Below are 50825 nucleotides of genomic sequence, written 5' to 3'. Positions count from 1 at the left end.
CAAAATGATATTAAAATGATGTGTAGAAATCTTTTTATGAGAAAGAGTGTCTGGAAAAATGAATTTCATTGATGTCATTCGAAGTAATCAACATAAAGGGACCATTTTGGATCAAGTCATGCAGTCAATATCATGTGACAGGATGTGACATCATTCAGACACCTGCAAAGGACCACATGGTCCTGAAGCAAAGTAACTAACTCTCTTTTAACTATTTGAAAAATATATGTTTTCACTTGCTCATACGCATGTCCTGAAACATCAGGTCATTCGGTACAACCGCTATAAAACATGGAAAATTTTGTTGTAATGTTTTAAAAACTTGTACTAAATATAAAACATTTGATTGTCCTTTTGCTAGCTAGCCTGTTAGCATTGTTTGAAAATATTGTCATTCGGTATAACCAAAAGTAAAACCGAAATTTTGGTTAAACCGAATGACTTTTGGTGACAAATTTTGTCCATCTTGTAAAACATGCCAAAAGCAGTGTTAATTGATTATAAAAACCACATAATCTTAATGTTAACACTGAATAAAACTTCAAAATTAATTATATCTCCATTATGTTTTGTTTTTTTACACTTTTAAAAACCTTATTCGTCAATGACCTATATATACAGGGAGTGCAGAATTATTAGGCAAGTTGATTTTTTTATCATATTTTTTTTCCAAGTACATTTTACCAATTCCAATCCACATCAATCATAATAACTACTATTAATATTGTTTTTAATCATTTATAAGTGATACATAATTGTTCATGAAGGCTGGAAATGAAAAATGCCTTATATTCAGGTGTGCAGAATTATTAGGCAGGTTTTCTTTTACAGGCCAAATGAGCCAAAAAAGAGATTTAACTCAGACTGAAAAGTCAAAAATGATTAAATACTCATGAGAAGGACGCAATACTAATGCAATACTAGAAATTGCAAAGTTAAAGCATGACCAATGGACAGCAAAATGCTCATTGGGTCAGCGGGGTCATACAAAAACAGGTGGAAAAGAAAAGACGCATGTTAACTGCAAAAGATTGAAGAATTAAGGTGAAGAATTAAGTGTGAAACCATCAGGAACCCTTTAGTCTCCAGCGCCACCATTTTCCAGAACTGCAACCTACCTGGAGTCTCCAGAAGTGTGAGAATCGAGATTAACGACTTAAGAATCCTAAAAAATGACCTGCTCTTAATAAAAATCACAAGCTGAAGTGTTAGAAAATACATTAAGACTGGGTTTTTATAGGCCTTATAGACAGACAGATTGAGAGTGACTCTTGAAGGACCAGCACCACATCCTCTTGTACCACCATTTGAAGAATTTATCTTCCAGAATCTGGCAGTAAGATGTGGGAGTTCACTTTTAGTCCATCTCTTATCCTGAAATGTCCGTCTTGCAGATATGGACTAAAAATGATCTTCTAAAACTTACTGTCAGATTTTGGAAGATGAATTCTTCAAACGGTGGTACAAGAGGATGTGGTGCTGGTCCTTCAAGAGTCACTCTCAAGCCGTCTGTCTATAAGGCCTATAAAAACCCAGTCTTCATGTATTTTCTAACACTTCAGCTTGTGATTTTTATTAAGAGCGGGTCATTTTTTAGGATTCTTTAGCTAGCCTAAGTCTCTGAGATCCTGACACCTCACACTTCTGGAGACTCCAGGTAGGTTGCAGTTCTGGAAAATGGTGGCGCTGGAGACTAAAGGGTTCCTGATGGTTTCACACTTAATTCTTCACCTTAATTCTTAATTCTTTTGCAGTTAACATGCGTCTTTTCTTTTCCACCTGTTTTTGTATGACCCCGCTGACCCAATGAGCGTTTTGCTGTCCATTGGTCATGCTTTAACTTTGCAATTTCTAGTATTGCATTAGTATTGCGTCCTTCTCATGAGTATTTAATCATTTTTGACTTTTCAGTCTGAGTTAAATCTCTTTTTTGGCTCATTTGGCCTGTAAAAGAAAACCTGCCTAATAATTCTGCACACCTGAATAATAGGCGTTTTTCATTTCCAGCCTTCATGAACTATTATGTATCACTTATAAATGATTAAAAACAATATTAATGGTAGTTATTAAGATTGATGTGGATTGGAATTGGTAAAATGTACTTGGAAAAAAAATATGATCAGAAAATCAACTTGCCTAATAATTCTGCACTCCCTGTATATATATATATATATATATATATATATATATATATATATATATATATATATATATATATATAGGCTTTTATATGTTATATGCTCTAAATATCTTACAGTCTAACTTGATAGTCAATGAGGGCTGCAGTTCAATTTAGTACCACATTTTGTGTGATTTATCTGTACGTTTTGATGCCAGCTGGGCTATATTTCTAACTTAAGCAACATCTTTCAGTTATAAATGAAGTTATGAAGTTATAAAAGAGAGGGAAAGAACGAGAGAACGTTTTATTCCATTTCATTACAGTATTGACTTGTGAGGCTGAACATTTCTTCACTTGGGACTCACCTCTAAATGATTGGTTTATGAAGTGACCTTCAACCTAATATTAATGGAAATCTGTAAAAGAAGCAAGTGCTTTTACTGTCTCAAATTTAGTTTGAGGGAACAGACAGCTGAAACTGGATGTCAGTGGTTTAAAAAAAGGAAAGTCAAGCGGCACAATTAGAATAAAACCTAGAATTGAGCTGAGGATCAGTTGCCTTTATGGACATCACTGGATTAGAAGTGATGGTGAACGTGATTTCAACAAGTGCAACATGTTCCTGGATCATCTTTGCTGATCCTGGAACAACATTCCAATCAACCAATCAGATTTGAGGGACAAGTTTAGACTTACAACCAGGGTTAGGTGATTTTAGGGATAAGTTATAGATAGGGTTAGTTTTATGGGTTGGGATAAAACTACATTTTCAGACAGGAATGTTGTTCCAGGATCAACAAAATATGTTGATCCAGGAACATGAAAAAATCACAGTTACCAGAAGCGATGGTAACACTTTAGAATACTGTTTCAGTGTTCTGTCATTAAAGGTGCCATCGAATGTTTTTTTACAAGATGTAATATAAGTCTAAGGTGTCCCCTGAATGTGTCTGTGAAGTTTCAGCTCAAAATACCCAAAAGATTTTTTTTAATTAATTTTTTTAACTGCCTATTTTGGGGCATAATTAGAAATGCGCCGATTCAGGTTGCGGTCCCTTTAAATCACGCACACTCCGCCCCCAGAGCTCACGCTTGCCTTAAACGGTGCATAAACAAAGTTTACACAGCTAATATAACCCTCAAAATGGATCTTTACAAAGTGTTTGTCATGCATACTGCATGCATGCATCAGATTATGTGAGTATTGTATACTGTTATATTGTTTACATTTGATTCTGAATGAATTTGAGGCTGTGATCTGTGGCCAACGGCTAATGCTACACTGTTGGAGAGATTTAAAAAGAATGAAGTTGTGTTTATGAATTATACAGACTCCAAGGGCCCTATAATACACCCGGCGCAATGCGACGCAAGGCGCAGCGCAAGTGTGTTTGCTAGTTTGCGTCCGGAGCCATTCGCGTTTTCCCGTTCAGCGCCACGTCCTTAAATTAGTAAATGCATTTGCGCCAGTTAGTGCGCCCATGGGCATGCTGGTCTAAAAAAGAGGTGTGTTCAGGCGCATTGCCGGCGCATTGTTATTTTAAGGAGCTGAAAATAGACTGCGCCATAGACCAACTCAAACCTGTTCTAAAGTCTAAAGTCAATGGCGCAATATTTTTTTGTTAGAGCGCGTTGGTAGAAACTGCGTCTCTGGGCGTGTCCACAGTGCGCGTTGACTTTGCTTATTACACACAGGGATGTGCATCACACAAACATGCTTTAACTTCGCGCACGAGCAGATCGGTTTCTTCGCTTGAAAAGCGTTCAGCTTTTCCGCCAACAAATTCCGCCATGTAAATAGCAATCCGCCATGGCACGAGCGCATCTCGCTCTTAAAGGGAATGGGAGATGACACTCTGATTGGTTTATTGAACGTTACGCCCATTACTCATTAAGAGAATAGGGACAACCCATTTCAAAAATGCGCCCCGGCGCACAGACCGTTTTTCCGTCGTTAAAATAGCAAAAGTGGATTTGGAGACGCCCTGAGAGCACCTGCGCCGTGCGCTTTACACTTTGGGTTTAGATCGTTAAAATAGGGCCCCAAGTGTTTAATAATGAAAATAGCGACGGCTCTTGTCTCTGTGAATACAGTAAGAAACAATGGTAACTTTAACCGTACATTAGCAACATGTTAATGAAACATTTAGATTCAGTTTACAAATATCACTAAAAATATCATGTTATCATGGATCATGTCAGTTATTATCGCTCCATCTTCCATTTTTCGCTATTGTTCTTGCTTGCTTACCTAGTCTGATGATTCAGCTGTGCACATCCAGACGTTCTGCCCTTGTGTAATGCCTCGATCATGGGCTGGCATATGCAAATATTGGGGGCGTACACCCCGACTGTTACGTAACAGTCGGTGTTATGTTGAGATTCGCCTGTTCTTCAGAGGTCTTTTAAACAAATGAGATTTATATAAGAAGGAGGAAACAATGGTGTTTGAGACTCACTGTATGTCATTTCCATGTACTGAAGTCTTGTTATTCAACTATGCCAAGATAAATTCAATTTTTAATTCTAGGGCACCTTTAATGAATAACTACACAGGAACATATGAGTAAATGCAATATTAACATAAATGCTATTAACTAACAAGAAGCTCTGATTAACTATTTAGTAAGTATAAGCACTCAATTGAATGAGGTATTTCACTAATAGCTAATCAATAACTACTATTTTTTCATACCTCCCAGCGGACTACTAAGAACTACTATATACAGGTTCATAATTAATGTGCATAATACATAATATATAATTAACTCTAAAGTGAAGATCATGGTAGCCCACTAGTAATGACTGAAGTCACTGTATGCTTTTGAGGTTTTTGAAAGGAATTGCTTCTGATGGATTTGGAAACACTTGAGGCATTCCTAGTGGGTTACCATGATCTTCACTTTAGAATACTGTTCCCAATAATTAATAATTCCTTCAGAAGGAAGTAGCAAGACTCAAATCATTACTAGTGGGTTACCATGATGTTCACATTAGAATACTGTTCCAAATGACCACTAATTCCTTTAGAAGGATATTGAGTTATTACAATCAAACTTCAAAAGCTTACAATGACTTCAGTCATTACTAGGAAGTTATCATGCTTTTCACTTTAGAATACTGTTCCAAATAATTAGTAATTACTCATTACTCATTTGTTCCTGTGTATTAATGACGGAACAGTATTCCAAAGTGTTACCGAAGTGTTAAGGAGGTACACATTCACCAAAAGACATTTGAGAACTTGCCGTCTGTCAGTTCTCTGCCTCCCTTCTTCCCTTCTTCTTACTTATTCTTTGATGTCCTTCTCTCTCTCTCTCTATGATTCCTCCTAAACCTTTCAATCATACTGAGCCAGTCACCTTGGACCGTGTCTGTCACCACACAAGCTGGATCATGCAATCACATGCAAACGGCACACACACACACAGGAGCATGAGATTGAGTGCGTGTGAGAGAGAGACAGAAAGGAGAGAGACCATCTGTATGTCAGCTTGTCTGTCCCTCTTTCAGAGCTTGAAATTAAATCAATACAAAGAGGCATCCCTGAGTAACGCAATAGCTCAGAACAGAACAAACACGTACAGAGAGTGACCCAGTGCAAACATCGGCATTAGTGCCAAGAGCTGAGCCATCCACCTGATGCCCTCCCAAACACACCCACACAACATCTCTCACCCACAGTCCTGTCACAAACAAATTCCTGCTACGTTTTACTGATCTATATTAATTTAGCAGATGCTTTTATCCAAAGTGACTTCAAAAACAAAAGCATAAAAGAGTAAGGCACATCACAAATTTCAATAGTAAACGAGAACACAGCTAGAGTAGACAGGAACAGAAAAAGAGAGAGAAAAGGGACACAGAAGTGTGTGATTGCACTTTCAAGCTAGCCAACACACACTTCTCTCAACTTATTGCCTTTTCACCCCTGAGACATCTACTTGGGATGGAAGTATAAGGTCAGATCATTCATTATTCGGCTACTACAATACTGTTACACTGCTCTGGAATACTTGAGTTTGATTGGTCAATCGCAAACTTCTATGGCCAGATATATTTCTAATAACTAATTATCATTGCTAAATGTATATTTGATGGTACACACACACACAATGAAATGTTCAAGGTGTCTGAATAATATATATACATATATAGTCAAATCAAAATGTATTCAGACACCTTGAACATTTCATTCATTATTACAGTTTATTCACTAAATTAGGAGTTAAATTCAATTAAAATATGAGTTAAACTGTGACAGAAAAAATAATCTTAATTATGTCAGATATAACACTTAAGCAAAATATGGTCAGGTCAAAGTGTCTGAATAATTTTAGGTTCCAATTTTTTATCAATTTTACTGGTAGTCCACTGTATAAAGAATTTTTGGGTATAAAATGTCACAGTTTACTTTATTTTGCTATCCTCACTTACATAAATGAACTATAGTGTCCTGCACCGACTAGTAAAAAAATATAAAAAATTATATCTAGTGTCTGAATAATTTTTGGTTTGACTGTATATATATATATTTACAGTGCTCAGCATAAATGAGTACACCCCCTTTGAAAAGTAACATTTTAAACAATATCTCAATGAACACAAAAACAATTTCCAAAATGTTGACAAGCCTAAGTTTAATATAACATCTGTTTAATGAAAGTAAGTTTAATAATATAACTTAGAGAACAAAATTTTCAGTTTTACTCAAATTGGGGTGATGCAAAAATGAGTACACCCCACTGAAAGCTAAGTTTTAGACTACAAATTAACAAGAATTCAACCACAGGTGAGTCTAATTATTCATTACACAGGTGTCCAGCAGACAGTTGACTATAAAAGGGTGTTAAAACCCCTTCCCATTTCATGCTGTCAGCAATGGCACCACATGGAAGAGAAATGTCACAATACCTGAGAAAGAAATAATTTCTTTACACCAGAAAGGTGAAGGCAACAAGAAGATCAGCAAACCTTTACTTATCAGTGAGAATAAAAAAAGATGGAACTGCATGGTGCCTACAGTGAAACATGGTGGCGGCAGTAAGGCAGTCCTTATGTGGGGCTGCATGAGTGCTGCTGGTGTCGGGGAGCTGCATTTCATTGATGGCATCATGAATTCACAGATGTACTGCTCTACACTGAAAGAGAAGATTCTACAATCACTCCGTGCCCTTGGTCATCATGCACTTTTCCAACATGACAATGGTCCTAAACACACATCTAAGGCCACTGTTGGATTTATGAAGAAGAACAGCTTAAAAAGTGATTCAGTGGCTCCTGATCTGAACCCAATTAAACACTTATGGGGAATTCTGAAGAGTCAAGTTGAGCATCAGTCTCCATCCAGCATCCAGTCTCTAAAAGAGGTCATTCTTGAAGAATGGAAAAAGATAGATGTTGCAAAATGTCGCCAACTTGTTCATTCCATTCATTAAAAATCATGGAGGCCATACAAAGTACTATGTAGTACTATGTAGTAGTTTTTGTTGTGGGGTGTACTCATTTTTGCATCACCCTAATTTGAGTAAAACTGAAAAATGTGTAATCTAAGTTATATTATTAACCTTACGTTCATGTTAAAAGTTAAGCAGATGTTATATTAAACTTAGTCTTGTCAACATTTTGGAAATTGTTTTTGTGTTCATTGAGATATTGTTTAAAATGTTACTTTTCAAAGGGTGTGTACTCATTTACGCTGAGCAGCACTGTATATATATATACACACACACACAAGTATTTCATATAAAGATCTATGTATTATGGAATATAAATAAAAATATAGGCAATATATAAAAGGAACATCATCGTAAAGGAGTTTTTTAGACTTAATATTTTCAAGTGTCAAGTCTCATCCTTTACCTGTTATAAAAATATGAAAATATATACTAGCTTAATCCGTAATAATATGTTAATGTTTAATGCTGACCCTCACTGATGAAGTACAGAAGAGTATAATTATAGCATATTCCCAGTGAATATGTTAGACAGCCTATCTAACATAACTTTAATGAGGAAAGCCTGTGAAGTGCCATTTCATGCTTGTTTACCGAAAGCAGCAAGAGGGCAATTCTAGTTTAATACTTTGATTAGTAAATTGCAATTGCCCTTTACAGTCTGTCACCAGATTCAGGTATTTCAGTAGTGCCCTTTAAAGGCTGTGTTTGATTCATTACACAATATTGTGAGAGGAACAATAGCTGTGTAAGTGCTTCAGGACTCCAATTAAAAAATCCAAGCCTGATATATATATATATATATATATATATAAAAAATTGTAAGTATAATAAATTAGCACTGAATCTCTAAAGGATTTGTGAGATGATCAATGTAGACTAAGAATGTTCCTATTTCTGGCTGTAGCAACAATTTGCTTTGTGAGCTCATGAAGTCAGGAATAACAAAAAAAATCGATAACAAGGCCTCGGTTGAGCCAATAAAAGCGTCAGTGCAACATGTCGAGAGCACATAAATTTCCTCAGCTTACATGAAAAGTGTTTGCTTCACTCAAAATAAGGGGGTGAACAACCACAGGCCCATATGAGGCACTTGACCCATATTATTTAGCATGCATCTTGTCCTCTCTCCTCTCCTTTTCGGTCACTGTAAAGTAGACACTATTTATAGCCAAACACACTAAATATGCCATCCACGCTCCTCTCCAGAGCACATATCAAATAGCCAGCTAAATTCAGTGCCACAACTTGAATATGCAAGAAACAATAAGCATTTCTATAAGTGATGATTAAATTTAGTTCTCTCAGGAGGATATAAATACAATATGTCCCACTCTGACACTTTCTGCTTTTTATGTGAAAGAAAGCTAGACTCTGTGTTCCTGTGACATCACAGCTCAATGACAATCAAAGGTCAAATACAGCAGCATTTATTTATTTATCACTCCATCAACCGCCCGTGTTTATTCTGATACTGCGCCCTCTTCTTAATAGGCGTACAACATAGTAAACACGTTTAAGAGGAACAATTCTGTATCCTCTCTCTGGGGTAGTCTGCCTGCCTGCCTGCCATCTCACGGTTATAAATCGCACCAAAACGTCCGCAATTTGTCACTGACGGCTGCGTTAACGCGTACCCGTTTGGCGGGAACAGGTGCCCACCGGTGTCGTTGACTTTGCAGAATTTGACCTACATGTGAAGCGCATCCAGCTCCACGTCACACCTGAGTGCTTTTTGCGCGTGAACGTGTGGACCCTGCACCTCTGATCCTGAAAAACACCCTCTTCAGTTAACCTCTTCGGGAAACGCACGCATGCTCAAACGTACACGCTCAAACCTGTGAACTGCTGCCATTCTCACACAAACATCTCCTGACGTGACCTTAGCACGGCGTCAGATGTGGTGAGTCTTTGAGACCGTATGCTCTGGATATGCATCCATACGCTCCAAAAAATCCACTTCAGATCTTTAAAACTGCCGGGTGAACAGCACCTACCGCATGCTGGCGGACACATACGGATATCAATTTCCAGACGCGTTAACGGCTCTCAAAAGCAGACACCTCCATCCCGGCTTCCCATGAGCAGCGTGCCGAATCCCTGTCAAAACCTGGAGGACAAATGGCCTTTAACCAAAAGGTTTCCATAGAAACACACACGTTTTCCCTGAAAGGGGGGATGCACGCGAGTGGAGCGTCGCCTATCGCTTCTCTACCCCTGGCTGGTCTCCTTTCAACCTGGAAAAGAAATGCAATCAAAACGGAGAGGGTCTTACTGATGGTGCGGGAGCCAATACAGCCCATGGTGTCTCAGCGAGGGCCGGTTTGTGAACGAGGAACGAGAGCCACCCTCTCAGCAGACATTCTCTCCCTCTCTCTCACTCCTCTTCTTCTTCTCCACGTCTCTGACTCTCCCCTCCTGTCTCTGTAAGGCTGTATACGAGAGCGAGTGTGTGTGTGCGCCTCCAACACGCTCTCGCCGTCATCCACCCTCCCTCCCTCCCTCTCTCCTTGCCTCACTGCAACCCCCTCAATACTCTCTGGTGAGCCGAGATATCAGAGTTAGTCAGTCACTAAGTCAGTGTGTCTGTGAAAAGGGAGAGATCTGTGTGAAATCTCTCCCCGGCCACTTATGTTCCCATAAACCCCTTTGAAATCAATACAATTGGTTGTAGTATCAAACAGTGACATTGAGAAATGTCATTGACAACAAAAGGAAAAAGTGGTGATCAGAAGTTGCATGCAATTCCCTGGAGTTCCTGGACTGAAAGGATCAATATCAGGGCTAATCGTGCAGGGCATCTCTTTTCTTTGGTTCTCTCCATTATCGTTTGACAATGCGGTGCATCTGTATCCCCACCCAACTCTGCCACCCCTCCCTTGCTCCATTTTTTCCTGTTGCGCCTGCACTCTCCAAAGCACGCACAAACATCTATTTATCCCTCAGACTCCCTCTTTCTCACCCCTCACGGTCAGATTGAAGAGTCTCGTACATCTATGTAACACCAGTTCATCATGATTGCTTGTCATGTCCTGTATGTCCGTGGAGATCCGTAACCTTGAATATACCCACGCACATGCACACACGCTGTCCAGACTGTACATGCGCACTCTCTCTGCCTCAAGCGAGCAAGGTTCCTTCCTTTTCCCTTTTTTTCTTTTTTCTAAAACAAATTCTGTCACTGCATTCAGCCGGCACTGCCGGAAGAAGAACCTTTGAAGAGGAATGGAAAGGGCTAACCCAGGAGGTGTGCTTTGAATCATATTAAGGAGCATGAGGCTGTGCAGCTTGAATTAGTATTCAGGAGGGGAGAGAGAGAGAGCAAGAGTGATGAGGAGAGGAAAGAAGGGATGACAGGGATGGGAGGAGGAAAAGAACGGATGAAGTATGTGTGCGTGATGTGGTAATATTACAGGGAGCTGTCCAGACGGATGTCGAGGTTGACTGCTTTTCCGCTGCTTCGAAAATATGTTTTTAGTACAATTCTCTAAGCATTGCATTTTTCGCTTGGTGTTGTCGTGTTTTAAATCAAATCTACATTGTCTTCTTTTCTGAAATAAACTTTTAATTGAGGGCATTTTGTTTATCCTCATAAACTTACACTTTAAAACACATACACAATTTTTTTCTTTATAGGGAGAGTGTCGCCCCCCCATACTGCGCAATTTTTGTCACGTGACCATATGTTTATTTACATTTAGTTATTTGGAAACTTACAAATGACAAATATGTCATAAATAATGTAACCAAATATAATGTAAATCAAATGTAATGTAATTGAAGAATAATGTAAATCAATATATTTTGTTTGAAAGAAAATAAAAAGCGTTGAATTGATCTAAAGTTTCAGTAAAGACATTTACATTATTACATACATTTCTGTTTCATATGAATGCTGTTGAACTTTCTGTTCATAAAAGAATCTGGAAAAGCAGCACAACTGTTTTCAACATTGATAATTACAGTAACTGTTTCTTGAGCATCAAATTCGGAAGGTTCATGTGAGACTGAAGGAGTAAAGGCCCGGGTATATTTCATGTTTTGAGTTCCACTCACATGCCCGAGCCTTTCTATGGGCCTGTCCAAATACCCACACTTGTGGTCTTTGCACTTGACCACTTACATGAGGTATTTCCTATATTTGGCCCAAGTGTTCAAGTAGGTGTGAAGACTGCAAGTGTGTAGAACATTTGATTACCCGATGGGACACACTTATAGTATAAAAAGCTGTTACAAATGTTGTACCAAATACACATAGCTTACTAATTTTTGCACCAATAAAATGTGCAAAACTTTGTTTTACTCCCAAATTACATGTAATATCTAATTAATTTCACTTACAGTGGAATGTTTTCCACGTTATCTCGCGATTTCAAGCATGTGAGTTCCCAAACATAATGCATGAAGGGATAGGTTTCAGAGATTGTATATAATAGGGAAGGTCTGACAGAAGGTCTGTATCTCTTACCATTGGAGAAAGCGTAACGGCTAACTTAATCACGTGCGACACCTCTCAGCCTATCGTGTAACGGCAGTCGCAACATTCCCTAGTATGCCTTCTCTTGAAAAAATATATTTTTATCAAGCTAAAATCTACATATAGTTCCCAAAGAAAGTATTGTTTAGTGTAAAATATGCTGAAGATTAGCAAACAGCTAGGCTGTCGATTAATTAAATGATTAGCTATTTCCCCACAAAAGCTGTTTAATCAGCATAGTGAAGCCTCTCATCCATTGACATCCATTCAAAAAACAGCCTCTGGTTTCCTTCCCTGCGTACCGCCGGGAGCGGAGCGTTAACATTAGCCGTTACGTTTGTTTGGCTAAAGGTTGCAGGCTTGCCTTCCAGTGGCTTTGATAGGTTTAGCCTCGAATACCGATAGTGTGGGTTTTGTGTGCGTTCAGGGCACTGCGCTTTGGCATTTTAAGACATGGGACAGTCTTGCGCACTTACTTCCTGTCACGTACATGCTCCCTCAAGTGGCCAAGAAAGCAAGTGTGGGGCTGCATCCGAAAACTGAAAAACGCTGCCTTCGGAGGACGCATTCCAAGGTAGGAAGGCATTAAGGCACGTCCGAATCCAAAGTTAGCTTTACTTCCTGTCTCCTGAGATGCCTTGATCTGATCGATTTTTGAAGGCAGCATGTGTCTTTTGCTGCCTCTGATATCTCACAATTCTGTTCTTTTCATTCTGTGACAGTGGAGCTAAAAATAAAGATGGCGTCTGAAAGTTGCGGTTGGTAGTCAGTTTGTGTGTAAATGTACGTTTTTTACCATTGTTTTCCACTTTTGATGTCATATGTAGACAAGTTACTCTTGTAGTAAATAAAATTTTCATTTAGTTATCACCAAAGCTTGCTCACTGCCTCAGAATTCTGTCCGAAATTAGTTTCGTGAGGTTCCTACATGCGCAAACGCTGCCCACAAAGTCATTGCGTGATAGGGCAGCAAGGCAACGAGTCAGCTGCCTAAGCTTTTGGATGCAGCCTGGGTATTTGGACAGGCCCAAAGTATATTCCTTTGGCCGTGAAAGAGGAAAGACGTGTTTGGCACATGCGAACTATCTATTTTTCAAGTCACTTGCACATACGCTGTTGTATGCTCATCATCTGTGCGAACACAAAGCGTCCAAATAACATACTACTTATTTTGTAATTACTAAAGTATTTGCTTCACAACCACTAAAAAGTATGTTCTTTATAGTATGAATGTGTGTAGAATGAATGTAATCTGGATGTAGTACATTCACCATGCTGTCATTATCATGTGACCTACCAGCGTCAGTTGTGTAAATTCCATAGATTGTAAAAAAGGTTGATTCACTGCCATTCACAAATCCTCTCCCGTGGCCTCATGGGATAGTAAAGTGTCTATATGCACACTTCAGAATCTTGCTGGAAGTAGTATGTCATCTGAGTACTTTTTGCCTACTCTTTTAGACCTATGTCTAATTCTTTTATCACATACTGTTTTTTGCCTACATAGTAGGGAAGTATGCAATTTCGGATGCAGCCAAAAAATTGACCCTCCCGATGACAAAAATTATATCACACGGACTGTGTGCTTACCGTTGCAGAACACGGATGGCCAAAGTATACTTATCAACTCTACAATTACTTAGCAACAAACCTTGTTAGCAAGTTGATTTAATATAGGCCAACTTACTCAACACAATATCAACATACTAGCTGCTTCATAAATTCAGACAGCCAAAGTCTTGACATGTCGCACTATATAAATGACTCTACACGAATCAATGCCTCAACTTTCCCTAACTCAAAAAAGGAGGCGTATACCTGACACTGAGGGAGATAAATAGAGAGGAAGAGGGAGGGAGAAGGCTCATCCTGACATCACAAAACCAACATTGGGACACCATATCATCATTTATTTATGCGCCCAACAGCTTGCCTGAAGTTACAGGATCGAGGCTCTCTCAAAGGGTGAGTCATCCTTTTCTCACTCTCTCTTTCTCATTCTCCCTCCCTTTCTCCACCCTATCTCTTATTTTCAAAGCAGCGACTGACATCAAATTCACTTTGAGGCCAGGACTTCCTATGTCTCTCTTGCATATTTTTATTTGTGTATAACTGTATATGCACCAACTATAAATTTAAGGTTGCATGCTGTCATTTAACTTAACATTGCTGTTGCATGTTTTTAAGCTACAATATATGCTTGCCACATTCTGTCATGTTAATTGCATAACTATAAATAGCACTGAACATGTACTGACCTTGCAATGTGTTATAGAAGGCATGATGATGGGGCAAAATGCTCTTAACAATTCCCATAGCAAACTGTAGTACAGCCGCTGCAAATCCGATTTCTTCCCTCTACATTTGCACAGTGTGAGTACATCAGCCCTGTGCTGTGCCGACAGACCTCTAATTCAGACAGGCTCTGGCCCAGCTCTACTGCCCTTGGCCACGATCAATAACTCCATGTTAGACCAAAGTAATTCAGCTGGGTTTTATTCACTCTGAACATTTCTTTGGCCCACGGAGAATGTGAATCACCCAGAGCTCACAGCCCTGTCACTTTGTCCCTCTGCATGAACTCTATAGTTCACTTGATCTACAAATGGGTTTGCTTCAAAAGGTCAGTTTGTGTAAAGTGTAAATCTTCTGAAGCCTTATAACCACCTGGGGAAATGGCCATACATGTATGGCCACCTGCATGTGCCCTAAAACACCTGTTTGGCTGAATCTCAGAAAGTTAAATTTAACTTTCTGTGATTCTTTAGTAGGTACACCTTGCTGGTACCAGGTTTACCTTCAGAATTGCCTTAACTGTTGATGGCATAGATTCAACAAGGTTCTGGAAACATTCCTCATAAATTTTGGTCAATATTGACATGAAAGCATGACCCAGTTGTTGCAGATTTGTCAGTTGCACATCCATGATGTGAATCTCCCATTCCATCACATCCCAAAGGTGCTCTATCGGATTGAGGTTAGGTGACTGTGGAAGCAATTGGAGTTTAGTGAACTCATTGTCATGTTCAAGAAACCAGTTTGAGATGATTTGAGCTTTGTGACATGGTGTGTTATCCTGCTGAAAGTAGCCACTGGAAGATGGATACACTGAGGTCATAAAGGGATGGACATGGTCAACAACAATACTCAGGTAGGCCACGGCATTTAAACAATTCTCAATTGGTACTAAGAAAATATCCCTAACCCAGCCTGAACCATTGATACAAGGCAGGATTGTTCCATGCTTTCATGCTGTTTACAATAAATTCTGACCCTACTGAATGTCACAACAGAAATCGAGACTCATCAGACCAGACAACGTTTTTCCAGTCTTCTATTGTCCAATTTTGGAGAGCCTGTGCGATTTGTAGCTTCAGTTTACTGTTCTTAGCTGACAGGAGTGGCATCTGGTGTGTCTTCTGCTGCTGTAGCCCATCTGCTTCAAGGTTTGACATGTTGTCATTCAGAGATGCTCTTCTGCAGACCTCGGTTTTAACGAGTGGTTATTGAGTTACTGTTGCCTTTCTAACAGCTCAAATCAGTCTGGTCATTCTCCTCTGACCTCTTGCATCAACAAGAAATTTTCACTGAATATTTTCTGTTTTTTGGACCATTCTCTGTAAACCCTAGAGACGCTGTGTGAAAATCCCAGTAGATTAGCAGTTTCTGAAATACTCAGACTAGCCCATCTGGCACCAACAATCATGCCATGTTCAAATCCACTTAAATCAACTTCCTTCCCCATTCTGATGCCCAGTTTGAACGCAGATCGTCTTGCCCATGTCTATATTCCTAAATGCATTGAGTTGCTGTCATGTAATTGGCTGATTAGATATTTTCGTTTAAGTGCAATTGAACAAATGTAACTAATAAAGTGGCTGGTGAGAGTATAATATAATATAATATAATATAATATAATATAATATAATATAATATAATATAATATAATATCATATAATATCATATAATATCATATAATATAATATAATATAATATAATGCTCAAAAAAATGAACACAAAGGAACACTTTGAAAACACATCAGATCTCAATGGGGGAAAATATCATGCTGGATATCTAAACTGATACGGACTGGGTAATGTGTTAGAAATGAAAGGATGCCACATCGCTTGATGGAAATGAAAATTATCAACCTACAGAGGACTGAATTCAAAGACACCCTGAAAATCTAAGTGAAAAAGTGATGCAGCAGGCTTGTCCATTTTGCTGAAATTTCGTTGCAGCAACTCAAAATGGTACTCAATAGTTCATATGGCCCCCACGTGCTTGTATGCATGCCTGACAACGTCGGGGCATGCTCCTAATGAGACAACGGATGGTGTCCTGGGGTATTTCCTCCAAGATCCGGACCAGGGCATCACTGAGCTCCTGGACAGTCTGAGGTGCAACCTGACGGCGTCAGATGGACCGAAACATAATGTCCCAGAGGTGTTCTATTGGATTTAGGTAAGGCAAGCATGGGGGCCATTCAATAGTATTAATTCCTTCATCCTCCAGGAACTGCCTGCATACTCACGTCACATGAGGCCAGGCATTGTCATACACCAGGAGGAACCCAGGATTCATTGCACCAGCGTAGGGTCTGACAATGGGTCCAAGGATTTCATCCTGATACCTAAAGGCAGTCAGGGTGTCATTTTCTAACCTGTAGAGGTCTGTGTGTCCGCTCATGAAAATGCCTCCCCAGACCATCACTGACCCACCACCATCATGCTGAATGATGTTACAGGCAGCATAACGTTCTCCACGACTTCTCCAGTCCCTTTCACGTCTGTCACGTGCTCAGGGTGAACCTGCTCTCATCTGAAAAGCACAGGGTGCTAGTGGCGGACCTGCCCATTCTGGTGTTCAATAGCCGCATTTCCACTGTCGGGCAAGTGCGAGCCAGGGCTAACAGCATGCCGGGCTGGGCCTATGGCCACAGACCTTAGGCACCGAGGCCAAAATCAAGTTGCGTTTCCACTGTCGGTCCGCTAGCTCCGCAGCGCTGATCTAAAAACCACCCTTAAACACACCTCCCTTGATCAAACGTCACACAACCCAACCCATTTCAGCGTGTAGACCATCACCTGACTATGATTAGCTCCGCCTTTCACCTCGACCGCGCCTCAAGCCCCAGCTGGCCCGCTTTGGACCAAGGTTTTCGGCGGGCCGAAAAACCCGTGCCTTTGGCACCGAGGAAGCACCGAAGAGGCACGATCAAGCCCCGGAAGTGACAGTGGAAACGCGACCGGCCCTGGCACGCACTAGCACGCCCGCCTTTGGCCCGTCAGTGGAAACGCGGCTAATGGCATATGCCAATCAAGCTCCACGGTGCCAGGCAATAAGCACAGGGCCCACTAGAGGACGTCGGGCCCTCAGGCCACCCTCATGAAGTCTGTTTCTGATTGTTTGGTCAGAGACATTCACACCAGTGGCCTGCTGGAGGTCATTTTGTAGGGCTCTGGCAGTGCTCATCCCATTCCTCCTTGCACAAAGGAGTAGATACCGGTCCTGCTGATGGGTTAAGGACCTTCTACAGCCCTATCCAGATCTCCTAGAGTAACTGCCTGTCTCCTGGAATCTCCTCCATGCTCTTAAGACTGTGCTGGGAGATTGATGTGCCATCCTGGAGGAGTTGTACTGCCTGTGCAACCTCTGTAGGGTCCAGGTATTGCTTCGTGCTACCAGTAGAGACACTGACGCTAGCCAAATGCAAAACTAGTAAAAAACAGTCAGAAAAGATGAGTAGGGGAAAAAATGTCAGAGGCCTCCACCTGTAAAACCATTCCTGTTTTGGCGGTTGTCTCATTTTTGCCCATCTACTGCACATGTTGTTAATTTAATTTACACCAAAGCAGCTGAAACTGATTAACAACCCCCTCTGCTACTTAACTGACCAGATCAATATCCCAGGAGTTTAACTGACTTGATGCTATTCTCTGATTAAAAAGTGTTCCTTTAAATTTTTTGAGCAGTGTATAATATAATGAACAATGTGAGCAAAATGGCTGATTAAAAGTATTATATTTAAATTTCTGGCCTGCTAATGTATTTTCTGCTTCAGGTGTTTTGAATACTTCTACATATAAATACATACCAGCACATTTCACAGTTCAGCTCAATGATTAGCTTGTTGCTTTGGATCTTCATTTGCTGAAGAGGGGGGGGGGGGGGGGGGAAACATTCACAATATAAAGTATTTCTCGTAACCAATGTTTCGCGTCCCCTGATAGTCTCAAGCAGTAATAACAGTGGAAATCAAGTCACTCAAATAATTTGATGGCATGCTACCCTAAATGAGCGCCATGGGCATTGCGATTACTACTGTGTCTAGGAAAGAGTGCTTGTCTTCTCCCTTCTTAATTTGCTCAAGGGAGCATAAATGCTTATTAGCATTGCCACAGTAATTTCTCCTTGAGGGAGACCACTGACAACACTCTAAACAGAGAGTCCTCCCTTAATACTTCATATGATACATGGGTGTTAGCAAGGCAAAATTATAAGGAAACTTTGTGAGCTGCTTTATCTGAACTGACATTTATTCTGTGCCTGCTTAGGTTTAAAAAAAAGTGCTTTAAAAATGGAAAGTGCTTCGAGAGAAAAAAGCAGAAGAAAATCAGCATGCAAATAATGGCGTCTTAAATTGTACTTTGCAAGTAATAATCTCGCTAGATCTTAATTACGCTCATCTAATGCTATTTTAGAAAACATGATTCGGCAGCACAGCTGATTCACAGTGGCATGCTCACCAGACAAAGTCCTGAAAATATATGCGAATACAAGGCCAAGCAATTTTAAAATAAAGAGGAAGCCTGTTTAGACATGCATCTCGATTGGGAAAGCAGGAGAAATGATGTTCTTTTGGCAGTCCTGTGGGGTGACATATTGTGCCAACTCTTGCTTAAATGAGATTGAGTATCCTCTCCATACTGCACAACACAATTTCAAATCTTAACTGCTATACTGTAGACTGGCTGTCATCTTCACTTCTGTTATGTGTTTATTGTAATAATGACTGTACTGGGAGAGTTTGGCAGTATAACGGTACTCCCTGGAGCTCAATCTCCAGGTTCTCTTGCTAAACAGTTCGAAGACTAACTGACTATTGCCCTCTTCTGGTGAAAACTGCAGACTACATGCCAGGAAAAGCTATTATAATACAAATAGGGAATAGATTATGCTGGTAAGGTCATGAAAAACACTAAAACAATCTGATTTTGACAAATCTGAGGGAAAAAATTGATTCAGGCCCTATGATGAGAGGGAACCATTAAGGTCCTGTGTGACTTAAAAATGTTGTCCTAAACCCAGTAAAAAAAATTGACACTTTTGATATACACTATATTCCTAAAGGGCTGTGTTCAGATTGGAATGTTAGCATACTGCATTCTGTGCAGTATAAACTGTATACTGCATGGATTAAAAAAGTACCCTAGTGTGTGAAACTATGCAACTAAAGCAGTATGCTACATGTTGTCACATGTCCACAGTTGGGACCACAGTTTTTACAAACGTTGATGTGTCCACAAATTCCTCATTAACAAAAAGACAGACCTTTGATATTCAATATAATATAATGTTATATACCCTTGAAAAAGTAAAGGGATTACTTTTATTTTTTTCTGTAATTTAATTACAGTCACTTTTGATGTAATTGCATTAAACACTGTGCAGACTATAGAACAATTTTAAATTATATAAATATTATATATTTTATATCAAAATTTAACAACTGATGTTAAAATGATGTAACCTTATTACTTTAAATAGGGGGAAGAATAATTTCAAAAATAATTTTTAAATTAATTACAACCCTATTTCCAGAAAAGTTGGGACATTTTGTAAAATGCAATAAAAATAAGAATCTGGGATTTGTTAATTTGGACCCACTTTATATTAAGTGGCCTTAACCACTAAGTACTTACATTTAAATTAATCATTCGATACAATGCACTTATTGTGTACATACATGTTTTTACATTGTACTTATATTTTAAAAACACCTGCATGTAATTACATATGTAATTAATTTCTGTAATTACATTTATAATTACACTGTTGACCCATCCCTTAACCCTTACCCCTACCCTTAAACCTACCCATACCACCAAAGCTTTCCCTAACCTTACCCATACCCCACCTCAATAACTGCAAAAGTGTTTTGCAATTCAGTATGAACCCAATAAGTACATTGCACTTATTTTTTGATGTAAGTACATAGTAGTTAAGGCCACTTAACATAAAGTGGGACCGTTAATTCTTTTGAACCTTTATTTAACTGACAAAAGTACAAAGAAAAGATTTCCAAAGTTTTCACTGACCAACTCAATAGTATTTTGTAAATATAAACAAATTTTGATTTTGATGGCTGCAACACACTCCAAAAAAATTTGGGACAGAGGCAAAATAAAAGATTATATGCATGTTAAACAGTTTTAAAACAGTCCGCTATTAGCAAGCTGGTAAGGTTGAGGGTATTGTGATTGGGTCTAAATGGAAGATCCACCAAAGGTTCGGTCTTTGCAAGCATCATGGCTAAACACTTTGTGACAAATTTCATGAAAGAATTGTCAAACAATTCAAAAATCACATTTCTCAGTGAAAGATTGCAAAGAATTTAGGCCTTTCACCATTTTCCAATCAAAATATTGTAAAAAGGTTCAGGGAATCCAAAGAAATCTCACGCTGTCTAGGGCAAAGCAGGAAACATCTGTTGACTGTGCGTGACCTTCAAGCCCTCAGATGCATGGCACTGCATTAGAAACCATCATGCTACTGTGTATATATATTTATATATAGCCACATGGGCTCGGGAGTACTTTGTAAAACCGTTAGCACTTAACACAGTCTGCCAACGAAGAAATGCAACTTGAATATATGTTACACAAGGAGAACGCTTTACATCAATTCTATGCAGAGATGCCTGGCCTGAGCTCATCTCAGATGGTCCAAAAGACAGAAATGTGTGCTGTGGTCAGAGGAGTCCACGTTTCAGCTTGTTTTTGGGAAAAATGGACATCAAGTTCTCAGAGACGAAAGGGATCATCCAGACTTGCAGTAGCTGCAGGTGCAAGCAAACATCTGTCATGGTATGGCGGGGGTGCATCAGTGCAAACGGCATGGGTGACTTGCATATGTGTGACGGTACCATTGACATGGAGGAGAATATTGGGATTGTACAGAGACATACTGCCATCAAGATGGCATCTTTCCTGGGAAGCAAGACAATGCCATGCCTCTTTCTGCACATGCTAAAACAGAGTGGATGTGCTTGACTGGCCTGCAGTCCAGATCTGTCTCTTATTGAAATGTGTGGCCCATCATAAAAAGGAGAATCAAACAACGACGACCACAGACTGTTGATTTCACTCTACTCTTTTGCTAAGTGTATCTCATACTCTCCAAAATGTTCAAAATGATTAAGTTCTGGTATCTTTTAGATTTTGCTATTTACCATATCTCTGAACATCCAAAGAGGATTTTTATCATTCTGTTTCATCATACTTTCAAGTAGATGAAAGGGGTCAACAGACACCCCCTACTCATGACCCCTCCCCCTCGTAGCCCCCCTTCCGGTGATACCGGAAGAACCTTTATTTGTGTTTGTCAAGATGGCGGCTGGAATGTATCTAGAGCACTATTTGGACAGTAAGACTATTGTCTTTGTTTCGATATTCATCCCCATAAATAAACATCTTCCGAGTTCACAGTGTTCAGCATGTCTGCACGTTTCACCCACATACACAATTTACAATAAAACGATCGCGCAACGATATAAAACAGCGCTAATAAGACAATAGTACGGTTATTGGGCTCTGAAGCTAACGGGCTAACGGTATATGTAAACAGTGTTATGATGTGAATGATGGTTTGGTTGATAAGTTTGGTGGGTGCGGTGCCGATAAATGTGACAATGTAATGTTGCTGCTATTTAAACAATTAAATAAATATCAGGGAACAATAAAGCTCAGTGTCAAGCATTAAATGCAGTGTTTCAGCACTATCGAGTTCGGTTGCGCTCATACAGATGGAAATCGTTTACTGTAGTGCTGGTTTTCAAATGCGCAGAGCCTTTTGGACCTATTTATTATGGGCTTGATATTAGTGTAGAAGATTTATATGTCATTTGATCTGTTTAGGCATAGAGAATCTGCCTTTTGAACTGCAAAGGAACTTCCAGCTGATGCGAGATCTGGACCAGAGGACAGAGGGTGAGTCTACACTGTAGACCTGCCTCTAAATCAATACAGTAATATAGAATAATATCTTTATGTCGATATTACATGTTTATATTTCGTGACTGATTGTGTGGAATAGTAAATCTCTTCTAAAGTGGTTATTTTGAAGTGTCCAACACATCTTACATGTACTTACTACAGTAATAACAGTAAATCACATAATTGCATAACTGTAAATTGCAAAATTACAAGCAACTAGCTCTAAACCAAACCTAATTATATAGTAAGGGCATGTTGTTTATTAATATTACTCAGTACTAATTTGTATAATTACATTGTAACATGGGCATCCTAAACTAAAGTGTAACCATTACATTTCTTCTTTCTGTAGATCTGAAAGGGCAGATTGATTCTCTGGCTCGTGAATACACAGCTAACGCTCGGACGTTGTCCTCCGAACAGAAGCTCTCGCTGTTAAGACAAATCCAGCAGTCTTATGGGAAGTGCAAGGAGTTTGGAGATGACAAGGTCCAGCTTGCGATGCAAACCTATGAGATGGTTAGTGTGAATTTGCATTTACTCTTTGCTAATGAACTATTATAACTACTGCAAATTGTGTTTATATATTATATTTTCTGATAAATGTGCACTAACCTTCAAGTTTTTTTTTTTATATATATATATATATATATATATATATATATATATAAAAATTAATACTATTATTCAGCAAGGATGCATTAAAGTGATCAAAAGTGGCCGGAAAGACATTTATAATTTTACAAAAAATCAGTTTCAAATAAATGCTGTTTTTTTTAACTTTCTGTTGATAAAAGTATCCTGAAAAAAATTATCACAGTTTCCACAAAAATATTAAGCAGCTCAGTCTGCCTTGAGCAGCTAATCATCATATTAGAATGATTTCTGAAGGATCATGTGACACTGAACACTTGAGTAATGATGCTGAAAATTCAGCTTTGCATCATAGGAATAAATTACATTTTAAAATATGTTAAAATAGAAAACGGTTATTTTAAATTGTGATAATATTTCACAACATTACTGACTTTTATCAAATGATGAGCATAAGAGACTTCTATCAAAAACATTTAAAAAATCATATTGACCCAAATTGTTAAATAATAGTGAATATTAAATATATTGTAAAATGTTATGATAATATACATTTAGTTGCTTTATATCTCCATATGATGTTTCACACTTCATTTATTCTATACTTTTAGGTGGATAAGCATATCCGAAGGTTGGATACAGACCTGGCTCGCTTTGAGGCCGACCTCAAGGAGAAACAGATAGAAAGCACCGATTACGACTCTACCTCCAGCAAGGGCAACAAGAGTGAGTGTTGTGCTTTGGATAGGTGCTTATGCCCATTAGTGCTGTTCTGGCACATGTGAATCTCTGTACATCAGCAGTGTTTCTGATGGTTGTTTATTGTTTGAAGGTGATCATCGAGGACCCAAGAAGAAGGAGGTGACTCGCACTAGGTCAAAGGTGAAGAACTCTGACGATGACTGCAGCTCCAAGAGTGGGCAGAAGAAGGTCAAACTCACGCAAAGGTGAGAATCACACACGTTCTCTATGATAATTCTGTTTGTATAATTAAAGTGTGACAGTTTTGTGCCGCTTATGACACCAAACAGAATTGTAGAAATAATACTTTTCCAACTGGTTTGCCTTGTAATAAAACATTTCTGCTTTGTACACTTAGAACATAAATACTACTATTCAAAGGTTGTGTTTTGTTTTGTTTTTTGAAATAAGGTAATAGTTTTATTCAACAAGGACAGCTAAATTCATCAAAATTGACAGTAAAGACTATATCTATTCTATTTCAAATAAATGCTCTTCTTTAGAACTTTCAGAGAATCCTGAAAAAATGTATCAGTGTTTCCACAAAAATAATAAGCAGCACAATCAGTTTTCAACGTTGATAATAAGATCTGTTTCTTGAGCAGCAAATCAGCATATTAGAATGATTTCTGAAGGATCATTTGACACTGAGTCGTAGGAATAAATGACCAGTTATACAGTTAAAACAGTTATTTAAATTTGTGATAATATTTCAAAATATGACTATTTTTACTGCATTTTTTGGTTTAAAATAAATGCAGCCTTGATAAGCATAAGAGACTTCTTTCAAAAACGTTTTTTTTTTTTTTTTTTAATCTTACAGATCCCAAACTTGTATGTGCCACAGACAGGATATGTTATGTTTTATTTTTCATCTTTTAATAGAGATTTGTTTAGACTATAAGTCATAGACTCTGTTTGTGATGTTGAATAGATTTCAAAGGAGATGGGAACTGGAACCTCCCAACATGTACATAAATATTTAAGTTGTTGTGAAATAGATTTTTAATGTTTAGAAATACCAAAGGGTTAGAGTTTGCCTTACGGTCTGTCGATAAAAGAGGCGAAATACATAAAAAAAGCCATTCTGAAATATAATAAAATTGTATTAAGACTCAGAAGTGGAAAAAATGGAATTCAGATTTACTATTTCCTTTTGCCTTCCAGCTCTGAGTTTTCAACCCCGGCTGTGAACTTTGGGAACGTGCACCCCTCAGATGTGTTGGACATGCCAGTGGACCCCAACGAGCCCACCTATTGCCTCTGCCACCAGGTTTCATACGGGGAGATGATTGGCTGTGACAATACAGACGTGAGTCTCCTTCCTCATTTAATGCACTCAGACAGAGGCCAACACACTCGCAGCCTCTCATATCTTATTGCTTACATATAGATATTTATTTATTTTATCATTTGATTATATTTATTTCACTATTAAAGGTCCCGTTTTTCGTGTTTTTTTGAAGCTTTGATTGTGTTTATAGTGTGCAATATAACGTGTTCATGTTTCGCGTGTAAAAAAACACAGTATTTTTCACATAATTTACTTATCTGTATACCGCTGTTTCCACTGTCATAAAAACGGGCTGATGACTTCCTTGTTCTATGAAGTCCCTCCTTCAGAAATATGTAACGAGTTCTGATTGTTCCTGTGTTGTGATTCGACAGCAGCTTAGCGAACCTTGCCCGGAAAGGTCACGCCTCTTACCATAACGTGGAGATGCACGCGCTCAGTGTTATTGTAAACATGTCTTTAATTTTACCCTATCAATTTGAGCCGGAATCAGACCCGGTGATTGGACTGCGGGATGAAAATAACAGCGTTTCGACGACATGGCGACAAACACACTCTACAAACGCAACTCTTGTGTATTCCTGTGGGCGGAGGTTAGTCAAAAAACTGTTTTAGTGACGTCATTAAAGAAGGAAGTAGAGGGATGTAGTCCAAACTGGCCGTTCGATGTAGGCAACTTCTGTTAAATAAAATATCTCGCTTGGCATTGAACTTTGAGCTTTAAAATTTTACAGATTTTATTTATACTCTAACAACAACATTACACACTAACTAAAGTTTGAAACATGGGATCACGAAGAACGGGACCTTTAAAAGTTAAAATGGAGGTTAAATATCTGGTCATGTACCAGGGCTCCAGACTGTGAATAAAACGGTCATATTTGCGAACAAAAATATTAATTTGCGAGATTTTTGATGAGTACACCACTGGCAACAATATAAATTTACATGTTGTGATTTAAAAATGTGCATGTAATGCCCTTTTTACCTGCGTGTTCTATGAGGGGTAGCCTATCAAATCTTTTGTTGTGCTGACATAATAAATGAGACGATGCGCATTAATGTTTCAGTGGGGAAAAAACGCTTTTGCCGTTTGAGCGCCAAAATACGCACGGGGAAAGTAAAGATCAGCTTTCTACATCAGAAAAACATGTCATAACAAAAAAGCAGCAGCTATTTGCACTAAGTAGATGCTATTTACACTAAGTGAAAATAGCAATATATTTTATTTACACTATATAAAAGTAGCAGTTCTTTGCAATAAGTGCAAATAGTTGTTAGGTGCTATTTATAGGCTACTTATAAATAGCGGCAGATTATTTGCACCTTAGTATTGTTGTACATTAACAGGATGGAATAATAACATAAGAGTGTAAATTACTATTTATTAAAATTATTGAATGGATGCGGCCCTGTTGGGACAATGAAACCCCCCCTACACCTACTCCTAACCCTACCTGATAAAATACTTTGTTATTAAACACTAGTTAGGCACTTTATTTTCACTTTTCAAATATTTTCTTCATTTTTATTGGAAATAAATGGCTTTCTGATCTGATATGTGATGCGAAAAGGGAGAAGAGCGAGTTCGGCAAAAGGGGGTTTGAACTCCCTATGGCCTACACCACTGCAGGCACTGAGTAGTGCGCGTCTTTTTTAAATCTTGTGTGGCCCAACTAGACTTTGGTGGGTGGAGTTAGTGTAAATAGCTTTTACCAACAAGACCAGTTATTTACACTCCGAAACAAAAAATATCAGACTTTTTCAAACAGTCCTCATCACTGTCTAACAACAACACTGACAGCGCAAATGCTAATAAAAAAGCAGGCTCCGGTGGAGAGATAGAAAATGACGGAGATTCAGAGGGTTCATCTTTCCTTGTCAATGAATGAACACCCAAGTAAAAGTACAGAAAGGCAGTGACTATTTTGTGCACACATCATGGATAAACTACACAAAGTAAATCTTAACTGTGTGGACACTAACAATATTGTTAACAATTCTCATTTTTAATCAATACTGATAATTGAATCTTATTCTTAAGATCTTTTAGTCTATGCTGTTTTCAGTTGCTGCGTGAACTTTGCATTATTTGTAGTACACCTGACATCCAGTAATGGCAATAAGCTTTGTGATTTGGTACTTTTAATATGTTACTTTTAATAAATAATGTCTCAGCTTTTAAATTCTGGCTCTTTAATGTAGCACCTCAGTTCAAGCGGCATGTAAACCGATCATCTCTTCCTTTGTACTACTAGTTATTGCACAAAATAAACATAAATGAACATCAGAAGGTATGTTGAAAGGTACAGTACAACTTACTTAAATGTATCAGTGTTTCAACCTTGGAAAGAGGTCAATAAAACCTCTTGAGAACAGTGTCATGTAATTTAGCTCACACTAGCCATTCAGTGTCCATAAACTTGTTAGTCTGCTAGATTAAAAAAAAATAACTATAGAGAGGAGCATTTTGTTAAATATATGCACTATATTACATATTATATTTTTACTTAACCTTTTGTCTACATCAGGATAAAGAATGGAAGGAGCTAAAAATAAAATTCAACATCGCCTATTTAAATGTGAAGAGCTGCCTCCTCTCAGATATTACTAATGAAGAATAATAGACTGGGTGTATGCAAACATTTATGCATTGAGGAGGAGGCCAAACTACACTCAATGGCCATGTGATGCTGACATAATTATTGTCCCTGATACTGGCTCACATTCTGTGTAAAAAACAATTATTTGTGACTGTATATACAGGAAAAGACATTCAGTTCCCACTTTAAGTGAACCTCAGTCCCAGCTGATGCTGTAAAAGGAGGGCAAATGTAAACACATGACAGTATGACTCAAATTAAGTGTTTAAAAAAAATAAAACACATGTTTATTCTTATGTGGCACTTGAAAAAATAATTTAGCACATTTATATATATATATATATATATATATATATACAGTACAGTCCAAAAGTTTGGAACCACTAAGATTTTTAATATATTTAAAAGAAGTTTCGTCTGCTCACCAAGGCTACATTTATTTAATTAAAAATACAGTAAAAAACAGTAATATTGTGAAATATTATTACAATTTAAAATAACTGTGTACTATTTAAATATATTTGACAAAGAAATTTATTCCTGTGATGCAAAGCTGAATTTTTAGCATCGTTACTCCAGTCTTCAGTGTCACATGATCCTTCAGAAATCATTCTAATATGCTGATTTGCTGCTCAATAAACATTTATGATTATTTTCAATGTTGAAAACAGTACTTTTTTTTTTCAGGATTCCTTGATGAATAGAAAGTTCAAAAGAACAGCATTTATCTGAAATACAAAGCTTCTGTAGCATTATACACTACCGTTCAAAAGTTTGGGGTCAGTAAGAATTTTTATTTTTATTTTTTTGAAAAGAAATTAAAGAAATGAATGCTTTTATTCAGCAAGGATGCATTAAATCAATCAAAAGTGGCAGTAAAGACATTTATAATGTTACAAAAGATTAGATTTCAGATAAACACTGTTCTTTTGAACTTTCTATTCATCAAATAATCCTGAAAAAAAATATTGTACACAAATATTTTGTACAATTGTACACATTAAATGTTTCTTGAGCAGCAGATCAGCATATTAGAATGATTTCTGACGGATCATGTGACACTGAAGACTGGAGTAATGATGCTGAAAATTCAGCTTTGCCATCACAGGAATAAATTACTTAAATATAAATATATACTGAAATATATTCAAATAGGAAACAGTTATTTTAAATTGTAATAATATTTCACAATATTACTGTATAAAAAATATAAATTTTTACTGTATTTTTAATTAAATAAATGTAGCCTTGGTGAGCAGACGAAACGTCTTTTAAAAACATTAAAAATCTTAGTGGTTCCAAACTTTTGGACTGTACTGTATATATATATATATATATATATATATATATATATGCAGTGGGAAGGCACAGATTCTGTCTCTGAGCTCTTCAGGCAGTTCCTTTGACCTCATGATTCTCATTTGCTCTGACATGCACTGTGAGCTGTAAGGTCTTATATAGACAGGTGTGTGGCTTTCCTAATCAAGTCCAATCAGTATAATCAAACACAGCTGGACTCAAATGAAGGTGTAGAACCATCTCAAGGATGATCAGAAGAAATGGACAGCACTTGAGTTAAATATATGAGTGTCACAGCAAAGGGTCTGAATACTTAGGACCATGTGATATTTCAGTTTTTCTTCTTTAATAAATCTGCAAAAATGTCAACAATTCTGTGTTTTTCTGTCAATATGGGGTGCTGTGTGTACATTAATGAGGGAAAAAATGAACTTAAATGATTTTAGCAAATAGCTGCAATATAACAAAGAGTGAAAAATTTCAGTGTACCCTCTGTAAATAGGAGCCAATGGCTGCTTAATAGATTTTGTCTGGAGCCCTGTGTACCGTAAACTTCATTCCTTGATTTCAATGTTATATTACAGCCGATTCCTATACATTTATATTCAGTTAATATGCTCATGTTAAATATGTGTGTTTCTCTTTCTTTAGTGTTCTATCGAGTGGTTCCACTTTGCCTGTGTGGGTCTGACCACCAAGCCCAGGGGGAAATGGTTAGTAGTCATGTGATTTTGCCTTTGAAACTGATGCAATTCAACGCTGCCAGACATCAGTGTAAAAACAGACATTTTAGTCTGAAGTAACTCACTAAATAAAACAATACTGAATAACGGTTTACTTGTATATTTCAACATTTGCCTCATTTTCCTTCTACATCAGGTACTGCCCAAGATGTTCACAGGAGCGGAAGAAGAAATGAACATACAAAAGAATTCACAGAGAGGGAGGTAGAGGCAGACACAAGGGTTGAAAGTGTTTTTAAAGCCCTCCATAGACACTAATATAGATCCACTCTCTGCTTAATCTGGTGCTTGTCGTCCTCTTTTCCATCTTCACATCCCTCTCTCAGCCAGACAGTAAGAGAAGAGATGATGGGGGAAGATGAAGGAGGTGTAGTTTTTAATTTATGTGATAATGAAGATGACTTTTGTTATGGAGTATTTTTGGTTCTGCATTATTTTATATTCTTATATTTTGGGTTTGTTTATTTGGATTGTCTTTTTTAAAGCTCATTTTAAACACATGAACTCAACAGTCAAAACAGTCAGGGAGCATATCAACACTCGATCTCACAGTTCTTTTTTATGGTTTTAATTCCAGACTGGATAATTGCTACATGTCAGTATCCTTCTCAGATGGTTTCTAATACAGGATAATTTCCTAACAGGTCCCAGAACAGGCTTGACACCAATCCCTAACTTATTTCCTTATTTCGATATGCATAAAAGGGCAAGAGTTATATCAACATACCTCACCAGATCTGAGATGTTTATATGACAAACCAGCAGTTACAAAAAAAAATCGCTGCTCTCTGGGATCATTTAGCTTGATTTTTACTCACACTCAGTACAGAGCCTTTCCACTATTGTGTCTTTGTCTTACATTCACAAATCCTGCACTTGAAGACCACCTCTTCACTTCAGGTCCATTCCACAACTGTAGATCTCAATGCAGGCTTTTTTATGGTGCTTATGGTTACACACTACTTCGATCGTATTGACTCGGTCGTATTCCAGACTGTTGAAAAGCATTAACACAGCATGTAACGTTCAGTTGAATCGCTCTGACACCTGGTCATTATTTAAATGCATTTTCTTTTGTAAACTATGAATTAACTCTAGTATTGCTGTGAGTTAAGCAGCGGGGTTCTTTGCGACTGGATTTTGGTGCTTATATGAATATATTAAAGATTGGTTTGGTTAAATGCGTGAAATACACAGTAGAGCTTACAATGGTTCCCAGTCATTGTGTTGACGTCGTAAAAGCAGTATGATACTTTTTGCGAGATGTCAGAATCAAATAATGTTGATATCAACTTGTATTTAAGATTCGGTTGTTTTAATAAAGCAATTACAGGTGTGTCAGACAATGCAAACGGTTCATAACCTGGTGCTACACAGTGTGCTTTGCCGGTTCTAATTGATTATATTGTCTGGTGTATGATGAAGGGTTTGTGTCATGTGTTTTTTGCCTTTGTGTTGTTGCTTTGTGATTTGATTGTTCCTGATATTCTAGAGTACTGTACTTATGTCAGATATTGGGTCTGGTGTCTTCCATGCTAAATGAACAATGCCTGATTCTGAAAGCGTCATTGTCTCTGTTGGTCATTATTTCATTTTCCTGGTGTTTTTGAATGTTATGGTCAGAAAAGTGTCATGAACGTAGTGTAAAATAATTCAAGTCATCTCAGAAGTAGAAATGTTAATAAAGAAGTGTTAAAGTCCCCCTGAAATCAAAATGTAAGTTTTTTAGCTTTTAGTATGAATATGTTAGCCTTAATGTTATGAATAAGCTGGTGTGTTCCAAAACAATTACAAAATTTGCATTTAGGAGATATAAGCATTCAAAACTTTCAGTCTCTCACTTCCGCTAAAATGGATCACGGATTTCCATGACATCACATCGCACTTCAGCTTCTCGTCAAATCTTCTGTCCAATCAAATGCTCTCTAGAATCTGAAGTCCCGCCCCCTCCTACACTATCAACAGACACTGAAGTTGTGGCTAAAATTGGCCGTTTGTTCACACATTTACTAGTTTCTACAAGGTGAATGTAGTGCACTATATAGAGAACAGGGAACGATTCAGACAGTGTAAATATTTTCCTTTGACGCAAATGAAGTCCGTTTTCGCGTTAGTATAACGTGAACCACCGCAGTGCGAGCACAGTCTGCTCTGGCCGAGACACGAGCACAGAGCGGATCACATCCGCGCGTCAGCTCAGACCACGAAAGGTATCGGACCCATTTAAATTCTGCACAGAATGCTATATTTTAAAGTGATATAGAGGAGATTAGGAGGAGAAACGGTTTGATTTTAAAAGGAAACAGAGGTTTTACTGAGTTTAACTGCTCTGGCCGAGCTGTGATATAAACAAAACGCCATCCGGTTGTTAAGTCTGACGTCACGCGGCAGCGCTTCCGGGTCCAAACGCTCTCATACCACAAGAAAACAACAAATGGTGCTAATATACACACACGATGTGGTGTAATAGTACAAAAAATATATAATTATAACCTTTATCTCCATACCAAAATCCCAGATGGTCAGACAATGATTCATCTTTTATAAATCGTTAAAATATTAATGTCTGTGACGCTGTGAGCACGGAGACTGTTGTGTAGACTGTAAGTATTTAAAATGTTTAACTTTTTAAAATGTTTTATGTTTATTATGAATAAATAGCACTCATAAACGGCCGTCGATGGCATTCTCAAGTGAAACGAGTCGAGGCTTGGACCCGGAAACGGCGTTCCTTACGTCATGACTTAAAAAGCGGATTGGCTATTTTAAAAAAGGGCCGGGGCTGTTCGATATATCGCCCTGTCTTCCTGTTTCAGTTGAAATTACGTCAGCACATTGAATAATGCTGCACTTTCCAAGACACTTAAGCGGGACTTTAATCCTTATGTACTGTTGCGGGCCAATTTGACTCGTTTTGATTTTTGAATTGTCGGAAACCTCGGTTAACCCATGTTTTTTTCTTGAAAATTTGTGACTTTTTCTCATTTAGGGTCATGAACATGCATGCAAAGTTTCAACACGCTGATGTGTTTTGACCAATGCTATCTCACGACCAATTTGTACGTATTTTATGAGGTGGCTAATTCGTACAAATTCGTACAAATTCGTACAAATTCATACGATTTGTCTAAACCCCAGTGACGAGTAGGTTTAGGGTTAGGGGTAGGTCATTTGTATGAATTCATACGAATTTGGCAACTCATAAAATATGTACGATTTAGCAAAAAACATACTAATTTGTATGAGTGAGGTCTTACGAATTTGTACAAATTAGCCACCTCATAAAATACATATGAATTGCCGTGAGATCGGGTTGGTTTTGACATGTACACACAAAATTACTATTACATTCATGGGTCAATGTTTTAATGTACTAAGGCAACTATACAGACCAAAATAATATTTTTTGGTTATATTTTGTTATTTTAGTTTTTTTACTACCTATGAAGCTAAAAAAGGAGCTTTCTCCCACTTATTTCAATACAAAAAAATATTTTGTCAGCCACATATGGTAAAAATGAGCTATTATTTCTTTCTTCTATCTATTTGAAATGCTATCTAACCTACATTGTTTCTCTTGAAATTTTGTGACTTTTTCTCATTTAGGGTCATGAACATGCATGTAAGTTTCAACACGCTGATGTGTTTTGACCAACCCAATCTCATGGCAATTTTTATGTATTTTACGAGGTGGCTAATTTGTACGAATTCATACGATTTGTTTAAACCCCAGTGATAGGTAGCTTAAGGGGCGGTGTTAGGGGTAGGTCATTCATACGAATTTGTATGAATTAGCCACCTTGTCAAATATGTACAAATTGGCGCAAGATCGGGTTGATTTTGACATGAAAACACAAAATTACTATTACGTTCATGGGTCAATTTGACCCGCATATTTTAATGTACTAAGGCAATGTACAGACCCAAAATAAAAATTTTTGGTTATATTTTGTTGTTATAGTTTTTTACTACTTTATGAAGCTAAAAAAGAGGTTTCTCTCACTTATTTCAATACAAAAAGATATTTTGTCAGCCACATTTGATAAAAATGAATTTTCAGCATCATTACTCCAGTCTTCAGTGTCACATGATCCTTCAGAAATCATTCTAATATGATGATTTGGAGTTCAAGTAACATTTCTTATTATTATCAATGCTGAAAACAATTTTTTTTGTGGAAACCGAGATACATTTCTTTCAGGGATTCTTTGAGGGAAAAGTTTAATAAAAGAACAGCATTTATTTCAAATATAAATGTTTTGCAACATTATAAATGTTTCAGTGTCATTTTGATGCATTTAATGCATCCTCGCTGAATAAAAATATTAATTTCTTTCAAAGAAAAAAACAAAAATGAACGGTAGTGTAGTATATAGTGGCAAAGCCTCTGAAATATCTATAAAGTCATTGCACAGTAAAGGTAAGTCCACGATAGTGTGATGCTGCATTGCAGTTCTCATACAAACCACTAGAAGCGCCCTTTCACTTGAAAGAGATCCACATTGTGCATAATGCTGCAGTGATGCTCCTTATACTGCTTATGGTCCACCTGGTGCTGCTAAAGTGCCTTAAGACTTAAGTCCTTTACTGTAAATCGTTTTGATAACACATACTGCTAAAAGTAAAACAAATATATTACTAAATTTGGAAATACACTGCATAAACAGCTTATGCACTTTTAATAGAGGTGTGGCTGCCTGCAGAGAGTGTCATTGTTGTTGCCGCCTAGTGACACTCAACGGAAAGTGCATTGTTAGGGAACTGCAAACTTTCTACACATCAAATTTGGCCATTACTTTAAGTAGAACTAAGTAAATGAATTAAATAATTCATGTATGTACGCAGTTAAAATTATATACTTTCAGAAAGTAAAAACGTTCACTGGCTGCATGCATACTGGACACATTGATCTTCTGTAAGGAGTGTGCTGGACAGAAAAAAACAGTGCATTTCTTATTTATTGAGCTGTGAGGATGAGCAAGATGCCAGACAGAACATCATTCTAAACTCCACGGGGACTGCCAAAGCTTTGGGCAAAGTCATCCCACAGCTCAGTGAGTATATGTAGACACTTATAACAAACGCTGTGTGAATGGAAGCAGTATAATTTATGGAAGAACTTTCTTCAGTGGACTATTTATGACTATGTGCACTCCAGCTAAAAGATAGATCTACTCTACCGGACAAAAGTTTGAAATATTTATTATTATTTTTTTAAGTATTGTTTTTGGAAGAAGTCTTTTATGCTCACCTAAGCATTTATTTAATCAAAAATACAGTAAGAAAGAAAGAAAGAAACTTATAAAAAATAATAGTAAAGACATTTATAATGTTACAAAAGATTTATATTTCAAATAAATGCTGTTCATTGAACTTTCTATTCATTGAAGAATCCTAGCATGGTTTGACATTAATAATAATAAGAAACAGTATTAATGGCCGAGCACTAAAAAGTAATTGATAATTGAGCAGCAAATCAGCGTATTAGAATGATTTCTGAAGGATCATGTGACACTGATGACTGGAGTAATGATGCTGCTTTGCCATCACAGGAATAAATTACATTTTAAAAGATATTCAAATAGAAAAAAGTTATTTTAAATTGTGATCATATTTCACAATATTACTGTTTTTACTCTATTTCCATTAAATTGGTGAGCATTCTTTCAAAAACATTATAAAATCTTAATTATTCCAATTTTTTTGACCAGTACTGTATAGATATAGGCCTATCACATCCACTGAGTCATGCTGGAACTCATTTATGTTTCTTTTCATGTTTGAATACTTACTCTGGTCAACCAACAGATATTATTATCTTACAATCACATTTAGCAAGTGCTATTCACTCTCCATTATAGTGATTATACAAGTTTAACTTCTAATTGTTTGCATAATGACTCTTGATAACTATGACTCTTGATTTTCTTGATTTGACGTGATGACAGGATTGTCATGGAGCTGCCAGTGGACCCGCGAAAGCCTGTAATCATCCCTTCATCTCCCCTCTTGTCATCCCAGATCACTTCACACAGCATGCCATTATGTCTAGGGCTCGCTGTGATGTTGATGAGTCAGTGTATCTGAACTACTTATTTTCTATCACAGAACCCACTTAAGAAAATACCTTTTTTAGTTTGTCCTAAGAGCAAAAGTCAAATTATTTGTCATAATACTGCTCTTTCATTTACTGATCATCTCTCTACACTAAGATGAGTGTGAGCAGGTTAAGAAGGTAAGGATAACCAGCTGTCGCTTCGGTGGCAGATTGGCCATCTGGTGCACTGAGGGAATTCCCAGTGGGCTGATCCACCTGTAAACTGTACCCCCAATATAGATTTTAAAAAAAATTATTACATGTTTACATATGCCTTTGACTCAGTTGCCCAAATGATAAATGTGATTTTTTTTTCACAGGGACCATATGGACAAACACCAACATTTTTCACCAGTCTGCCCTGCATTGTTAACCTGTTAAAAATAAAACTCTGTTTACTAATTATTGTGATGTCATGTTCAAGATGGATATGATAATGAGGGTGAGCTTGCAGTGCCACACAATGAAGTCCTCTGTTTACGCTTTTCTGAGTCTTACTTGTTCTTCTATTCAACTGTAAAACACTTTGTAAACAGTGTTGAATAAAGCTTTACTGGCAACTTACTAATAAATAATGTGGAACATATGCTTTGGATGTATTCTATTGTAAATTATATTTGGAGAACTTAGAAACCCAAGACTTTATACCCAAGACCATAATGCTGTACATCATACTAAACATAGATTTTAGCTTTACCCTGGTCCCAGAGTTTGTTTTATACTATGAAAATATTTTATAAAAGTACCTTTTCTCTCAAAAGTTAGTGTGCTTAGTTACCAAGGAGACAACAGTGTCAGTGAAGACCATACTTGAGATGAAATATGAGACGCGACCTTAAAAAAAAACAAGGTAAATGTTTTTGTGAGCAGATTTTTTACTCTGTCATTTCAAATCAACTATAATTTTCACAAACTATGGAAACTAAAAAAAATATTATGCTATGTACAGCTAAGATAAGTTATTTTATTCCATACGTTTAATTCGACCAACATAATAGGCTACTGCAAAACATAGGCCCAATTCGATATGGAAATAACACTGTGGTGGAAACATTCAAACAAAAAGTGTGTTTCAAAACAGCTACATTTCTGAATTTTCTACTTTTCTAAGTGACTATAGTTAAAGAAACACGTAAGTGTGTGCATAAATAAATAATAGGCACGCTCTCCGTCACGATTTGTATCACACTGTTGTTGCCAATCACAGTCAGTGACTTTAAGGGTACACCTACGCTACCGTAAATCCCAGAAACCTACAAACGCACATTCAAAATAGTGAGCTTAAATATTGCACAATAAATTATAACCTAACAATCCCAGGGTTTACATGTCTTTTTTTACCTCATTGATTAAACTATACACGATGAAGTCTACAAAACTGGACAAACTTTCGCGATGCGCGCGAGTGAGGCGCTTATACTACCTAATCACGGTAAGAAGGAGCCGCAGTTGCTCCTTTCATGTTTATCTCTGCTCTGGAGCCTGGCTGTTCCTCTATGAAGACGCGTTTAATCCTCACTAAGAAAACAAACTACGTCTGTTAAGGTATTGGTATAACTAATAGCATGCAAATACGCATAACGCGTCCTTATGTTACATTAATAGACTGTCATATAATTTAAAAGCTTCAGTTTAATCGGGTGTTAGTCGGATTCATTCATTTGGTCTGAATCGGACAAGTGTTTCTCCAGTTTATTAACTTCAGAGGATCATCTTTGAAGGCATACAGTTAAATCAGTGTTCATGCCGGACTTTGAGCATTTTAGATTTTCTCATACTAGAATGAATCCTGTATTGGGGGAGAACGTGTATTCGTTCCAGCAGAACCAGGTGACGGGCTTCGCGGACTCCGCGTCATCGGGCCACTGGACCGATCCAGCGGGCCTTTTCCTGAGCGAACATACGGGTGGCTTCGGGCAGGATGGGTTTGACCTGGGCGCTTTACCACCTCCGGGAACACCGTATCTACACCTGGGTAACTATCTTCACCGGGTGTCTCCACCTCCTCCTGCCGCCACGGCCCTGCGTAACGACCTGGGATCCAACATCAGCGTCCTCAAAACTCTGAATTTGCGTTTCCGCTGCTTTTTAGCCAAAGTGCATGAACTGGAACGTCGGAATAAAGTATTAGAAAAGCAACTGCAACAGGCTTTGGATGACAATGCGGAGTGTGTAGAAAATAAGAAGCCTTTAACGCGAGATGTTGGGGTTCAAACCTGCTTCGTTGGATTGATTCCTGTTAGGCCAGACCTGATACCCATTCAGAACGCGAACGACACCGCATATCTGTCCGGAACCTTGTTGTCACCTACTCTCAATAATACCATCCTCCCTCTGGAGTCCAATAACAGGACAACATTAGAAAACTTGAACCCATTCAATTTGACGGACTCTAATTCCAATCTCACCCCAAATTTCCCCATCAGTCCGATTGATCCTGCTCCAAAAACCATTAACAATATTAACGGGAAGTATGTCAGTACCGGGATTGGTTGTACCAGCAATCCTCCACCCAGATTTCATCCTAGCTCTGTCTGGTCTTACAATCAGAGGTACAGCACCGGGCGTGAGTCGCGGGTCTCGGCTCCGGGTGTAGGGGTGTCGTCATGGGTGCCTCCAGACGGGGTGGGTGTCCAGATCGACACCATCACCCCAGAGATTCGGGCCCTGTATAATGTGCTGGCCAAGGTAAAGAGGGAGAGAGACGAATACAAAAGGAGGTTAGTATGTGTGGAATGTCATGTTCTTGTAAAGGTTGTATAAAGCTTCAAAATGCAACTTTTACGCACAACTTTACGCGCGCTATGCAACTTCTGTATTAGCTTTTCCATGTCAGTTTCATCTAATCAGAATGATATATATATATAATATAATGATATATCATATAATGATATATATACACACACACACACTACATATATCATTCATATATATCATACTTTCTTTAATTCTCTAAGTGGTTGGATAAACTTTTTTGGATGGTTATCCAAAAGTAAAGCATTCCCCAAATTAAAGATAACTTTTGTAATTTTGTAAAATTACAATTTCTGTATTTTGGACTTGTTAACATTTTCAAAACATTTAAAAATCATATTGAGTGTATGTTAGATGTCATTAAAACATGTTTAGAGAAATTTAATTCACAATCAGTCCATTCATCTGACTGCTAACTAATGTATTAGGGCTTATGTTGTTTTTTGTTTTTTTCTAAAAACTGAAAAACATTATTACCATCATATGTCACTACCATGACACAATATATTAAAATCCACCACACATTATACAAAGTCTGGTAATATAGACTAGTAAATTTCTGACATTAACATTTATGTTTCTAGCAGAATCTTTAACAAAACAACATCCACTAAATAGTGCACATCCTCAGGTTTTACCTCTGTGAGGTGAGATTACAGGTTAATTAAAGTGTATCACTGAAGATTCTTGTAATAGCTCTAACAGGGCTTTGCCTATTCAAGCCTGTGACCCTCATAAAAATCTGGTATAGCAGATGTGCTCAATGCGAATACATTTGTATGAATGTGTTTGTGCTGAATAAGTGCATTTGTTCTTTAGCAAGATAAAACTATTAGAGCTGGTTCACACTGACTTGATATTTAAATTATTCTTCACTTGACTTTTTTTTCCTTTTTTTTTATGGAGTATTGAAGTAGTCTTTAAATAGAATTTCATAAACAGAATTCACTTACTGTATATTACCCTTCTTACTGTATTTAATCACAGGGGGAAAAAAGTACTGTGCGCAACTGTGTTAAAATGAATGTTGTTGCTTTTTTAACGTTATGGGGGCATATTATTTCTAAACATATAATATCATCCTTGTGTCAGATAATTTGATACTATGAAAAATATGTATGTGATTTTTTTGGGGGGCCATTTTCAGCATCATTTTTGCCCTAGACCCCCATTAATTAATTAAAAATCACTTTAGAATATAGTGAAAATGCTGTATGATTATCCTTTGAGAAAGTAGTGGTTTTAATTGCATTCAATAGTTAAATGTTATTTCATTTTTAAGGCTTATTTCTTATTAATTTGTTTTATTTAAAATATAATATGTTTAAATTGGACCACTACATGATTCTCTCAATCTTATGTAGTAGTTATTTTTTTCTTTTTGTCTTATTTATACAATTTTATATAAAAAATTATATATATATAATTTGATTAGGTATTTATTTCATGCATTTATATTATAATATAGAAATAATGCTAATTAGTGTTAAATTTTAATTTCAGAGGGGGGGGGGGGGGGGGGTTCAGAACAACACATGACTAATGAGTAAATCCCCTGAATAACCCTTCCTCCCGATGAGTCTCTCTCTCCATCTCTCTCTCATTCTAACTTCAGCCGCCTCCCCTCTGCGCCTCAGCATCTGCAATGCAGTACTGAACTGAGTGCTGCTACTGCCAGGAGGCCAATAGGGAATAATTTAACGATCTCTCTCTTACCTTCCTGTTCAGCCTCCCTAGGCTACCACCAGCTGCCAAAGCTACTGAGTATCAGCCAAAATAGCCCAGTCAGGTTTATTTCTCCCCTTTGTTGTATGTTTTTCTGTTATATTTTCTCATTGTTTTTAGTTGTGTATGTGATGCAATGGCACCTGGTTTCTGGAATTGCTGATTCAGCTGTTAGCATATTCATTGGTGCGTTAAGAAGAAGGTTATGTGGGTGTTATCTCAGTGTTACACTAACATAAATCACCTGCTGTAACACCTGCAGTAATACTGCAGTGATGATCTAAAATGGAAGGAGCTTGTGTGTGACCGGTCCTGCACTTCCTGTCTCAGGCAGTAGTGTGTGTCCCTTATGTGTACAGTCTGGTGACACATTACGTAATGGCGCAAAAAAGGGATGACATACTACATGAAAACAGTACTATCAACCCAAACTATAGGGTCATGTTACATGAGAGATCCCTGGAGATTCACTCACTCTTTGCTGGTGGTTGCACTTTTATGACGTGTGGAAGTGTAGAATTTCATGTTTACTTTCGTAGAGTTCTTGAATTTACATGCTAAATATAACTTAGCTACCATTATAGGTTGTTTTACAGTCTGTTTTTAATATATTCTTGAATTATCAAAGCCAAGGTATACAACCCATTAAACAGACATCAAATTAAATCTGGCATTTAACCCGATTAAAGGCATAGTTCACCCAAAAATAAAAATTATCCCATGATTTACTCACCCTCGAACTGTCCTATGTGTATATGACTGTCTTCTTTCAGACTAACACAATCAAAGATATATTTAAAAATATCCTGGCTTTTCCAAGCTTTATAATGGTAGTGAATGAGGGGTGTGATTTTTGAAGCCCAAAAAAATGCATCCATCTATCATAAAAATAATCCATACGGCCCCAGGGGGATAATAAAGGCCTTCTGAAGTGAAGCAGTGATTAGATAGATAGATAGATAGATAGATAGATAGATAGATAGATAGATAGATAGATAGATAGATAGATAGATAGATAGGTCATATATTTGAGACCTGATATCATATAATTGGTTGTGAATGTGTTTAATGATTGGCCAATTCTCTCATCTCATTAATTATTCTAGATGGGAAGAGGAATACACAATGCGGATGGAGCTAGAGGAAAAAGTTGCAGAGCTTGAAGAAGTAAAACCAATTAAATTAAATATTCAAATGAATTAAAGTAAGAATCAAATCTTATTTTCCACTGTGTACACTTACTGCATCTGATGACACTTGTGTGTGTTGCAGGACCTGCAGGAGAGCGAGGTGTGCCAGGATGAACTTGCTCTGAGGGTTAAGCAGCTTAAAGCGGAGCTGGTTCTGTTCAAAGGCCTCATGAGCAATGTAAGTTAAAAGCAATATTCATCATGTGACCTGACCTCAAAAATACAACATTAAGTCATTTAGTCAATATTGTTCATTTCAATAGAAGCACAAATAATGCTGAGTCCAGTCAAACGGTGTCCCACAAATATCTTAGCAGAGTAATTGATCCTCTTTACTTGTCCACTCCATTTCAATTAGTCTCATCCTCACTTTACATTCTCTTTCATTTTCTATTTTACTTTAGAATCACTCAGATTTGGACAGTAAGATCCAGGAGAAGGCCATGAAAGTGGACATGGATATCTGTCGCAGGATTGACATCACGGCTCGTCTGTGTGATGTAGCACAACAGAGAAACTGCGAAGACATGATTCAGATATTCCAGGTTTGTCTTTCATAATCACTATTTGCAGTTACAGTTACATGAATTAGAATAATAAATACTAACAAATAAATTACTCATTGTTAGTTAATTTTAGTTAATATGTAACTAATGGGACCTTATTGTAAAGTGCTTCTGTTTCAAATAAATGCTGTTTAAACTTTCTATTCATCAAAGAATCCTTAAAATAATGTATTATGGTTTCCACAAAAATATTAAAGGTGCCATCGAACGTTTTTTTACAAGATGTAATACAAGTCTACGGTGTCCCCTGAATGTGTCTGTGAAGTTTCAGCTCAAAATACCCCATAGATTTTTTTTAATTAATTTTTTTAACTGCCTATTTTGGGGCATAATTAGAAATGCGCCGATTCAGGCTGCGGGCCCTTTAATTGCTCGCGCTCTCCATCACTGCGTAAACAAAGTTCACACAGCTAATATAACCCTCAAAATGGATCTTTACAAAGTGTTCGTCATGCATGCTGCATGCATACATCGGATTATGTGAGTAAAGTATTTATTTGGATGTTTACATTTGATTCTGAATGAGTTTGATGCTATGCTCCGTGGCTAACGGCTAATGCTACACTGTTGGAGAGATTTATAAAGAATGAAGTTGTGTTTATGCATTATACAGACTGCAAGTGTTTAATAGTGAAAATAGCGACGGCTCTTGTCTCTGTGAATACAGTAAGAAACGATGGTAACTTTAACCACATTTAACAGTACATTAGCAACATGCTAACGAAACATTTTAGAAAGACAGTTTACAAATATCACTAAAAATATCATGATATCATGGATCATGTCAGTTATTATCGCTCCATCTGCCATTTTTCGCTGTTGTTCTTGCTTGCTTACCTAGTCTGACGATTCAGCTGTGCACAGATCCAGACGTTTTGCCCTTGTGTAATGCCTTGAACATGGGCTGGCATATGCAAATATTGGGGGCGTACATATTAATGAGCCCGACTGTTACGTAACAGTCAGTGTTATGTTGAGATTCGCCTGTTCTTCGGAGGTCTTTTAAACAAATGAGATTTACACAAGAAGGAGGAAACAATGGAGTTTGAGACTCACTGTATGTCTTTTCCATGTACTGAACTCTTGTTATTTAACTATGCCAAGATAAATTCAATTTTTAATTCTAGGGCACCTTTAAGCAGTACAACTGTTTCCAAGATTGATAAAAATAAGAAAAGTTTCTTTAATCAGCATATTTGTATGCAGATCATGACACTGAAGATTTTTATTCCTATTACTGTTTTCTAGCAAGTAGCCACACCTCCATCAACTTTGAATCGCCGTCCTCGTAAAACAGCACCACAGACAATCAGAGGGAACGAGAGTGATGAACCAGCCAGCATCTCTGAAAGTGAAGAAAGCGGAATAAGGAGGTGGAACTGTGTTGCTCATCAGCCAATCAGATCAATGAGGAGATGCAGAGGATGCTCAACCAATTGTAAGTGCGCCATTGAACGTCTGAAATTTCAGAGAATGTTATGGAGTTATGAGTTCTGTTAATCAGTTTTACTCAAACATAATGAATTCCTAATTAGTGAGATGATACACAAGTCAACTAAATAAATTGTACTTCTTATGAAAAGAAATGGAATATTAAAGGGACAGTTCACCCATGTCTATCTGCTTATCCCCAGCGCATCCAAGATGTAGGTGACTTTGTTTCTTCAGTAGAACACAAATGATGATTTTTAACTCAACCGCTGCCGTCTGTCAGTCAAATAATGGGAGTGAATGGGAACTTCTACTATAAGAGTAAATAAAACTTGCATAGACAAGTCCAAATTAAACCCTGCGGCTCGTGACGACACATTGATGTCCTAAGACACGAAACGATCGGTTTGTGCGAGAAACCGAACACCACTATGTCCAACTGCATTCAGCACTCGTTTAGTGAGGTCTGATCGCGCTCTGACAATGGCAGTGATGTCTCGTGCTTATACTTCAACGAGTGCTAGACATTACTTCCGTTGTCAGTGCGCGATCAGACCTCACTAAACGAGTGCTGAACGCAGTTGGACATAGTGGTGTATTAGAGGTAAAAAATGATATCCGGTTGTTAAGTCTGACATCACGCAGCAGCGCTTCCGGGTCCTAACGCTCTATTTCATACCATAAGAAAACAACAAATGGTGCTAATATACACACATGATGTGGTGTAATACTACAAAAAAATTATAATCATAACCTTTATCTCCATACCAAAATTCCAGATGGCCAGACAATGATTCATCTTTTATAAATCGTTAAAATATTAATGTCTGTGATGCTGTGAGCACGAAGACTGTTGTGTAGACTGTAAGTATTTAAAATGTTTAACTTTTTTAAATGATTGATGTTTAATATGAATAAATAGCGCTCATAAACGGCCGTCGATGGCATTCTCAAGTGAAAAGAGTTGAGGCTTGGACCCGGAAACGGCGTTCCTTACGTCACGACTTAACAAGCGGATAAATACTGTTCGGTTTCTCACACAAACCGATCGTTTCGTGTCTTAGGACATCAATGTGTCGTCACGAGCCGCAGGGTTTAATTTGGACTTGTCTATGCAAGTTTTATTTACTCTTATAGTAGAAGTTCCCATTCACTCCCATTATTTGACTGACAGACGGCAGCGGTTGAGTTAAAAATCATCATTTGTGTTCTACTGAAGAAACAAAGTCACCTACATCTTGGATGCGCTGGGGATAAGCAGATAGACATCAAATTTTCATTTTTGGGTGAACTATCCCTTTAAAAAGATAGTGCTGATGCATTGAGGTTCATGTTGTTATTTTGAAGACCACACATGCTTTTTATGCAGACTGTTTCAAATCACTTGAGAGTGTTTGTTTTTATGTCTCAGACGCGAATGTGAGTTTGAGGATGACTGTGACAGTCTTGCATGGGAAGAGACGGAGGAAACTCTGTTACTCTGGGAGGATTTTCCAGGATACACCTTCAGTGTTGAGAACCAAGGAGAGGTACATCCGTCTTTAATTTGTTTCAACTCCATTGATGGACTTTGTAAATAACATTGGCATGATAGATTTAAACTGTAAAAAAAAAAATTTCTGCCTTAAATTTTTAAGTACAATCAACTTGGCTGTATAAGTTATTTCAACTTAAATTATGTGACACACGCACGACTCGTGCACAGAAAGACAAAATCTCACAAAATTATGCCAAAATGGCAGTTTTGTCAAGTATGCTTGTAAGCACAGTCTTAAAAAAAGAGAGTGAGAAAACTGGATGAGTGTCAGATTCGCATAATACAGTATGTGCGCCAGGTCTTAAAGTGACAACAGCCTAATAAACCTGTTTATTTGATGATTGTTTTTTATTTATTTATTTATTTTATTTAACCTTTATTTTTCCAGGAAGGTCCCATTGAGATAAAAAGAAATCTCTTCTTCCAGGGAGTCCTGGCCAAGATGGCCGTATTAAAATTTTCACATAATTACAAAACACATAACAAATTCCAAACAGATAAGGTAAAAACAATAACATTAATCATATATCACCAAATTAATTAAAACAGCCACACACTTCATTCAATTTACATCGCAATATATTCTTAAACGCATTCAAAGAAGGAATTCTTTCTAGTTGAGCATTAATTTGAAATTCATTCCACAGCCAAGGAGCAAAGTAGGAGAAAGCTGATTTTCCATGTTCTGAGTGTATCCTAGGTACTTCTAATTTAATGCCAATCGATGATCTAGTGCTATAGTTCTTTTTATACAGGCATAAAAGCCTAGTTTTAAGTTCACATAAATTAAAAGTTATATTTTTTTAAAGCCTAATACATGTGAAAATTAATAGCTGATAGCTTTTAATTATACTGTAACTTTGAATGGCTGTAATTAACGGCTAAAATTGAAGGGGGGAAAATCTATTTCATAGAGACATCAGTATTGGTATCGGTGAAACTGACCTTCATATATAAAAAGATTCCATTAAACAAATATTTAAAATATACTGTCTTTATGTTGATTCTACAATGTGGAGATTAAATGTGAAATTATTACAATATAGAAATATATTAAAAACAAACTTTAATGAAAATTTACATTACAGAAAAATGTGCGATTAATTAATTTATTTAATCGATTGATAGCACTAGTAAAAACATATGTTGTCATGTCTTCTTGATCATATAATTTTTTACATTATATGAAATGAATCCAGTTACACCTGGAAAAAACAAACGTGCATTTGAACAGCTGAACATGCATTGATTTATACATTTTTAAATGTATTTAGCTTTATTTTTGTACTGTTGCAGGTCCCCCAAAAAATACCCATCATACAAACATAATATGAAATTGCTCACGCTAGACTTAATACAGTTTGGTGGTTTCTGTTGGCTCATCAGTTTTGCTATAAACGGCAAACGAATGAGAAAAAAACACTGAGTCCCCATTTTAACTGAATTGATACATTTCATCTTTCTCTCTCTCTCTGTAAAATATTTCTATCATGTAGAAAAAAGCTACAAGACATCTCAAAAATAACAGTTTTTTCTTTTGCTAAATCACACTGTCTCACACAGCAAGATGAGTCCATAGAGAAGGTGATAAAGGACACAGAGTCCCTTTTCAAGTCTCGTGAGAAGGAATACCAAGACACCATTGATCAAATTGAGGTAAAGAGTTGGTGCTTGTTCTTAAACGTCTAACTCTGCATGTCTTTCTATTACTTTAAGACGGTTTGTTTTGTGTTTGTCTATACCCGTAGTTGGAATTGGCAACTGCTAAGTCGGATATGAACAGGCATTTGCATGAGTATATGGAGATGTGCAGCATGAAAAGAGGGCTGGATGTTCAAATGGAGACCTGCAGACGATTAATCACTCAGACTGGAGACAGGTACACACACACACACACACACACACACACACACAAGGACTTTGAAAGAAGACTAATCATGATAGTCATGTTGTAGGGTCAAAGGTGCTCATAAATAACTACTTCAAAAGGCCTTTTTAGACATCAAAATGTTTGTAGGGTTCAATTAATAGGCAGTCTTTGCTCTGCACCAGAACCTCTCATTTCGTACCACTCATCATTAATTTGCACAAGCTTACCAGCAAACATGCTCTGGTTCTGTAAAGAAAAAGCTGCAAAGATGTGGTTTAATTAAGTTTTTATTAAAAAGTCATTTTAAACCCTTGTTTATGATTATTGCTGATGTTGTACTGTAAATTAGATTTGTTTTTCTAATAAAGAAGTTAAAAAATGCATTTAAGCACATTTTATACAGCCTTTTTACCCTATCACATATTTTAGTAATTATCATAAATAAGATCAGAAATTATCATTTGAAAGCTTAAACACCCAAAATTCATCCTGTGAAAACCAGTTTGAAAGTGAACATTGTATTAATGGAAATGATACTTTAAAGCCTTTTAGCAGGTTCAGTTTTTGTGATATCAAATTCAAATTTGAAACACAATCTGGTTAGACATATGGCTTTGATCTTCTAGCATTTTTAGAGTCTAAATGATTTAATAAAGCAAATGGTGTATAAAATAATAAAAACATTTTATTGACAGTAAAATTAAACTTCTATAGACTTCCTTTTTTTTTTTTTTTTTTTTAAGTGCTTTCCGCAATAATCTGTGTCTTCTTTAAAAAGAGATCGACCTTAGGTCTGTATTCCAAAGCATTTTTGACAGTTAACAGGTTAATTATTACATTTAGTGCATTTTTTAGCTCTGTTAAACTATCGACTTAACCTATGTCAGTTTTATTAATTGAAATAATATATATATAACATAATAAAATTACTAGGTCCTCCTGCAGTCAATCATTTTATCTCATAAATCTCATCGTAGATAATCAAAATGACATATTTAAAAAATTTTTTTCCTGTGAAAATAATGTCTTCATCCCTCAAAATAGCTTGAATGTAACCTTTGCCTCATTTAGTATACGTGGATCAATGAATATGCAAATTAGTCCCCGCCTCCACTCAATCACACCAGCTCGGACTACCTGATCTGGTCAACTGTAGTAAACGCTGTGTGGTGCCTAGTGAAATATTGGTTTAATTCAGCCATATCTGTTTGAACCAGAAACTGATTCAGACGAAGATTGAATTATACAAGGTTGTCTACAACAGTGGTTCTCAACTCCAGTCCTTGGGACCCACTGCTCTGCACATTTTGTATGTCTCTCTTACCTGACACACTCAGTTCAGGTCATGGAGTCTCTCCTAATGAGCTGATGATCTGAATCAGGTGCGTTAAATAAGGGATACATACAAAATGTGCAGAGCAGTGGGTCCCGAGGACTGGAGTTGAGAAACACTGGTCTACAATGTATCAGAATGGTAATGTGGTTTATGTATCGCTCTCTAAAATGTCAGACACATAGCCTTTGATTGATATGATTAGCCTTTGGCTTGGCTATATTATCAAACAGCTAATAATGTGTTTTGCTAATGTTACATTCCCGTTCTCAGAGTCAGACAGCTGCCTTCTAAAAATCAGCATCCTTAGAAACACTTTGAACATCATAGAAAGTCAGTGTAGAAAACCCCCGCCCTGCACGTTGACAGGATTGGTTACATATTTGTAATGATAGGACACAGGGGCGGTTTCAATCTGCATTTTTGAGACTGTCTTTGTTACACTACAGTTTTAAGGAGAAAATACTTGGCAATGGTGTTGACTGACAAATTTGCACATGGTTTGCCTTAAAGGGATAGTTCACCCAAAAATGAAAATGATCCCATGATTTACTTACCCTCAAGCCATCTTAGGTGTATATGACTAACTTCTTTCAGAAGAACACAATCGGAGATATATATAAAATTCGTGACCAGTGTTTTGTTTTGCTCTATGCTTCCGCGTTTGTCAATACGTCAGGTCAGAGGTCACTCTTCCGCCGTAAATCGATGTGTGCGGCCGTCTGCCGTAAACTAGTTATTATAGTTAATCAAGTTTTAAATATGGATATTTTTCTTACAAAAACCCATCGCTTTGCTTCAGAAGGCCTTTATTAACCCCCTGGAGCCATATGGATTATTTTTATGATGAATAGATGCATTTTTTGGGGTTTCAAAATGTGGCCCTCGGTTCATAACCATTATAAAGCTTGGAAGAGCCAGGATATTTTTAAATATATCTCAGATTGTGTTCATCTGAAAAAAAGATACACCTAGGATGGCTTGAGGGTGAGTTATTTGATATTGGGGTGAACTAACCCTTTAGAGCATATTAAAAGCACCAATAAACAACAATAAAATCTTGATTTTTACCAGAGGGGTTTTTTAAAGCTTTTCTTTTGCTTTATATTGTGAAAGTGGTTATTAGTGATCCTAAAATGATTTTAACTGAAGTTAACTGTTGGTGTAAACCATTGTGTGACAATAACAATGGCAGCTTTGGTTTTAAAAGATGATGTGAAAGATGACATAAGTGTGTTCTCAATGTTATTTTTGACCCCTTCAATTTTTGTTGCTTACTGTGGCTGGTGAAGCCACACCCACTGTTGTCACTCATTACATCTTCCTTCCTTCCTTCCTTCCTTCCTTCACAGAAAATCCCCTCTTCTCGTTTCGGCTAATGTAGAGGAGGGAGAGAATGCAGAGAAGGAGAGGAAAAAAGCAACTGCGGCAAATTCTGACAGCGCTGAACCGTACTGTGACTTGCAGTCAAACTCTTCTGTCCCGGACCACACATGGAAGAAGGCTTGATAGCTTTTATGCCCCTCCAGCACCACAGTAATAGCTGCAATTATAAACATATGGCAGTGATCGTTTCAAAACTGAGACTGTGATGCTGCAGCAAACCTCACAGTAAACGGGTTATAGTTACCTTCTGAAAGCCAAGTAACCTTGTGTGGTTTCACTAGTGCCCTCTATTGGAATATTCCGTTAATTATCCTAAAAAAAAAGCATCCACTGTGCAATTTCAGTATGTAGCACCATATAATGTCCAAAAACATGAGGGCTGATGTTATATCACTCTTTATAGATTACATCATTTTATTAACAGTTTATTTGTATGCAGATAACCTTGATTATTCTTATGTAGTATATTTTGTAATTTGTCATTTAAAGGGTTAGTTCCCCCCAAAATGAAAATTCTGTCATTAATTACTCACCCTCATGTTGTTTCACACCTGTAAGACCTGTGTTCATCTTCAGAACACAAATGTAGATCTTTCTGATGACAGAATGCCTTCAGATTTCCTTCCATTGACTGCCTTTGTAACTTCCACTTTGACATTTCAAAAACTTCATAAAGAGATCAGAAAACTAATCCATATGACTCAAGCGGTTTCATAACAAGCAATTGATTCTCTTCAGAAAACTTGGACTATATGGATTAGTTTTCCGATCTTTTTATGAAGTTTTTGAAGCATCAAAGTAGAAGTCACAAAGGCAGTCAATGGAAGGAAATCTGACAGCATTCTGTCATCAAAAAGATCTTCATTTGTGTTCCAAAGATGAACAAAAGTCTTACAGGTTTGCAACGACATGAAGGTGAGTAACCCTGAGGGCTGGATGTTCAAATGGAGAACATCCACCCCTAGGGTGAACTAACCCTTTAAGGAAGTTCTTTAAGAAATATGCTCTGCTTATACTTAAGCACTATTCTTTACACATTGGCAAGAAAATTAACAAGTGAAGAACTTGCATACATCATTTTGTTACATAATTTAACAATATTTTGATTTATTATACCAATTCCAACAAGATGAATGTTTTAAATCAAGACAAAACAACTAATACCGCAAAAAAATCCATCGGTTATATTTTTGTTTTCCTGTTAAAAATGATGTCATTGAGGAACTGGCTTTTGTTAGATAAACAAAACAAAAAAATACCAAAAATAAAAAGCACATGTTTTGTTTGACACATTTTGAATAGAGAAAAAAAAACATGAAGAAACACCTGAAATGTTTCTTAATAAATCATCATTGTAGAAGTTTTATTTAAAATCCACTCAAAACTGTA

The 50825-nt window shown here is 37.3% G+C and overlaps 3 protein-coding genes across 9 annotated transcripts in view; 2 read left to right on the top strand and 1 right to left on the bottom strand.

The window, feature by feature from the left end:
* The window catches only part of fam131ba (family with sequence similarity 131 member Ba), a 38285-nt gene extending 28244 nt beyond the window's left edge, over positions 1 to 10041 (bottom strand). The window contains exon 1 of one of the 7 annotated variants that reach the window (XM_048202081.1): positions 9854 to 10041. In XM_048202081.1, coding sequence (XP_048058038.1) covers positions 9854 to 9881 — 28 coding nt within the window. In that variant the 5' untranslated portion in view covers positions 9882 to 10041. Of the gene's footprint in view, positions 1 to 9575; positions 9680 to 9853 lie in introns of those variants that run through there. The other 6 variants (XM_048202080.1, XM_048202084.1, XM_048202083.1 and 3 more) reach the window with 6 other exon arrangements.
* Positions 10042 to 21564: 11523 nt separating this feature from the next.
* On the top strand, positions 21565 to 31113 carry ing4 (inhibitor of growth family, member 4). The gene is made up of 8 exons (XM_048202069.1): positions 21565 to 21704; positions 22196 to 22267; positions 22626 to 22792; positions 23479 to 23593; positions 23700 to 23814; positions 24776 to 24920; positions 29456 to 29517; positions 29684 to 31113. The coding sequence occupies exons 1-8, from the start codon at positions 21668 to 21670 to the stop codon at positions 29721 to 29723; spliced, it is 753 nt and encodes a 250-aa protein (XP_048058026.1). The 5' UTR covers positions 21565 to 21667; the 3' UTR covers positions 29724 to 31113.
* Positions 31114 to 36796: 5683 nt separating this feature from the next.
* iffo1a (intermediate filament family orphan 1a) lies at positions 36797 to 50218 on the top strand. The gene is given in 10 exon segments (XM_048202068.1): positions 36797 to 38364; positions 41230 to 41290; positions 41396 to 41491; positions 41718 to 41858; positions 43128 to 43239; positions 43242 to 43317; positions 44722 to 44839; positions 46411 to 46503; positions 46596 to 46726; positions 49403 to 50218. Coding segments are annotated over 10 exon segments (1962 nt in total). The 5' UTR covers positions 36797 to 37387; the 3' UTR covers positions 49560 to 50218.
* The last annotated feature ends 607 nt before the right edge of the window (positions 50219 to 50825 follow it).

Source organism: Megalobrama amblycephala, linkage group LG9 (genome assembly GCF_018812025.1).
Source record: "Megalobrama amblycephala isolate DHTTF-2021 linkage group LG9, ASM1881202v1, whole genome shotgun sequence".
Lineage (NCBI taxonomy): Eukaryota > Metazoa > Chordata > Actinopteri > Cypriniformes > Xenocyprididae > Megalobrama > Megalobrama amblycephala.
This window is presented reverse-complemented; position numbering and strand designations above follow the sequence as displayed.

Coding starts and splice junctions, on each gene's coding strand:
- ing4 (XM_048202069.1), top strand. CDS start 21,668: ATGGCGGCTGGAATGTATCTAGAGCACTATTTGGACA. Junction 21,705..22,195: donor TCTAGAGCACTATTTGGACA/GTAAGACTATTG, acceptor TGATCTGTTTAG/GCATAGAGAATCTGCCTTTT. Junction 22,268..22,625: donor TCTGGACCAGAGGACAGAGG/GTGAGTCTACAC, acceptor TTCTTTCTGTAG/ATCTGAAAGGGCAGATTGAT.